This window comes from Taurulus bubalis (genome assembly GCF_910589615.1).
Source record: "Taurulus bubalis genome assembly, chromosome: 3".
NCBI classification, from domain to species: Eukaryota; Metazoa; Chordata; class Actinopteri; order Perciformes; family Cottidae; genus Taurulus; species Taurulus bubalis.
Window position 1 is genome coordinate 3,550,641 of NC_136591.1, and position 72,089 is coordinate 3,622,729.

The window sequence follows — 72,089 nt, forward strand, 5'->3', positions numbered from 1 at the left end:
GCCTTATTTGGATGGATAGATATTTACTTTATTCATCCCCAAGGGGAAATGTGTTAACTGGATGAGGATAAGGGATGGTTAGGGGTTTATTATAGGGGATTCACGAATACATTTCACATCAATTTCATAAATTATTAGAAACATGACTCAATAGGTTTTGCCTGATTGCGCACATGCTGTATTTTAAATGTTTTGCTGGGTATACATACCACCACATTCTCACCCCAACTGGGCAAAACACTCTTAACTGTGACGCTCTACGTGCTGTAGAGTCAGTTTCCACTCATTACATGAACAGTGTCTTTTAACAATAAACTTCACCACTTAGTTAGGCTTAGCGTGGTTGATGTTGAATAAACTCTCCCGAGTGACTTTCATCACTTTACATTTAGTTTTGCACAGAACACTAACAGCGGTTTCCTGGATGAAAGTCCTGTGTTTCTTGTGGAATATCTTGCTATTTATACTGTGTCAGTTGCTCTCACTTCTTACAATGATGCTGGTGGGTTTACATTGGAGTTAGTTCAAAGCCACAGCGCATTGTTATGAGGGTCACTGACCAATATTCAGTATTTGACGAGTTGAGAGTGAGGCTGGGTCCTGCCTGCATCAGCTAGTTTTTGGCACAACAGCAAACTTCTTGCTAACGCAGGTCTTATTTGGAGTAGGTTGTGGTTTAACGATTCTGAATTATTATGTCAAATGTATTACTGGAGTATTTCTTTGAAGGTCCTCACAGCCTCACATACTAATATTCTTAAAACAACAACAAAAAGAGTAAGACACCTCTTAATCTCCATCTATTTATGCTATTAGGTATCCAGTCTGTAGTCTATATTGTCGCGTGTCTTGTCAAAATGAAATCAAAATAACGTTTTCATACAATGATTGTTCTACAGTCGCAGACGGGCAGTTTACCAACTGACAACTAATGCTACGTCGCCGCCCCCTTCTATGTTCAATGCGAGATGAACAAACACTGAGTACAAAGGAGCTGCCAGCTTCACAGCAGGCATTGAAATAACAGAAGCGAGTGGTAATTAGCACCGACGTTAGCAAGGGACTTAAGCTAGCTTCCAATTATTTGGGAGGGAAGTGTGACGGAAATGTCCCCAGGTTTCCCGACATTGAAAACGTCCAGAACAGACCTCCGTTCAGTCAAAAGCACAAGCTTGTCATGCACAATTGTCGGCATACTTAAGCTTTAAAATGCATCGGCCCTTTGGGGAACGGTTGACGGGGCTCTTGGGTCGAGACGTAAAACAATATGAGAGGATTGAGGTGAGTGCCAAAAAAGAAACAAAACATTTACCTGAGCGGAGGAGTAAGGAGTGTGTTTCATAGTCCAGCGGATGTAATGCCACTGATAGCATCAGGTGAGGTGCACTCCCAGATTGCACTCGTTCCCATGTGGGAGGATTATGAGTGGAAGGTACAGCCCATTGCTTTCTAATAACATCCTCTAATCTCTTGCCAGCTGCCCTTGAGGCTGTCCACTCAGAAAACATTGCAACTTTTCACTTTCAATAAAGCGCCTCCCTCTCGCTCCTGTCTCACCCTTTACTGGGGAGGGGAGCCTCTCTCTCTCTCCATCAAAGAGATTGGACAGTGTTGGCCCTCTAGTTTGCTGTAGAGAGAGAAAGACATTTTTATCCCTCACCATGTCAGCTTGAATTAACTGTACAGCCCTCGCCGAACCTCCGCCCATTACTGTCTGCATGCGTTTCTATTTCCTCCCAAGGTTCTTTCAGCTCCTCTTCCTTCAGTCCAACACTACCTCTCCTTTTCACACGGCCTTTGAAGGCGCGATCATTTTGAAATGTGCCGTCCTTTAGTGTCAGGTGTTGTAACGCCGGAGCAGGCCGGGTCCATCCAGCGACCAATTTTTCATCCCGCCTAATGGCTCCACTCAAACTCCCCCACCCGACGACGTGATATCCCAAAGGCCTCTGCTTTCAAATCCCTCCTCTTGGGGGTTACGGAGTGATTTTCATTCCCTTTCACGTTGATCCTGCCATCAGAAGTTTCGCCCACTCACTTTAAAACTCTGTCGTCATTTGTATTCATCACATTTTCAATTTCTCCCACTCCCTGTCGCCATGATGCCGCATAATGGGTTTTGTGCGTATAAGGTGTCGTTGGGTTTCTTTTTCCAATTAGCATGGAATCATTTCTCCAGCACTAATCTCCAGCCCCGCGTATAGCACACTCACACCGCCCATCTTTGATTTAACGCTTGGTATGAGACCAGGGGAGTTGGAGGTGCAGCCATATTGGAGAATCCCCGTGGCCCACAATGTGTTCACCTCCTGATTACTCGCCCTCCCAGGTTTAGTGCTGGTTTATGGAGCATGATATGAAATAAACCCTTTTCGGTCCCCCAACAAAGATTGTTGGCGTGACTCGCACTCAACTCAGGGAGCTCCACGTTCAAGGATGAGGGGTTGTGGGGATGCATTTAAGGCGAGGCAGAGAGAGCGGGAGATAACGGGAATGTTAATTTATAAACACATCTGGGAAGAGAGTCATAGGGCCGGACAAGGCTGGCCGCCGCTCCATGGAGTGATCATCGCGACCAGTACACACTGGGCTTTTCCTGGGCATGGAGAGGAGCAAAGAGAGCTCCAGTGCTCAGCAGCGTTCAGTCATCTTTTAAACCAATGCCTCAGATGAACAAAACCCAAAATATGACTTCAAATGACACTACAGCCACCAACCCCTTTGTTTCCCCCACTGTATTGGCCCTGATGCTTGATAAACTATAGCCCGCACTGTGCAATTGAGGCGTTTAGTATGTACAGCGCACTATGTTTGTTATCACGGATATGAGACAGATGATGAATATATCAATTGTGTCTGTTCATGGCAAATATAGGCGTCTTTCAATCCCTAGCTTTGACCACAATCTCTTCATTTATGCTTCATAACTAAATCTGTTGGGAAAGAAAACATTCAAAATGCAAATTGTTAAAAAACCCAGCAGCCCCCTCCAACCCACACACACACACACACACACACACACACACACACACACACACACACACACACACACACACACACACACACACACTACTCTATTTATCAGGAACACGTACCTAGCTTGATTAGATTGGGGACCAGTGGTGAAAAATCAATTTGGGGTGATTCAAACCACTAAAGCAAAAAGCCAAAATGCTTATCAATCCATTATTTATTAACTACCTGTCACAACAGCTAATATCAGCTCTAAGCCACTCAATCATACTATATGTTAGTATATTCTATTTGTATTTGTAGCAATCAATAATATGTGATATATGTAATAATAATAGTACAATAAAATATTGTATAGATTGCTTGAAAGAGTAAGTTAATGAATGGAAATTTTTTGGCTTTCCTTTTTTTCATTTGTTTTCATTATTACATTTCCATCACAACCCTGCATCATGAACAGTTGTTTGAAAGTCAGTACATGATGTTTGTTCATGATTGATTGATGATTGACTACATGTAATTTATATATATATATATTATATATATATATATATATATATATATATATATATATATATATATATCTATATTGTCCAAGTGACATCAACTATAAAAGTAGAAATAAGCAATATTTTTAAGTAGCTGTCAGTTTTGAGTACCTTGAATGAATTACCATACTTGATTGACCCCATTAGGGAAAAGCTAATCAGCTAGAACTATTACCCAGATGTCAAAATTGATATGAGGATAATAGTTCTTGCTGAACATAATACCTGGAATTATGACGGCTAGTGCAGTACCTGTTCAAAGTATGGCTGTTTGCAACGGGCTTATTGCTTTGTTTCCGTGATTTCTGCTTGCACCTTTCTGGAGACCTCATCCAAACAACTTAATACGCAACAACAGCCGTGTGAAGTTGATCGGATGAATGGTTGACGAGAAATTTGCTCAAAAAACATCCCGTAGATCTCCACTCTCTCTTTCTTGATCTGTTCTCGAATGTACTGTAGCCAGCAACGAAGAGTGAGCTGTACTCCATTGTTCTGAAGGCCCGTCCATTATTACCAAACCCAAACCCGAAAAATGGCCCATTGGACTGGAAGCCCATTTGTCCAACAAAACGTTATCACAAAAACAAAGGGCCATTATTCCGAAGGCTCATTGCTATAAAAATACACACTGTCCAAAAAACAAAAGCAAATGAGTAAATAATATGCAGGATGACATCATGAGATCTTCGCAGACATTCAGGAAGGCCTGACCAACCTCTTATGGCCCGTTGTCTTCATGGGTTGGGTCGGTTGGGTTTAGGCATGAGGAGTGAGGTTAGTTAAACTAAGGGTTTGAATAACATGGTAAAACATCCAGAGGCCGAGATGGAATGAAAAGATCCTGACCGGATATAACCACATAATAATGAGGCCGTCACACAAATGGGCTTTCGGTCCTATGAGACATTTTTCAGACTAATGGGGTTTTGGAATAATGGGCCATCGGAACAATGGCATTCCACTACACAATGTGTATATAACACACTATTATATGGAAAGATTTAAGGACAGAAACTAATGTGGAATATTGCTAGCCTTAACATTTAAGCATTAATACTTAAGGGAAATATTTCCATCTCCTGGTCTGTGAGGAGGAAATGTGACATGAATCCCAGCCTGCAGAAGCAAAGCCAAACAATTTGGAGATGAACATTTCTGGCCTCATAAAATGATGTTTAAAAAACACGTTGCTTAATTAAACATTACAGATTTTGGCTTGGGGACTTACACCAGTGAAACGGTTTTGGAACTTTGGAGCGGTACTAACGTCTTGTTCACCGAGAGGTTGGGAACAGCAATGTCCACGGCTCGACTCCCAACCTCTCCCCATGGTTCCTGTCTTTCTCCACTCTGCCCTGTCGAATAGAGGTAACATATATTTAAAAAAAGAGACTGAATGAATCACTTAACGGTAGCAATAAACAAATGTCCACTTTCATTCCCAGCGGCTGGGTTGGGAGCAGTCACTTAGCAACTCTTCCTGACCTTGGCTGCCGTGTTAGCATGCATAAGCAATCTGCATCCCTGACGCTTTGATGTGCAGCCGTCTCTCCTTCTCCATCCATGCATGAGCAACTTAAAGATTTCCCGTCCGGGTCAATCATATTGAATTGCGAGCTGATCGACCGTGACAATCCGCCCTCTCACCGAGCGAGTTCACAGGACGTTGAGAAAACGTTTCCCCAGGTGCAGTCACCTTGGCCATGAGCAACGAGCTCTGAGGTCGGCTGAGTGATTCCTTCCGTTGCACATCAAAGAGATCTGCATGTAGATTAAAGCCCAGGACTTGCGGAGAGTTTACCATTAGCCGGTTAGCATTCACACCCGCATCAGCACTCAGAGAACATTTGGGGAGTGGAGGGGAGGAAAGGGAACACAGTGAGAGCAGCTTCCTTCCATCACTGAAGTAGAGTAAGCGAGTTATTAAAAGACCACCTGTTCTGAATCTCCATCTCAGCCTTGAAGTATCATATCCACAGCAAAACATCTAAGGCCTAGGCAGCATGCACACTCTCAAGCAAACACATCTGAGCACTCTACACACACACAGCGCTCGACACATGCCTCTGGTTAAGGTGATGATACACAACATCTGGCGCTCAAGAAACTCCTCAACCCCCGAGCAGAGATCGCAGAGGGATCCACGGGATTAGTGTGTGAGTGGTTCCTACGTTGAGCATCTTTCAGATCAGAGGCTAATGGCCTACTTCAGAAGTTTAATTCGTTTTTACGGGGCCAACTTTTTCCAAGTAAGAAAGATGGTTTAATAATGCAGTCATGCATTAGGTCTTTGTTGAATTGTTAATACAGTTGCAGTGATTATCTCCTCGTTGAATTGAGGACACTGTCTCAGTTGATGAGTTGTCAGCAGTTAAAGGACACATGTGATGAGAGGGATGGATCAAATAATACAATATCAGTGGGGAGAGATACCTCAGACATATGGAGGGCAGACTGGAGACGTTACCACTTAAATTAAGTTTTTATAGTGAAATGACGAGGTATCGTATAAAAAACCACCAGCGGTGAGATTAGATTGAAGGTTTTGCTGGTACCACAACCTTCAGCTTCATGCATACCTGAACACACACATTCAGTTTCAATGCCTCTATGGTGTAGAAAGACACTATAAACACTTGACATAATGTATTGAAAATTATCTCTTAAAAGGTTTAAGTGCCACAGAATAATTTGTGAAAAACTTCCAAAAGTCATAAGCATTGGTTTTGTTTTATGTTAGAAGTAAATTACAACTAAATCCAGTCGTGTGTGTTAGGGAAGTGATGCGCAGCAGAGTTGCACAGGTCTCATCTGCTTCTACCTGCTGTCAGTCATGTTGGGATAACTGAACATCATGAAACATCACAACTTATTTTTCTGTCATTTTACATTTGCAAGAAATGAGTGGCTGTCAAAATTCCCAACAGCAACTGGATATCAGACAGTCTGTGCTTGACAGCTGCAGAGGGACTAAACAGTTGTGGCTCGCTCCTTAGATGGGCCTTTTCATTTCAGTGGGAAGTCGTGTTTCTGACTTCAGTGCGTTCTTCAGCTTCAGTCATGACGAGGAAACAACATGGACGCTACAAAGAAGCAGCGCTGCATTTGATTCCTTCAACAACACGTTGGCTGGTTGGAGTTCTTGCTCCGTTCAGGTGGATGTTTCCAGACTCAACATGAATGAAGCCCTATCTCTCAATGTAAATGCCAGTAAAACAAACAGACAGACAAACCAAGTTGAAAACATATTCTCCTTTGAGGCGGCAAAACACTTTTAATGGTTCAGAGTACTTTACCATACTGGCACACGTCTGAAAAAGTTCGGCTCAAAACCATGTGGTCATGGACATAATGTACAATCATGTATATTCAAATAGTTTAAATGTATGTGTTTTTTTTAAATATATATTTTTTAAACGTAATTTGTTGATAAAGACTACATTTAACAAATAATCTGAACTGACAAACAAAAAAAACCTTATTGAATATTCAGCTCTGTTACAGTTATGTGTCCAGCTCCTTTTGTATGAAAACATATAACTAATCAATAAGATTGGCGGCTCGATCCCCGGCTCCGCTAGTCCATGTCGATGTGTTCTTGGGCAAGACACTTCACCCCAAATTGCCCCAGAGGACAGTGCCATCAGTGTGTGAATGGATGAGAATGCTTCGTTAGTGAATGATGAATAGTGGCACCTTGCATGGTAGCTCCTCCCATCAGTGTGTGAATGAGTGAATTATGTCATGTAGTGATAAAGAGCTTTAAGTGGTCGTAAGACTATAACAGATCTATACAAATACAAGTTAATTTACCATTTAAAAAACATATATATTTTACAACTGCAGTACATAATATACAGTACCGTAAAAGTCGGGTTACAAGCCGCTACTACCTTCGGTCAGTGTCCCCATTAGCTCCTCGCTGTAGCCAGCTAGCGCTCCTGCTAGCATTCCGCTAGCTCCCCGACAACCACTGAAGGTAGCGGGACCAGCCCCGGTTCAACACCCGACGCGCGCAGAAGGACGTGGACAGTAGCAGCAGCAGTGGGGAGCTAGCAGCAGCGCGAACTAGCAGCAGCGGGGAGCTAGCAGCAGCAGGGAGCTAGCAGCAGCGGGGAGCTAGCAGCAGCGGGGAGTTAGCAGCAGCGGGAAGCTAGCAGCAGCGGGGAGCTAGCAGCAGCGGGAAGCTAACAGCAGCGAGGAGCTAGCGCTGCTGCTAGCTTGCTACAGCAGGGACACCCACCGGAGGTAGGAGCTACTTATAACCCGACTTTTACGGTAGATGTAATCTTTTGCACTAAATAACACATTCAATCAATTCAAATTCATAAGAGAAAACCATATTTTACTTTGTTTTGAAATTGTATTGCATGTGTGTGAAGGTAGAGAGAGAGAGAGAGAGAGAGAGAGAGAGAGAGAGAGAGAAAGAGAGAGAGAGAGAGAACATCCTCACAGCCTTCATCATCAGAGTCATCCTCTCTGCCTCTAGACCAGAGGCTCCACACCGTGATGACTGGCTCACAGTCTGCATTGGGAACACTGGGCAGCTGCACAGTAACTGGTTTACACCAGCTTCATGGCACCGACTGCCCACTCACACACAAGCTGGAGGCATGAGTGCTCAGCTGCGATTGGACAACCTAACAATTTGCTCGCAGATGTTTGCAAATGTAACGTAAAAATACCATCCACAATCTCAAACTTTGCCAGAGTGCACAGAGGCTCTTAGGAATGGGAAAATAACAAAAAAAAACATGTATATTTACATTCGTCAAACTTGTCTTTTGAGTGAAAGAAAAAAATAAGAATCTGGGAAAACAAACTCTACCTTTCAGGTAACAGAGCAAGTCGATGGGCAACGGTGAAGCACACACACTCACCTTCTTATTAAAATATGCAGATGAACTCCACACCAAACATTCTGACAGATGTTAAGATGTTCAGATGCATATCCACAAGTCCGTCAAATTGTGAATGAGCAACATCAACGCTATTGTCATGGGAAAAGCTGGTTGCTGCAATATTTGAGTTTGTAGTCCAGAAACTGATTGGTCCGTCTGTCAAGCGATATCTAAAGTGATGTTCCAGACACCGCTCTGCTGATTGTGAAAGACACCGGAGGGCTGATGGATCTTTGCACCGGCATTGAAACACGAGACGGATGTTCCTCATGGGTACACTCATTAAAGGTCAGAGTTTCAAAACGCAAAAGGCCAACAGCCTGGTTTTGATGGAGGTGGATAGATGAATCATCTCGTTCCAGATAAACCCAGGGGAGCCCTCCATTATTTGCTGTCACTTAAATGTCATCTTCTTTTTGTTTCATCACTGATTAAAATGTGACGCAATAAAAAAATCCCACTCAATAAATCGAAAAACAATTTAGAAAACGAGGATGATCTGAAAGTCCAGCCCTCTGGCGAGGCCTCCGTGGGGAAACCATCTTTGGCGATGACACCCTGAGCACGCAGGGTCGGAGTCGCATCTGGCGGCGCCTGGATCTGATCTCAGCAATCAGATGGAGCTGGCGAAGCATCACACGGCAGCCTCTGCGCTCCGCGGGAGTGGAGGCACAGTGGGTGAGAGGTGTGCAGATGGTTGATAACGGCTCATATATGCTCACCACATTTCCTCCTGCTTGTCTTATCTCTTAAATTTGCTGATTGCTGAAATTTCAGCTATTTACCCACCTTGTCTATCGTCTTTTCTCTTTGATTTTGCCTCCAGGGAGAATTTCTTTCATGGCGCTCTTTTAGCTGAAGGAGGCCCTTAAAAAGTTATTCTGAAGCTCTTTTCGAGACACATCCCTCATCCTAGAATTTAGGGGGTTATGTTCATAGACTCTATAAGCATCGTGACGTCCTTCATTGGTTTGTGGTCTGCAGTTTTGCCCGTCGTCATCTTGTTTTTTAGCAACCTGTGAACGGAAGTGACTGTATTTATATCTGGTAGTGACCTGTCAATCGCCTTGTAGCCCCGCCCCTAAAGCATCCCCTGCTTTATGGTCTGTTTGACTCTAAATTACCATAATTTACTAAATGAACATCATGCTGTATTGAAGAAGACTTGAAACTAGAGATTGAGACATAAACTCATGTTTACAATGTTTACTGAGGGAATAAATCAAGAGAGAAGTAGAGTCATTTACATAGACTTCTATACTACCAGCGTAGTCACCCCCTGGTGGTCAGGAGAGAGAATGCAGCTTTAACACATGAAGCATAGACTTCTATACAACCAGGGGAGTCACCCCCTGATGGACACTAGAGAGAATGCAGGTTTAAAACATAAACCATATACTTCTATACAACCAGGGGAGTCGCCCCCTGATGGACACTAGAGAGAATGCAGGTTTAAGACACTGTAGACTAAATGGCAAATAGGCCGTACTTGTACGGGATATTTTCTAGTCTTCCAATCACTCAAAACGCTTTAACAACACATGTCATCATTCACCCACTAATGGCACAGCCTAGGGGGCAAATTGGGGTTAAGCGTCTTGCCCAAGGACACATCGACATGGATTAGAGGAGCCGGGGATTGAACCCCCGAACTTCTGATTGAGGGAGGATCCGCTCTAGCGAGCCACAGTTGCCACCTGGTTAATTACTACTATATGGACATTCTAACATTTGTAGCCTAAAGGGTGAGTCCATTTATTTTTTAGGTTAACTCTTCCTCCTCAGCCAAGCATACAAATATAACTCAGGTTTTTAATGAACTAATTTAAATTAAACATGACTAATTGCGTCCGCTCTCATAAACATCAGTTTATCAAGTAATACTTATTCAGCCCTCAGTGCACACTGCTATAAAGGTTTTTATTTGGTGAGTGCTTATATTGACTGCACATGCAGTGTACTGTAACCCAGCTCAGTGTGATGCAAATGAAATATTTTAAAGTCATGAAATAAGGATTTAGTGTACGTCCTCTACCTCGGGCACATGTTGTAGGAGAAGCCAGACTTTTTTGTATTTAATTTTTGTTGGCAACAGTTGCTTGACTCTGTAGCTCAGCAACAGTTCAGACTCACACGAGAGGAATTAACTGAACACGATGTGCACTCTGTGCTCTCCACTTTGGAAATTATCCGTGTGGGCACTGAGCGTGCTCGCTGCATATCTCAGCCCCAATAACACCCAAAATGTAATTGTCAGCCCAAAGTCATGATCAGTTTCTTTCTCTGCCCAAATCTATTTACAGCACCCTCCAGCAGTTTAAATTGGAAGATTACTCTTTAGTCCATACAAGTTAGAGAATGCACAGCGTTTCCATCAACGCAAGGCTTTGAAATCAATATGTCAATAAACCCTACATCTTTCTATTCCATTACCCTCCCTGCTGGTTTCATACACAGCAACACACACACACACACACACTTATTCCTCTTTTTTTCGTTCCTCCGATGTTACAATCTCTCCACGTCGTTACCAGGGTGCGTTCGGGGATCACTGACGTTTCTTTTTTAGTTTTTTTTGAGTGACTCAAAGCAGCACATAACAGAGAGGATGTGTTATTGTTTCCAGTGGTTATCAATTAAATTGTGGGCCACATTTCCCTTTGAGACACATTTTCACATATTTCAACAAAAGCCGGTGCTGGGGAGTAAAACTATAACCAATTGGCTGTCATTCATCAGTCGCTCCCACTATGTGAAAACGTCTGGACTTTGGTTATCACGTAAGTTATCTCCTCCAAATAACAGCCGGCATGTTTTATTCATAGCGGCGGCTGAACTGTGGCCCCGCTCACACTGGCCTGGGGAGAAGATGGAGCATGTTAACTATTTATCGCACATTCCTCCACGACGCGAGGCCCGAGAACACAATGCTGCTGCACAGACCTGCTGACGGCTGGAACGCTGCTCGTCAGATAAGGATCCAGACCTCCTGTCGTCACCGCTGAGCGCCGCAGACTGACATGCAGAGCTTCCTACTGGTTAACTGGCGAGGGAAATTAGGACAGACAGTCTCTTATCAGCAGAGCTAGGGCCTTCTCTCTTCTCCCTCGAACCCGCCAAACATGTGACTATCCCTGGGACAGGGAAACGACCGGCTCCCCTCCACGTCCTCCACGTCTCCGCCCCATCCAGCTCTCTCACATTGGTTTATCCTTCCTCTTGTGTTAGCTTTCTGTTAGCATCTCTTATCCTTCCACTTGTGTTAGCTTTCTGTTAGCATCTCTTATCCTTCCTCTTGTGTTAGCTTTCTGTTAGCATCTCTTATCCTTCCTCTTGTGTTAGCTTTCTGCTAGCATCTCTTATCCTTCCTCTTGTGTTAGCTTTCTGTTAGCATCCCGTATCCTTCCACTTGTGTTAGCTTTCTGTTAGCATCTCTTATCCTTCCTCTTGTGTTAGCTTTCTGTTAGCATCTCTTATCCTTCCTCTTGTGTTAGCTTTCTGTTAGCATCTCTTATCCTTCCTCTTGTGTTAGCTTTCTGTTAACATCTCTTATCCTTCCTCTTGTGTTAGCTTTCTGTTAGCATCTCTTATCCTTCCTCTTGTGTTAGCTTTCTGTTAGCATCTCTTATCCTTCCTCTTGTGTTAGCTTTCTGTTAGCATCTCTTAACCTTCCTCTTGTGTTAGCTTTCTGTTAGCATCTCTTATCCTTCCACTTGTGTTAGCTTGAAATTATGACCTTTGTGTTTTTAGGGTCGGTTTCAACCCAGTTAAAAAATAATATTTGCTTGATTTTTTTTTTTTTGACCATGCAAATCTATATTTTGTGTTATGACTTGTTCTGCTTTTCATTTTGTGTTTGTATTAAAGTTCTATTGCCGAGAAAAATACTTTTTAGCCTTTTTCTTGAAGTAAATATACATGGGTCGAAATTGACCCATAACACCATAGATATTACTATAGTTAATAATATTAAAATGAAAACATAAATAAAACAAATGTATTTAGAAGATGTGTTCTAATACCCCTCAGTAATAGTCAGGTAACACAACAACCTTTTATTTATTTATATGATTCTCTTGAGGTTCATTTTACCATTTTTTAAAGAGAAATCGAGGTATCCTGACAAAGAAAAGGCCGAACATACAACAATATGTTCATGGATAAGGAAGCCTAACAAGGTCACCAAGAGATGAGAAACAAACTTGATGATAGATAATTGTTTTTAGTGTATTTTACAGCTGATTTAAGGGTCAAAACCGACCCGTTAACACAAGAGATGCTAACAGGAAGCTAACACAAGAAATGCTAACAGAAAACTATCACAAGAGGAAGGTTGTGTAAACGGGTCGGTTTTGACCCATGTCTTAAATCAGCTGTAAAATACACTAAAAACAATTATCTATCATCCAATTTGTGTAACAACACAAAGATCATAATTTCAACCAGAACATTTTATAATTTAGTGATATTTTTTTATTTAATTTAAAATTTTGTTGAAATAGAGGTTCCTGACAAAGTCAAAAAGCCTTAATGGAATAAATACATTTATGTGGTTCTTTTATGCATTTAAAAGCTAAAACGGGTCGACCCTAACACAAGAGGAAGGTTAATGAAGCGTGAGCAAGTTTAACGTGTGGGAAATAGAATGAAAAAAGTATTAAGACTTATTTTTGATTTTATGGAAGCAGGGTCTGAAAGAGCCCCAATGAGAAAGAGAAGTGTCTCTGGAGAACAAAAGAGAAGCTGATCACATGTTACTCCAGTTTGTCCTTCCTCTCAGGTGAATCACAGTCCTTCTACTTCTTCACTGTGCCAGCTGAATATATGTTCAATATGAAGTCAGGGCATAGAAATTATATAATAAATAGGCTAAATTGGTAACGATTATTCTCATGCCATCTTTCAAATGTCAAAAGAGTGATTTATTCCATCAGATTCAACAACCTTGTCATTGCACAAGAAACATAACGAGCTTTGATAGTTTTTCTTTCTTTTAGCTCCTCCCCCAGTTATTAATTATTATTAGGTTATAATGGAACAGTTATTCTAACAGCTCCAACCAGATCTTCATCATCGGAGACTCTACATTCAGCTTTGCTCGACGGAAATACTTTTTCAGCAACAAACAGTGGAAGTCTACAATAAGAGTTGTACTGATATCATTCTATGTATTAGTTTAAATGTTGAAAAGTATCTCCGCCTGGAAAGAAAATTGAAATTAAGATAAAAAAATCATATGTAATAAATTGAGTTTTAATAAGCCACATGCTAAGACGTTCTTTTTGACTTATTACTTAAATGGCATTTAGTATTTCATGCTGCATGTATTTACTCAATATTGGTCCCTTTGGGACTGCAGAGATGAAACTATTAATAATATCTGAGGGGTGATGCATGAGATGTAACATCCAGACATAGATGTCAGCGTCATGCTGAGCTGAAACCTGCAGCTCTCTGTGCAGACGGGTAACGACCAGCAAAAGCCTTCTGGAAGTTGTTTCCCTCAAAAGTGTAGATTCCTGCTCCAGTGATGGAATTCTGGATGTGTGAAATCCCTTTATAGCAGACATGTTGCCGCGGTGCCGTTGCTGTATTATTACAGCTTACTCCTGTAAGCCGCATTTTCCACAGAGGTTAACAACATGCTTTGAGCCAGGATGAACAGCTCTGCCTCCTGTCCTCCATTCATGCACATATTGGGTTTAGGAGAACAAAACATTTAATCCTATGGAGCTTTTTGATTTCTGTCTGAATTCAAACATTCAGTTTTATCCCGCCTGTATTATATATTCACATAATACACTACATTTCTGTGGCTCTGCGCTATGTTTTATAGATGTTAACAGTGAGCAGTGAGCTTTTTTTTTTTCGTAAATATTTCAGAGGTGAAATTATTGCTCATCTATTAGTCATGAGTCACAACATCTTGGAACGGGTCGTCCCAAAAATGATGCCGCAATCAAAAGGAATGGGTAATCCAGCTGCTGTTGCGTCATCTCCAGCGCCTCACAATTCCTTGTGAGGCTAATTATTTGTAATTAAGCTTTTTTTTTTTTTGAAGGCGTAAACAAAGAAAATGAATGAATTCAGCAAACTGCTCCAGGTCTTTTAATCACGTGAACATGTTGCTCTCTGCAAGCTGGCCGTGTTGGATTCAGCCGGGGAGAGTTATTGATTCAACTGAGGCTTCAATCCGCTCTCCCTCTGCTTGAAGTTAATTCATGGCTGAAGCGAGGAGCATCGAGCGCTAATGCTCATGCGAACAGAACATGCAACAAATTAGCACTTCCAAAATCATTTTTGATTTTTTTTATAGCAGAGTAAACAAGGAGCTGATAGATGGAGATGTGAGGAGGTTTTTTAAACCGTGTGACGTGTTACTTAACCTCATGATCAGCTGGCAGCTTCATCAGTAACGACGTCACCAGGGTGGAAGTGAACCTGTTGGCTTTGATTGGACTGAGTGGGATGAGATCAGAGTCCTTTTGGGAAACTTCTTTACTGTTGTAGAATAACCTCACGGCCTGACGTTTAAAGGACGCGACATGCTTTTGAGCTAATGAGGCTCGCCTGGAACAGGAGGCCTCGTGAAACGCACAGTTTTGCTGAATCGTCGGTTTGGCTTTTTCATTACTGTGTAAAATCTGAACAGAAACGTCTCAGAAAACATGTTTTTTTTTCCCCGGAGTACACTCGTGAAACCGCAGCCACGTGAATCTCTCTTGTGGAGAGCGTGTGTGTGTGTGGTGTGTGTGTGTATGTGTGTGTGTGTGTGTAGCGCTGAGCTGATGTCCTGAGTGAAGCGCTGGGATCCGACCCCAGGAAAGTCGGGACTGGTCCAATACGTTGGAGACTCGCTTGGTCAGACTCTAGTGCGCCGCACAGTCCACTTTTCCATGACATGGGCTAATAATTCACAATTATGTTATGAATAAACTATGTATTACATATCACACAGCTTGGTGTAAAGGTTGTGCTTCAATAACTCCTCAACTTCCAGACTAAATACTTGCTCAGCTGGTTTGGTGATCATCAGGGATGAAAGACAATAATATGTACAACTTAATAACCCAAGTCACGTTACTGATCTGGGTCATGCTTTGGGTTTTCTTTCATTCAGTCTGGTCGTTGGTTCATGCTGGTTCTAACTCTCCAGCCAATAGAATCAGCTCCTCTGCTCCTCTGCTCCGTACCGCCTCACTTCATTGTCCACATCGTCTTTGTGGTGAGTTTTAGGGTTTCTTTTCATCCTGATTCTGCTATCTGACTCGGTTTCATTCTGAAATAAATGAATTCCTTTGTCTGAAGAATGAGTTCCTTCCGTGGGCATTACAGTCTCTTGTGTTCCTCATGTATTGTACAGGACTTCAAAAAAATACGTAAAGACATTTTGTACGATTTTCAATTTCTTTCTTTATTTTCTGCATTTCAATATTTGTTATGCTCAAACTGAAAAACAAATGCTTGTCTGGACTGAACTCGTCTGATAGGACACACGTGTTCTGTGTATTCTGCCAGGAGGACAAGTTACTGAGACCTTACCTTTACTTTACCTTAGTAATGCTAGGTAGTCTTCTCTAATTAAGGCTCTTTTTGTTGTCATAAGAAAAAAGTATTACGTTTATAGGGAAACGTATTTTCAACCAGATTACAGTCACAGACATATGATTTACATTGAAACAAAACAACTATGCAACCAAACATATGTGGCTATGTTTAGTACAAACGTCACAGTTTGTCTTAATATAAGTCTGTTATGTAAGTTATGTAGGAGACTTTATTACTAAAGCTGATTCTGATTAAGAAATCTTCATCTTTTGGTTTCCCATAAGACCCGACCAGCGGTCTCCTGGGTTAAAGTCCCGCATTAGTCTGATCCACGTCCCATGTATGCACGTTTATTTGTGTAGCACATTTCAACAACAAGGTGATTCAAAGTGCTTCACATAAAACCATTAAAAGCATCAAAACATAATGCAGAGATAACAGGATTTAAAAACAGTTAAGAAAACATTAAAACTGTCAAAAAGCAAAATACAAATTGAATAAAAGAAATACAAAGAAATACAATGCAGTAGTGAGATGCAGCAATTGAATCAGGTTCAATTGAAGGAAACAGCAAACAGAAAAGTCTTCAATCTGGATCTAAAGGAGCTGATGGAGACCACATTCAACACGGACTAAGACAACGTAGTTTCCTTGAAAGGGGGCGGGATCAAACCTCGTAGTTTGCATCATCAACATGGTAAGGAGTCTGGCATCCAACTGAGCATCAAAATGAAATATTCTGTATTTTGAACTACATGGAGACCTGTTTCCTGTGGGACAAACTTTTTTTTTCCTAGCATGTTCTTTTTTTTTTTTTGGAAAGGAAAAGCTTGTCAGGGCAGTTTTTTTACCCCCCACCAAAAAGTCTGTCAGAGAGATTGGCGACAAATGTTCCATAACCGTCTGCCACCGAGGAACACGGGGAGAGCAATTCTCCACGCTCGCCAGTCACTCTAATCTTCAAAGGAAGTGGTTATTGCTCCGCTTCCACCGCTCTCTACCCAGCGCAGACTTTATCCGGCCCATCCTGCCAGAGTGTCAGGTAGAGTGCTAGATTACAGCTGTGTCAAGTCAACTACTTCCAGAACGACAGCGCTTAAAATGCCGCCATTTGTTTTGTTGCCTTAACACTTATTTTACCGTCTTTTTTTGTGTGTGTGTGTGTGTGTGTGTGTGTGTGTGTGGGAGTAGGACCGATACAGTGATTTCTTCTCCATATCGGCTTGACACCGAGCCTCAGGGGCGGAGGCTGCCAGGCCCGTCTGAACGGAGCGCATCGGCGTGGCGGCGCCTGATGGAGCGAGGGCCAACTGTACTGTAGCCGGATCTGTGTGTGTGTGTGTGTGTGTGTGTGTGTGTGTGTGTGTGTGTGTGTGTGCTGCAGCCTTTTTTAGGAGATCAAAGTCAAACTCCAGCCGAGCGGAGTGCTTGTAACTACAATGCATCAAGGGCAGCGCTCCTCTTCGCCTAATCGTGAGGCGGTTCAAAGGGGAAAGGCGATTAGATCCTGCTGCAGGAGGGGAGCGGCAGAATGGAGGTGAAGCGCCGGGACAAAGACAAAGAGGGATGACGGAGGGCGTGGTGGGGGTCTGGAGTCGAGAGGAGAGGAAAACAGGGCCAAACTCACTTCACTCCGTCGTCTCTTCCTCCCTCCTTTCAGTGAGCTCGTCCCGTCACAGTCCTCTAGACCGTGAAGTTCGTCATCCCGTTTTTTTGCCACTGTATTATTTCACTGTTTTATTTGGAGTAGAGTAATACCTTCCACCGCATTCACATCCTGATGCTGCGCAGGCTAAGAGAGCGGCAAGCACGAAGGAGAGGCGGAGCGTGGGCGTGTGCACTTTGCGTTCCAGGGTTCGCGGCGCTCTGTTTCCTTTGTTCTCTACGTTAAGATCGGCGATTACAATTTCTGTACACATGAGCGCTTGTAAGCATATTCCTTTCATCCTTGGAGCTGTGACTGCTGCGCTCTGAATTCAGTGCAGACTCTATGACACCAATAAGCTCCACACCAGCGGAAAATAACTGAGAAAACAGCGGTCACTTATTTTACATTTCAATCAGAGCGCCCGTGCATGAAGCCTCGTCCGTCTTCTCTCATTGCACTTGGCAGGTATACTTGTGCGTGTCTCTGTGTGTTAACTCAAATGGCATGGCGGCTCTGTGGGCTGCTGTCAGGTGGAGATGAATACAATTAGTTTCACATCGCTAAGGCGTAAATAATGAGCCTCTGCAGAGCGGAGCGGCGTCAGAACGCTCCTCTTCGTCTCCTCCCAGCTCCTCTTCGTCTCCTCTCAGCTCCTCTTCGTCTCCTCTCAGCTCCTCTGGGGAAGGATGGAGGTCGTCCTGGAGACCTGTGGGCTTCTGCGTTATTCCACTGGATGTTATCTCTCCACACACTCACATCATGTCATGATGCTGGTCGCCATAGTGAGATAATGTCACATGCGTGGGCGTCATATGAAGTACTATTAGGGAGCATACTCAGCCTGGGAAGAAACATCTAGTATGTCTTCGTCGGTACTGATAACATAACCCCTTAATGCATAGTTAAGATATTGCTGTGAAACTAGAAATGTTTGTTTGCTGAAACAAAGGCAATAAAGCACAGGGTAGAAGCAGGACACCCTTTGTGTCATCTGATCTGTAACCAGCAGAGCAGCACATGAGTCACACAGCTTCAATATCTCTTCATTCACACTTCTGTGATGTCTTCTGGATTTTGTTTTCCTCCAGAACAACTCATATACGCAAAAGTATATGCACTCGACATTTCTAGGTCAAGATGTAATTCTGATCTCATACAAAATCTAAACTGGAGACGTATAGCTCAAAAGAATCTGAAAAGCTGCAGCCACATGTGGTGAAAAGAGTGATTAGCATGGACTGTGTGTAGCTAGCGTGAAGAGCTGTGGCTCACGGAGGACGGCGTGCCGCCAAAGGGCCGCAGAGTTGTGTTGTTCACCATCTAGGAGCACGCTGGAGGCCGGCCACGTCGCCATGGCAACGCACACCCAGCAAGCAAAGGTCAGGTCACTGTAAAGCCAGTTTATACTCGCCAGGAAGTTACGTAATCACGTGAGGGGCGTGTTGTGGGCGTGTTGTAGGCATGTTGTGGGCGTGTTGTGGGCGTGTTGTGGGCGTGTTGTAGGCATGTTGTGGGCGTGTTGTGGGCGTGTTGTGGGCGTGTTGTAGGCATGTTGTGGGCGTGTTGTGGGCGTGTTGTAGGCATGTTGTGGGCGTGTTGTAGGCATGTTGTGGGCATGTTGTAGGCATGTTGTGGGCATGTTGTAGGCATGTTGTGGGCGTGTTGTAGGCATGTTGTGGGCGTGTTGTAGGCATGTTGTGGGCGTGTTGTGGGCGTGTTGTAGGCATGTTGTGGGCGTGTTGTAGGCATGTTGTGGGCATGTTGTAGGCATGTTGTAGGCATGTTGTGGGCATGTTGTAGGCATGTTGTGGGCGTGTTGTGGGCGTGTTGTAGGCATGTTGTGGGCATGTTGTAGGCATATTGTGGGCGTGTTGTAGGCATGTTGTGGGCGTGTTGTAGGCATGTTGTGGGCATGTTGTAGGCATGTTGTAGGCGTGTTGTGGCCGTGTTGTAGGCGTGTTGTGGGCGTGTTGTAGGCGTGTTGTGGGCGTGTTGTAGGCATGTTGTGGGCATGTTGTAGGCATGTTGTGGGCGTGTTGTGGGCGTGTTGTAGGCATGTTGTGGGCATGTTGTAGGCATGTTGTGGGCATGTTGTAGGCATGTTGTGGGCGTGTTGTGGGCGTGTTGTAGGCATGTTGTGGGCGTGTTGTGCGCGTGTTGTGGGTGTGTTGTGGACGTGTTGTGGGCGTGTTGTAGGCATGTTGTGGGCGTGTTGTAGGCATGTTGTGGGCATGTTGTAGGCATGTTGTAGGCGTGTTGTGGGCGTGTTGTAGGCATGTTGTAGGCATGTTGTAGGCGTGTTGTGGGCGTGTTGTAGGCATGTTGTGGGCGTGTTGTAGGCATGTTGTGGGCATGTTGTAGGCATGTTGTAGGCATGTTGTGGGCATGTTGTAGGCATGTTGTGGGCGTGTTGTGGGCGTGTTGTAGGCATGTTGTGGGCATGTTGTAGGCATGTTGTGGGCATGTTGTAGGCATGTTGTGGGCGTGTTGTGGGCGTGTTGTAGGCATGTTGTGGGCGTGTTGTGCGCGTGTTGTGGGCGTGTTGTGGACGTGTTGTAGGCATGTTGTGGGCATGTTTTAGGCATGTTGTGGGCGTGTTGTGGGCGTGTTGTGGGTGTGTTGTGGGCGTGTTGTGGGCGTGTTGTGGGTATGTTGTGGGCGTGTTGTGGCCGTGTTGTGGCCGTGTTGTGGGAGTGTTGTTGACATATTGTGGGCGTGTTGTGGGCATGTTGTGGGTGTGCTGTGGGCGTGATGTAGGCATGTTGTGGGTGTGCTGTGGGCGTGTTGTGGGCATGTTGTGGGCGTGTTGTGGCCGTGTTGTGGCCGTGATGTAGGCGTGTTGTGGGCATGTTGTGGGCGTATTGTGGGCATGTTGTGGGCATGCTGTGGGCATGTTGTGGGCATGTTGTGGGCGTGCTGTGGGCATGTTGTGGGCATGTTGTGGGCGTGTTGTGGGCATGTTGTGGGCGTGTTGTGGGCATGTTGTGGGCATGTTGTGGGCGTGTTGTCGGCATATTGCGGCCGTGTTATGGGCATGTTGTGGGCGTGTTGTAGGCGTGTTGTAGGTATGTTGCAGGCGTTTTGTAGGCGTGTTGTGAGCGTATTGTGGGCGTGTGGTGGCCATGTTGTGTGCGTGTTGTGAATGTGTTGTGGGCGTGTTGTGGGCTTGTTGTGGGCGTATTGTGAGCGTGTTGTGAGCGTGTTGTGAGCTTGTAGTGGCCGTGTTGTGGCCGTGTTGTGGCACCTCTGACCTTTTGTAACTTGCCGTGTGCGATCACGTGACTGTCACAAATAGTTCACTGATAAAAACACTATTTACATGTCCAGGGCTCTGTTTTGAGGTGCTTTAGAAACACGAGGTCTTGACAATCTTCATTTAATTATTTTGCGGCCAAATCAAATAGGTTACAAGATATTTAACCTTTATTTCCTTATTATGCTTTTAATATGTGACAGATAATTACTCTGGTGTTTTCCTGGTTTCACCGTCTGTGGGCGTATCTCTGGGTTTTTTTTTTGTTTTACGCCCTCTGGTGTTTGGAGAGTATAAACGTTCATATACGGAGCTTGCGTTACAGCGGCCAGCACGAGTATAAACACAGCTACACGATGTGTCTTTGCTCGTTTTTATCAGTCAAGAACCCAGACCTCAGTCCATGGGGGATTGGTGGACGGGGCTTAATCTGGCATGATAGTCACCATGGTAATGAAACAGTTTTCATGCAGAGGTCATACTGAGAACAGGGCTGCGGTTGAAGGTCTCCTTTGCCAAGAAAGGTTCATAACTCAATGAATGAGCCGGCAGTAAGTAGAAGCCATGATGAGAGCAGCTTGAATTATCTGAATGCTCAAGAAATGGGATTTAATACTTATTTTTCATCTCCTTTAGCGTAGATAGATATGCCGCACCACAATTCCTTGAGGCAGCAACTTTTTAAAGCGGCACGTCATTTGATCGTTCATGAGAAGAAACCATACACCTGTTTTGCATAGGCCAACATTTCTTCATACGGTCATATACGAATGGGTTTAGTTGATTAATGGACAGATAAACTGTTCTCATGAACGGCACAGGATAGGATTTGGTTTATTTTAGGGCCACAAACAGGGAAAAACATCTTCATTTATGTAGCTAGTTTGCAGCCAAATCAAATAGTTTACAGGATATTACAAGAACAACAAAATGAGAGTAAATATAACAAATTATGAAAAAAGCAATTTCTCATGAACAACATAAATTGACATTAATAAATATGACATGTAGGACGAATACACGTCTATGGTCCAATGCATCTCCATAACTGAAACAATTAACTTCAAATTTATCAAAGACACTTGATGTGACCAATACCTTATATCCCTTGTTTATTCCAATTCCAACCTTGGTAGTGAAGCAATAATATTCATGTTTACGATAAACAATCCTTCATTAGTCACACATTTGCACTGCAAGAACAAGACAAATCATTAAAAAAAAACATACATTATTGCACGCAGGAATGATAAAAGTTGAATTGATATTACACATGTGGTATGGGGTTGTAATAGAGGCCCTGTAGGAGCCGTTTACATGCCTACGTGGAACAATACTGGACTGGATGCGCTGTGTGTAGTCCTTCTTCAGAACGTTGTAGTTCCACCTTTGCAGACCCCCGGCAATAACATCTTAGGAGAAGACATTAGAGCGTATTTTATTTGGCTTTTCAACTGCAGTCCAGGAGTCTGGAATAAGAGAATAACCAGAATGAAATCCTCATACCGAGATTTTATGGCCTCATAAATTCCCCTTTAACTCATTACATACTGTCCAAAAGGAGCTATTAAGTGAGAGAACAGGCTACATACCTTTGTACTTAGAATGTGTTGTTGTTGTAGGCCGGGGGCTTCATGCTGGCGCTTCACTGGACATCATTGGGAGTGGGCAACAAGGGAGTGGGCAACAAGGGAATAGGCAACAAGGGAGGAGCAGCAAGGGAGTGGGCAACAAGGGAATAGGCAACAAAGGAGTGGGCAACAAGGGAGTGGTGCAACAAGGGAGGAGCAACAAGGGAGTGGGCAACAAGGGAGTGGGCAACAAAGGAGTGGTGCAACAAGGGGGTGGGCAACAAAGGACAAAAAAACGTTTCTAGAAACATTTGAGGACTAGGTACAGATATACATTTATATTTCTGTAAACATGCCCATCTATAAACATGAAACAAGCAAGATACTGAACCCAACATTGCTCACTTTGGCCCCAACTAAACAAGCACTATCTTTCATGAATCTACTAAGATCCCTGTGACCGTGAACCAGAGGATGTTCATAACGTGCACTATTACCAATAACAGACCGTTTTGATCAAAGGCCTTCACGTCCAGTCAGAAATGATATATGCCAGCAAGACACAGAGCTCCAGTCAAGCTGGCAATAAGAATGACGACAGCGTCAATCTGGTGATGCAACAGTGACGATGTCATTGTCTCCACTGGAAGGAATCAAGGTTTTAGGTGTTGTGTGTGCGTTAGAGCTGCCATCAACGACTCATTTTATCGACTATTTTAATGATTAATCAAGTCATCTAAAAGTAGCAAACAAATATAATTGAGCATTTAATTTAAGTTCATTTTATTTGGGCAACCTGTCGACTATGTCATATTACGCAGCAAAAACTAAACAAAATACGCAATCCCTGAAATCATGAAGAGATATATTATAACAGTATCAAAACATGCCCCAATATTATTACAGTACACTTCAGCCTGTTTGAGCAAACTCGCTAGCATTAGAAAGAGAGCGAGAGAGAGTCTAATATTTCCCCAAAAAGGTTGAGTAAAACACCTCTTAATATTTTGCATTATGTCCATTGTGTCCAATCCTCCACGTTTCATTCAGCAATATAAAGATATTGTGAACACACAACAAGCCTCGAACAGGACTGGACATGTGGCGTTGCCCAAAGCCAAGAAACCAAACAGTTTCATTACATTTCACAAAGTAAAAACTCCTGCACATCCTGATGTCCTGCCAACAGCACTCTGATGTGGACATCGGACCTCTTCAGGTCAAACTTCCTCTTGGACAGTCGTCCGCTGCATATTTGCTCTCTGACGTCTACACACCAGCTTCATGTTCTAATTAGCACTTAATCCTAACCCCCATCTCCATCACTGACTCATTTATAAATGATAAATGTACTTGATCTAAACTGTGACAGGATGATTAATGTGAGCAAGAATATGAGTATGCTTTATGCATGGAAGATTTCATACTGTCAACATAATTATATGACAATTCCCCGTCTTGTCATGTCTTCCCTTGTTTCTACAAACACTGGCTCATTTTAGTTTTCCATATAAAACTGCAGTTTGTCTTGCAGTGATTTCATTTGAGAAGTTAGTATTTACAAAGAAGTTTCCTAAACTTACTCATAAGTTTCTCATTTCATCAAAGACCACTTTCTACCTTTTTTCTTGGGATTTTTTACCCCAAGATACAGGATCTAAGATTTTCCAACAGTGAGTATCACATATACCCTTCAGGGCCCCTGTGGAGATGTTCTTTGAAACACTTTTTTTATGCCTCTCAACAGTTTTGGAATCAACTTGCAATACTTTTGCATTCTATTGCACAGTTTTTTTGGCAATTTTATATTCAAACCTGGCTCCTAGGAAAACTTAGCAAGACGCAGGGCCGTCCAGGCCATTTGTGGTGCTAGTACTGCCGTTATCAGGGGTTCCTGTTCATTCCCTCCAGTTAGCTGACGTCAGATGTGCAGGCTCCTTGGCTGGAAGCCACATATGGTTTGTCCTTAGATGTGCTTTTCTTAATGGCAATTATGTTACACTTTAAAAGAAGCCACAGTCTAAATTAATCGTCTGCTAAAAGGCAAACTCATTATCAGCCAGTGTAACTCGGGGGACAGTGTTGCACAAGATGACTTGTGTGACCTCTATGCTTAAATAGAAAATGATAAAAAAAAATATATTAAGCAGACAACAGCCAAGTTACTCAAATAATTAAGGTAACAGCTGATATAATCTGCTGCCTGCCACATCTGACCAGAGGAAAGCAGCCGTCAGCGTCAAAGTAAGAAGCTGCTTCCTCAACGTCTCCCTTTGGTTCGCATCACATTAGCAGAGGTGTGGAAATGTCTTGCTTCCAAGATGCATTGCGATAGGGCCGTGAAGGACTCGGCATTGATGCCGTGACGGAACATAATCCAGAGTTTGTTTTCATTTCGGCTCAGTGTGAGTCTTAACCAGAGGTGTCAAGTAACGAAGTACAAATACTTTGTTACTTTACTTAAGTAGACATTTTGGATATCTATACTTTACTGGAGTATTTATTTTTCAGACGACTTTTTACTTCTACTCCTTACATTTTCACGCAAATATCTGTACTTTCTACTCCCTACATTTTATAAATAGCCTCGTTTCTATTTCATTTTGGTTTGTTTTCACTCCGGCTTGTCATCGTTCAAAAACACACACACAAAACCTCTCCGCCTCGTTGCCCACAGATATGTGCACGCGCACACAGGTGAGCGCTGAGCACACACACACACACACACACACACACACACACAGCAGCGGACAGAGAGCGTCGAAAAATATGTCGCGTGAAAAGCGTTCCCACGGTGAAGATGGCAACAGCAGCTCTCATGTGAGGCGCAACCGGAGTTCTCCTCGCACTGGTGCAGCTCTCTGAACCTGAAGCAGCTCTCCTGCTCCAGGTGAAACGAGCCAAAGTGCTCGTGTCTTCTACCAACATTGAGCTGCTGGCTTCACATATTACAAAAGTACAAAGTACACGGGCATAAAACTAAGTCATTAAATACATGGAGAAATGCCTGTACTTTCGGGTAAATGGTTACAGTGTACGCCGTTAACAGGTTACGCTTGCGCATGCGCGACTCTACGCTAGTAACGCTACGTGAGCTCGTCTTTTCCTGCTGTTGCGTTTCTCAAAATAAAAAAACAGATCTAAGCTCAATATTGAGCATGAATTGAGAGAGGCCGTATCAAATCTACAACCCCGTTTATAACATATGTGTCGAGGAAAGCAGGTCACTGCTCCACTAATGCTGATACAACCTGATGGCTCACATATCTGCACTCATTCTGTTTTGTTTGGCAAAAAAAATGATAAGCTTATTGTTTTCCACAATGAGCTATTTAGTAGTAACTAAATATTAGTTATTTTTTGCACAGATAGAACTTACACAAAACATGGGGCAATCTGATTTACTTGTAAGTGATTGCAATTGTCTTTATTCTGTTACTTATAAAAGCACAGAGTCACACAATTATGTTATTTCCAGAAAAAGTTTGAGAACCACAGCTTTAAGTGTTTGTGTCGGAGTTGCGGCCGTCGCCTATTTTGCACTATTACAATACTTATAGGCAACTAGCTATCATGTCTTCCGCTCCATGAAACGCATGTTAATGCTCAGTAGTACACATATGGTACTTTAATGTATTTGCATTGTAATACAATGTGATCATTTTAAATGGGCATATATGCAGCTGAAACGGGTAGCCTAGTGCATCCCACATTTTTCAACATAACATTTTAAAACATTATAGTCATTATGGCCTTTAGAAAAGTGATTGTTTTGGGGGGAAGTGGGGTAGTGCACTATAGGCCCCTGATACGTGGCTTAAGAGTTTGTCCGTAATGGGGAAAAAAATCTCCTTACATTACTTTTACTTTTATACTTTTAAGTAGTTTTGAAACCAGTACTTTTACACTTTTGCTTAAGTAAAAAGCTTGAGTTGATACTTCAACTTTTACAGAAGTATTTTTAAACCCTAGTATCTATACTTCTACTTGAGTAATGAATGTGAATACTTTTGACACCTCTGGTCTTAACTGTGTTTTGTTGTCTTCTGTTGCACTTGTTTCTGTGTTATACCGAGAGCGGAGCTCACACACCTAAAGACTCACACCTCTGCACGTTAGTATGTGGACTGTGTTCTTCCGAATAACCTCTCTCAAAGCCTGTCAAGGCCAATGAGGCAGTTGCAGGCAGGACACATGTTCCCCCTGGAGCTACAACAGACCCAGCACGGTTATTTGTTCCTCAATCTATTTGTGCATTACCTTATTGAACTTGACTCTATTGTCCCTTGCTGGTGAGCTAGCTCCCTACCCAGAGCATTGCTCCGCGGTTTAGCTTGCTAACGAGCCGTATTCCCGTAGCCGAGCTCACAGCTACTTTCTGTCTGCTTAGCTTGCTAACAGCTCGCTAGCACAACGGATTCTAGGGTTGGCAGAGCTCCAAAGTTAATTATTTGTTCCGTCCAGTTTCTAGCTAATGTGAAACATTGTTCAAGTCAAAGTTCACAAGCATTCACAAGAGTTTAGCCCTGAAACGTCAACACTATGCTGTTAGCAACATATGCTATGGTTAGCGCACTATGTACAAATGAAACGGCAGAGGACCAAGACCCGACTGTGGGTTCCCGGTCAGCTTCAACAGCCACAGAGAGAGTTGTGTAGAGAAGGACAGTGTGAAGGGTATGTGAATGGAAGCACATCCAACGTGCACAATACTAGCATCAAGATGTGCAGAACAGGTAAACAACATCTTAAGTAATTGAGGTACACAGTACATTGGCATATAGCCAAGGTGGTACTAATTCAAGCATGCACACGTTTTATTTTCAATTTTGTTCTATTAACTTAATATTTTCAAATTCTTATCATAAGCCATGCTTTTTAGTTTTATAGGTTTGTATTTTGAGAAAGTTCACTCAGTGAATTTTCATGATGAATAGACTTTATCTGTGGGTAAATGACACCTCATGTCGCAGAAAGAGGATCATGTCTTGGACTACTGGCATATTTTTATAGTGCCAGTGGTTTTTTTTCACTCTGTAAGAGTATAGTTTTTTTGTTCCATATTGTTCCATTCATCCTTTTCAGGGTGGCGAGGGGCTGGAGCCAGTCCCAGCTGACATTGGGCAGGGTTCACCTGGACAGGTCGCTAGTTTATCTCAGGGCACAGACAGGCAACCGTTCACTCTCACATTCACACCTGCGGGTAATTTAGAGTCCAATTAATCTGAGCTGCATTTCTTTGGACTGTTGAAGGAAGCCGGAACCACGCTGCCATAGGGAGAACGTGCAAACTCCACACAGAAGGACCGCTCGGGATCAGGGAACGAACCCGGGCTACCCTTGCTGAGAGGTGACTGTGCTTTTACTTTGTGCATTCTGTATCATTCCTATAAACATTGCTTGGTTGCGCAAGAAGCCAACAAGTTGTGGCTTCCTTGGTATAAAATGACCCAGATCTTCTACATCCCACATGTCCCATGGAGCAAGTGCACTGATGTTTTTAAGATGTTGTTTGCATAAAAAAGTAATTAAAACCCATTTAGTAAAGCATACAGTATTCTGTAAACACCCATTAACAACATGAAACACTGGGAAAGTGATCACTGACGCAATGATTGAATTACCATTTCTCAGGTTGCCAGGTAGCTGGTAGAGTTACATCATCAGTGCAGGAAAAGTGAAACCAGAGTATTTACAGCTGAATAACCAGCTCTGAACGTCTGAGATAATTTTGTTTTTACCAGTAAATTACCTCAATAAAACAGCGGGGGAAAGGTTTCCTTGTCAGTCATCTCTTCAGGTGATTGCCTGTTCAATATGCTCAGAGGGCATAGTTTGGCGGTGGGTTTTCCATCGCTCGAAACCAATTAGTCGTGATTTAAGAATGGTTGTTTTTCTTCCAACAGTGGGGAGCTCCAGTATCAGGAACATGCTAAAAAAAAAATCAATGCTAAGACAAGCAGTAATGGACACCATTTAGAGGCAGCAATGGACAGCAGATAATTGGAGGCTCTCTGTGTGTTTCCACGCTTCAGAAATGACAGTTTGGATGCATGGATCCTTTGGCTAGAGGTTTAAGATATACAGGAGTCATAGACTGTAGTGGGTGTGAATGAAAGGAGGGTGTTTGCATTATTTATCTCAGTGAAGGCCAGACGCCTCGTGAATACCTTGTTGTGTTTGATAAACTCAGGCTCTGAGTGGGGGAAAAACACGTTTAGTTTTAAAATGAAAAAGTTCTGATGAATGGAAAAACAACCCAGAGGTCAGAGAATAAACCTAATTTTCAACTAAATGACCTTTTCATTGATGGAGTCTCTGCTATCCAACACAAGTTCTTCGTGACATAAAAGAAGAGAAGGTCTTTCGATGTGGTATCTTAATTAGTATTAAATGAATAAAGACGGCATTAAATGAATATGTATTCATTTAATGCCGTCTTCATTCAGCATTGATACATTTTGAATGTCACAAAAGACACGCATGTCTGGGTCATGTAAGCGTGCTCATGACACCATCTCACACACACTGACTGAATTATTTTTAATATTGGATTTTGGTTATTATTTACAGATGAGCACATACATCTTCACTCTACAATAGACACATGATATTTATCATGAAAATGAATGAAGCATTCTGGCCATTGTGAAAGGCAAACGCGACGTAGAAAGGAGGGCTGGAATATTCAGAATCATTCTTACATTGACAGACATGTCCCCCTTGGTTTGCATTCAGGATTCTGCCACTTCCCCATTTTTCTGTATGATGCAATATGTCTGCCAAGAGTTTATCATGGAAGAAGCAGTGAATTGTTGTAAAAAAAGGAAAAGCATGGCAATTCCACTACTGAAGAAATTGAGAGCAGAGTAGAAGGCAGAAAAGGCACACTTGTCCACAGGAGTGACGATGGTAAAATAAAAAAGGCTTGGACTGCAATAAGTGATGCGGTTAATGTCGCGTCCCCTGAGACAGGACTGGAGCGTAGGTAAAAAGAAACAGCCCATGAAAGACTCACAGCAATTATGGGACAAACATTCCATAAATGGCTTATGTCCAAGAAACAAGGGTGAAAGTGATGAAATCCAGCAAGGACTTTCACCCAGAGGTCCTTTATTTCATAACTGCTGTGTCCAATACTTCGAAGCTTCTTTCATAACGTTGACAGTCACATTCTAAATCTAAATTAAAAATGCTACGCAGCTTCTGTTTCTTGTGCATGTCTATTCATTCTGTTTATACTGCTTTGTTTTTTTTTTGTTGCAAAAAAAAGATTAGGCTACACTATTAACATTAAAACGCTTTAATACTATTTGTATAATATGTATGAGTCCAGTGGAGGAATCTTATTGTTTTGCACTCATGTCATCGAAAGATTTCCAAAAACTCCAGACATAGAACAAGTTTAAATGTAACATTTTCTCAATTAATTAATTATTTATTTTTTCTCAAAAAACGACGATATGTGGTTAACTCCAAAAATATTCTGCTTCAATCCATATTTATTGTCGTTTAGGCTTTCACAAAAACAAAACAAAAATTTCTCTACGATCATGAATGTTTTGCTCTTCTGCTTGCTGGCAATTATATCTACATAACCAAAATAAGCAGAATATCCCTTTTTTGGAGTAATGGCAACAAACATTCAAATATTGTATATATATTCATTATGAAAAGAATTGATGAGGATGATGAAAAGGCATCGTTATTTTTGGCAAATGTATTAATAATGAAGCTTTACATATTGTCGTCTATAAAAGATTATCAAAAGCAACAAACCCGACTGAGAATAGGTCGGGGTGGGTCCAAAAACACCCAACATTCACCAAGGAGACCCTTGTTCCTGTCCCATGTGAAACCAGGAGGCAACGTTGATTTATTTGCCTCGGAACTTCTGTACTTAAGTAACTCAAGTCAACTCTGTTGTTATTTTAACCCAAACCACGATTTCCCCCAAAACCTAATCGAGTAGTTTTGTTGCCAGAACAAAACCAAGTTGTTTCCTCATGTCTGCATAACGAGCCTTTGACTTCCTCAAGCCTTTTTGGGGCCATTAAGCATGCCGCCTGGACTCAGGAGACGGCGTGTCGCTTCCTCTGGCCAAGATGACTTCCTGTTGGCTCCCCACACACATGAATTGGATCACATCATTTAAACATATGTCCAAATGTTATCAGAACAAATGTATAACAGTCTCAAATGATACAGCATCGTATGGATGACCTTGAGAAAAGAGGTGAACAAGAGACTTTTTTTTACAGTGCGTGGGCAGTACATTATTGTATTTCTTAGTTTACTATTGTAGTTCTTAGTTTACTATCAAGACTTACAGTCTGTCAAAGTAACCACAAGTAACTTGGCTGGATCTCCTCTTGCAAGCTTTTCATTAAAAGTTGGGCAAACACATATCGACATCATCACATTGATATCACACACATGTGGAATTTCTGAAATGTAAAGTGTATGTTGACCAAACCCCTCAAGAGTGTAAATAATTGTGTTTGACTTACTGCTGACTTTTTAAATTAATCTGAGGTTGTTCTTCGTGTGTCTTTGATTCACTTTTTTTGCTTTGCATAATACATTTATCTGACATTACTAGAACAATTTTTGGGGGGAAATTAATCAACCCGCAGGAATTCTGCAAAAAAAGACAAGACCAGGGCCCTGTTTCTCGTAGCTGGCTTACTGAGTTAGCGGGCTAATTTTCAGGATAAGATGACGTAAGTCTGGTTTTTCGGTTTCTCGAAGCAAGCTTAGATAAATCACCATAGCAACACATCAAAAAATTTAAACCTGCTCCCGGGCAGGCTTACTGAAATTCACTGGATAAGATGGCCACTCCCACCGGACAAAAAAGGCAGCTCCCTTCCTCATTGATGAAGGAGCGATATTAGTTATATTAGTTTTATAGGGAGAGAGTTCTTCCAGATCGCCAAGATCCATCCTCACGTCATCTTGACTTCCTGTACGAGCGCATTCGATTCTGCCGACAAGGAATCATTTATTTACGAGAGCTTCTCGAGCCGTACATTGATCGCCAGAGGCGCAGCCGATTGACCGTCTCACAGACAGAGACTATCACCCGCTGCATGCCGCACTGTTCTTAAGTTTATTTAGCGCTTAAGAAACTTATGGATGTGTTGAAAGCATTCCTAATTATATGACAGTGTTATTAGTACACCATACATATCATTATTGTAGAACATGATTAAGGTGGACTCATGATGAGAATACAGAGAATCACACACAATTTCTTTTCACTGCTTCAATTGATTGAATTTCTGATTATGAATAATACATACATACTGATCCGCCCATACACATATTCAAACTCCTAGTTATATGGTAATCTACACATACATGTATATGCATATAGTACATGATTCATACGTGCATAAAGTACATATATCCTCATAAGTATATATGTATTCGTATACTACTGCCAGCAGGCACATTTAAATAAATATAATCTAATTGATTTGGGTGATGAAGCACTTAAAATTAGCCGATACATTTTCCCAACACTGACGCACTTGTCTGATATATTTGCGACGCTTATGTCTCGCAGCGGAGGCGATGTTAAAGTTGCGTTCACGGCAACAATGTTGCAAGAACGTTGGAATATTCGCAATGCGTTTGCTGTGAATGACTACGGTATTGACTTCCTCATATGCGTTCATGATCATCTCCTGTTTCTCAGCAGAGAAATAAAAAGAGGTTCCTCTGTGTTTATTTGCCATTGTACTGTTAGAACATCGTGGTGTCAGTGCTCGGTTATCATCCCTTCTGAAGAGGAGCGCACGCATTTATTCAGATGACTGACGTCTGGCTAGAATTAACGAGACCGTTTCAGCGCAGATCAGCCGTGAAGAAACCCAGATAGCCTTATGTCAATCATCTCGCTAATTTAAACTGGACAACAGGACATTTGCTTGACTTTGTTTAGCCAGGTACGAGAAACAGGGCCCTGAACTAAAGGGATTATCACAACACTGCAGTCCTGCTTAATGTAAATATAACTGTGAATACTTTCAGTTCAATCCTTTGCCAATTCATAAACTCCAAGGAAATCCCTTTTAATAATTCCCTCTGTAAATATGTGCAATCCATAACTAAGGGTCTTTCATACTTAAAGGATGATAAACTAGATCCCGTATTATCCTATTCTTAATAACGACACTGATGATTCATCCTCAGCCAAAGCAAGTATTTGTAAATATTCACTGCAGCATTACATCATAATAAAAGCTTTCCAATTATCCACAAAGGTTGCAGGTGGCCTTGATTTGTTTGAACAAATCTTTTCTTTGGTAACCGCTCTAATGAGAACCTTCTAGCCACTATTTTATTTTTAAACTTGGCTTTTTGTCACTGTCGCACAAAAACTCATTTTCTGGTGTTCAAAAAAAAAAACCCACAACAAGCAGCTGAATGCGGTGAGTGATGTGATATTCAAAGTAGAGAGATGCATTGTGGGTCTTAAGATCTTCGTGATTAAAATAGATCGACTTGTCAAGTTTGAATCTCCAAAATGACGACAAAGGAACAACGGCCTCCCTTTCAACACAAGATGCACGAATGCAATAAGAGCTGCAGACAAGACAACGTTTCCTCCATTTCCATGTCTGTCTTTCCTCCTGCAGGCGTCCATGGAACTCATTTTACGACTCCAGATTATTATTTTTGAGTTCTGTGCTGATAACTCTGGGGGGGAACTGAGAGAGAGAAACTCACTCCTCTCTCCTCACTCCTCACTCCTCACTCCTCACCCCTCAGCAGATCTGATGAGTCCTGAGTAAAACACAGTCCCAGAATTACTCCACTTGAGCTACTCAGAAGATGTTGGTTTTATTTGGCAGCTTCCAGTTCAGTAAATGTGGAACAGTTCAGATATTATTCATCCTTAAAAGAAAAAGATCCATACACACACACACACACACACACGCACACACGTACACACACACACGCGGTCCTCCTCACACTCTTCTGTGCGTGACACTGAGTTGAATGGAATCCTCGATGTGCTTTAAGGGTCACCGGCTGGCCCCGATAGCATCGGTGCCGCGGCGATGACACCAGTGGGACGACTGGGCGGCGGTGGGACCGGACTGGGATAATCCGACGCTATCAGCGGCCTCATCTCTGCTGAGAATGAGATCCCTCTCACGACCTTCACCAGATCCTTATCGCGCCCGGACAAAACCGAGTGTGTGTTGGAGTGTGTGGATCGGCAGCTGTGTGTGAGTCAGTGGATGTATAAGTCGGGTTGTGTGTGTGAACTGTTGAGATTGTGAGGAAGGCTGTCAGAGGCCTTTATGTATGAGTGTGTGTTGGGCTGCAGAACAGCTCGATTACGGTGTTCACCCTCTGCCCTCTAATTGCCTCATTTCTATCAGCATGAGGAAGCTTGCAGACCCAGAGGCAACGTATACAAAACTCATTCTGACTGGAGACTCAGTCTAATGGTATGTATGTATATATATATGTATATATATATATATATATATATATATATATATATATATATATATATATATATATATATATATAGTCAGGAAATGTTCAAATCCCCTTTCTTATTGAGCGTTAGTCAGAAAGCCCCAGTCTCATGTCTGTGCTCTCGATATGAAGTCATAGCTTAGCTCAAGGACAAGAAGCACGAGGAGATAGATTTTTCTCATGATTATGCGGTTGATCATTTTTTTGGGACAGTTGCATAACGTCACCTTCCTAAAATAATGGCCTATGTCATTTTTTGACTTCGGCCATTATTGTGGCCCGTTTATTTATTTTGAAATCAAATGATTTTCTTGCCTAAATTATCTCCTCATGATACTGGCCACCTCTGGTAAAATCTCCTCCATCCTCAGTCGAAAAGTTTAAAAAAAAGTCAATGCAACTTTATAAGCTTTTCAAGATGGCAGTTTGAAGCTAGCATTTAAGCTAACAATTTAGTTAGCATTCTTGCGAGCATTTTTTTCAATTAAAATCTCACTGGAACATAATATTAGTAATCATAACATAATTTTACCGGTATTACAGTATGCCTGTTGTCAGTGTCTAGAGGCACTATATGCATTATATTACACTGGTATTAGTTTTTTGTGTTTTCTGAAAAACCTGAAAAAATGACTTGGGCCATTATTTTGGGAAGGTGACGATAAGCAGACCAATACCTGCGTACTAGATTCAACACGTGAATCGTATGCTTCTCACTATATTGGCCTACACTTTTGATGTAAACAGGTGCTCACCTGCAGTCTTTTTACAACGCTTACATCCTGAATGAAGCACCCAGGTGTGTGTCCATACACACATGTATTGGTCAGCTGGTCCATGGGTGTGGACTAAGTATAATAAACCATAAGCACATCGTTTGAAAGCAGGTTGGAAACACACTTCTATCTCCATTTCTCACATTACTCTAAGCGTAAATTCAGTGTGTGTTGTTTTATAAACACTGCCTTTGAAATACCTAGACTCAATTATCAACCACCTGCACCCAGAATGCACCTGTGAAAACACCTGTAACTAATGATGTCACTTAGAAATAAGAGCTTGAACTCTATGAATATGCTTCAGGGTTTCTCTTTGATGTGAACAGCAATGGAGGCCCATTAGAGCGTTAGAGGACTAATGACAACATGTTGTATTTAGTTTACCGCACAATGCAGTAACACACCATCTTCAGTTCAAGCCATTGCTCCAAGTGCCGAATTGTGATTTTTGGGGGCGACTGCAGGTCATCCTTCAATCAAAGGATGGGTGGTTTGATCCCCGGCTCTACTAGTCTACGTTGACGTGTCCTTGGGCAAGACACTTAACCCCAAATATCTCTCCTACCTGTTTCTGGGAATGAATGTTAGTTAGTCCTGTAGCACTTTATAATACACATTATTTAGCATTAAAAGCATGAATAAACACTTAATTCATCATTTATAAAGCATTGTTCCAACATGAACACTCATTAGTAACTCACTAGTATGCAATTCATAAACACAGTCATACATGTTTTATTCTTGATTAATTTGCTTGACTATTATGTGTTTCATGATTGGGTTTTTCATACTTGAAATGATCAATTCCCCATTTGTAAATGAAGTATTAAGGACTTATTGATGATTAATATCATATCATCACCATCATGTTAATGTTCTTTATCACTCAGTGTTGTGTCTATTTCCCTTCTCTGCTAGCTTTGAGGCACTGGCCTTCCAACGTCATTCATAAATGCATAAAGCATAGATAGTCCTCACTTTAGATGAGGTCACAGAACATACATAATTATTGCCTTATTAATCATCTAGCATCAGTGTATGAATGAGTGTGAATGATGACATAGTGTTAAAGAGCTTTGAGTGGTCAGAAGACGAGAAAATATTATATATTTATATACATTTACGTCATTTTGAATTAAGATATCTCTAGTATAAGTATAAGTATAAGTAAACACGTAATTCATCATTTATAAAGCATTGTTGTATAAATGATGGATTCACCATTTGTAAATGAAGTATTTTGTATTGCTTCATAGCGTGCATTTATATGAAGTGTTAGCGATATTTTGTGTTGTGTGTATGTTGGTTTTGTGTTCAGACAAAAAAAGAGGCCCTGTATTCAGAAAGTGTTGTTATTATGGGCAAGACAAAATACAGTAACATGCAATTTTATGAGAAATGGTGAGACAGTGATCTTGTGGATTTGAAGACACGGTAAAATCAAAACACAGATATTAACCCCATTGATTTGTTTTTTATTAAACAATAAGAAGCAGCATTACAGTGAGACCCACAAAAGAACCAAACAACTGACAGAAAACTAATTCAATCAGATATACTCATGCCATCCAAGAATTATTGCACTTCCAATAACATAATCTATGGGCCAGCAGTCGATACAACACCTCCTGTGTTTTCATATTGTCTGTGAAAACTGCAAAATGGATTTTTGTTCCTCACATCAATCACAGGCAACAGATGCAACAAAATTGTCCATTGTCACACGAATCAGCCATGCAGGGCCAGTGGTGACGCAGTAATGATTGGATTAGCCTCCGAGAGGAACAACACAATCTGAATGAGGCGCATTCACAAGGATGCACAGGTGCTGTTATTTAGATTATATTTATTATTTTTAATGGAGGCTTTAAGATAGATGGATAGATGGATGGATGTATAGATGGAAAGATAGATAGATAGATAGATAGATAGATAGATAGATAGATAGATAGATAGATAGATAGATAGATAGATAGATAGATGATATATGGAGAGCAGGTGCAGCTGGGAAAGGAGGAAATTGAAAAGTGTTAATCAGGAGCTCAACTGTTTAATTGCAGAAGCAAATAGAAAATCCAATTTGTTATTTTGCTATTGTCTCTGAAAACCACAGTCGCCTTTGTTTTCTGCAGCGGGAATGGATGATTAAATGGTGCTTAGAACCTGAAACAAGCCCAACAACACACACACACACAGCTCATGTAGAGGAGGCACGATTTATTGCACTGATACAAAGCTAAATTGTGTTTGCTACATTGCTACAGTTTAATTTGACAAACAATTTGCTTTAATTTCCTCGTTTGCCTGAGCCAGACCTTATAATGTTTTCCTTTTTAAAAAGGTTTCCAAGCTGAACTCTTCTGTACTATTCAGATATGAGAAGAGGTGGGAGAGGGCAGAGAAACGGGACGAAAACCAAACTGCGAATCTTTTAACATCTTGCAGGGCAACCCGTCCTGTATCTGTGGAAAGGAAAACGAGTATTCCTTTCCAGAGGGGAAAGAGACAATGGGGGCTCTTGCTGCTGTGGGATGATCTGTCCTGCCCGGTGGACACAAAGAGCTGATAACGCCACACGACTCAGCTGTGTCACTTTTTATCACACTGAGATGCTAGAAAATCCATTACCTCCCTTCTCCGACACCGTCTGTGACAGGATGAGCAAGTGAGGCGAAGAGAGGCTGAGAGGACGTACAGTGGTTGTGATTCTGATGGAAAGTCTTCTAAACTGTCCCGTTCTGTTGCTGCGTGTCTCAGTCCTCCAGCGGAGAGAGGAGGACGTTTGTGTCTCTGTTTCTTATGCAGGAAAACTACTTGATACGAAGCTGTGTAGCGTACACAGCCCCGTGTCATAGCCGTCAGTGGAATAGTCACCCAATGTAATCTATTGGTTTCGTGTACAGAGACACCAACTGTCCATATATTTGTCCCAAAAAAGAAGTCGTGCCGGGCTTCACGATAGTAATGGACAATTGGTGTTGCTCAGCACAAACCAACAGATTGTATTTTAGAGACTATTTCTTGAACTCTGTCTCACAGTGAGACTGTGTTGAGTATTGCAGGACACTATACGAGTATTTGGTAACACTTTATAATAACTAGAGTATGAGTAAACACTTATTTCATCATTTATAAAGCATTGTTCCAACATTAACACTCATTAGTATTCATAAACACAGTTATAAATGTTTTATTCTTGATTAATCATTTTGACTATTATGCGTTTCATCATTGGCTTTTCATACTTTATAAATGATGGATTCCCCATTTGTAAATTAAGTAATATATATTACAAACCAATTATTAAGGATTTCTAGATGACGCTTTCGACGGTGGCGACATGTCATCAACGTGACGCACGTTTACGCAATGGAGGACTCCGAACTAAGTCGAAAGGGTGCGCGGACCCGTACACGTTATTGATTATGAGTATCTAGCTATCACCTGGATTGGTCTACTTGCAACTGAGGTGGCGCGTGCCGTCTCAGGACCTATAGTTAGTGACTAGCTTGCTAGCTATCAAGCTAGAAAGCTAGTCACAGCTAGCTAGCTGGCTGGCGAGCTACTCACAGCTAGCTACCTGGCTGGCTAGCTAGATACTCATAATCATTTGTCTAACATTTTAGTTTTTAGTGACGTATCTCAACAACTATTCAATGGACTGTTCTGGATTTTGGTTTGGATATTCACCTTTTCCTCGAGATGAATTGTAATAATGTTGATTTAAATCTATAGCGTCACCATCCGGTCAACATTTGTATTTGTCCAATACTTTGGTTCATGGCCAAATACCTCCAGACCTAATGTCATTCCCACCAGCATCAGATCTACTTGGTTATTTGCGGTGATGCTAACATGCTAAGCTAAGATGGTTAATTGAGTAAAGAACCTGCTAAACTACGGTTTCCCTGGGATTGACCCGGTTTCAATCTGGATGTCCTGAGTCCAGACAAATGTCTGTGAAACCCAAAGATGTAATAAAAGTAATAATAATATTGTTTTACATCAATGTTAGTTTGTGTTTTTTGTCACAGTACAGTTTTCATATAAACAGTGTTGAAAGATTTGCTCAGTGCTAAAATAACTGCCCCCCATCTTGATGAAAATGCCTATAGTGCGTGCAAAAGCACATGCATGTGTGCGTGCATGAGCGAGTGGTCCACTTCAGGGTCCCTGTGTGGGGGTTGGAAATACAGTCACCCCATGCTGAACAGCATGTTAGCATGCTGGTACGAGCAGATTGTTTCACAAGTGGTCCGTTTACGAGCCTATTTTAAACCAATCAACATCATTGTCAGACGGGAACATCTTCCATCACAGACGTTGCATTGAGGCCGATGTGTTCCACCTTCTTTGTTCTCCACACAGAGAATCCACCTGCATTCAACCAGAGCCTGCTCTAACTGCATCTGTCAACAATACACAGACTACATCTGGACGTATTGCCTAAATATTATACTTTTGAAAGCAGAATCTAATTAATAGTGTGTGTGTCTTCATGGCACAATGGAGACACCTGGTGTAGGTCAGGTTTTACATCTTACGACATATTTTATAAGCAGCAACAACTCTTTCTGTGTTGGTACTGGAGAGCAGAAGCAATATGTTAATTAATCCCTAGTCGGTGACCATTACAAAAAGTTATCCCTAACCGTCGTGATCAGCATAGTTTCCTGTCGAGACTGAGAAAGTGTCTCTGATGGCCCATCAGCAAGAGGCTTCATTCCCACTGACGCTGCATATTGACTGAATTGTAAATAAGATAATAGTTTGCTCTCAGAATATCACTCATGTTATTGTGTGCCTTGTTTTTCCTGCATTTCCTCCTTTGAAAATATGACCACAGAAGTCTTCCATGTTGTAGAGAATGTATCTGGGTACGCTGTCAGGTCACGTCCTCTGCTTTTTAGCGTGCTGCGAGAAAAGTGAAGGGGAAGAATATGATTTTTCCAATTTGTCCTTGTGATGAATGGAGGGACGCTGAAGCAGCAGTCTAGCAAAGTATGCATTAAGTACAGATGTCCATAATATAGACTGTCGATGAGGCGTGATATTTATTCTGAACATCCCAAAGCAGGTTTCTATCACACTCCGGCTGGTTCTTGCAGCTTTTCTGCTGCAACTTGTTCCTGACACAGATCATCACTAGTAGGTGCAATGAGGGGAAATAGGTTGAATGAGAGGTTTTTGATCCATGACATAAAAGCTGCGATAATTAATAATTAGTACAATGGATCAAATAACTGCGTGGCAAGTAAAGGGGTCGCTCAACACTGTTAATTATCACGCAACTTCCTCAGATCCACAAAACCTTTTAGCATCTTTCAGCACATCTTTACGCCTTTGGTTCAGTCTCACTGCTCTCATCTGCAAAACAAAACAAAACAGCTGTGCGCTCGTTGCCCAACACCAAATGGCAGACCAAAGCAGCAGCTTGCTGGTGGCCATTGTGGTGCAAGTAGCCGCTAAATAGCCAGACTTTTCTCTTTCGAGATGGAGGAGACCAAAACAGGGATAAAAGCAGATTGAATATTATTTTTATATTCATCAGTTGGCTAGAAACACAAATTCAAATAAATGCAAATGTTGCTCCATGTCTGCTGGATGTGTAGAGAGGCAACTGCTTGCAAAAATGTTGGCCAATAATAACTATATACATGTCAATATTGCTTCTACATATTTTTGCTCTGCCCCCTTGTGGTCAAAATTAATATTAAAATTAATTCAGCTTCAACCATCTAACTATGCTTTCTCCGGCAGTAGACTTGTGGCGTGTTGAATTTGCAGAGAAAAAAGTGATTTGTTTCTACTCCACTGAGGCTGGACAGACTTCCTTAAGAAGTGGGCCCTTTCTACCGACTGCAGGGTGAATTTTAAGAAGTGGGCCCTTTCTATCGTCTGCAGACTGAGCATAAAGAAGTGGGCCCTTTCTATCGTCTGCAGACTGAGCATAAAGAAGTAGGCCCTTTCTATCGTCTGCAGGCTGCGCATAAAGAAGTGGGCCCTTTTACCGTCTGCAGGGTGAGATTAAAGAAGTGGGCCCTGTCTACCGTCTGCAGGCTGAGCGAAGTGGGCCCTGTCTACCGTCTGCAGGCTGAGCATAAAGCAGTGGGCCCTTTCTACCGTCTGTAGGGTGAGTTTTAAGAAGTGGGCCCTGTCTACCGTCTGCAGGCTGAGCATAAAGAAGGGGCCCTTTCTACTGTCTGCAGGCTGAGATTTAAGAAGTGGGCCCTGTCTACCGTCTGCAGGGTGAGGTTGCATCCAACTGTCTGCTGCTGTACACTTTCTGAGAAGGTTCAGCTATCTTTTGCAAAGAAATTGTCTCTAAAATTGCAATAAAAAAATTAATAATTTACGACCAGTTCACCAAGAGGAATACAGATAGGTGATCTGTTCCCAGCAACCTTTGGTTAACCCGCATATGATCCAGGACCCAGTTCTCATTCATAACAACCATAATAATGTATGAACTGTTAGGATGCTCTGACATATTGCAGGGAAAAAAATCTTTGATTGTTATCCAGCTGATAATATTTCACTGTACATGAAAAATTCAGAAGGCAAATGCACATCCAGACGGAGATACATAACCGTGCACTCCAACACACACACATACACCAACACAACCATCACCCCTAAAGCAAGAGGTGTGTGCTGTTATCACTTTCAGGAGGATAAACAATGTTAGTGAGAATACTAATCTTGGTGTAGCAGTTCAGAGCATCTCCTCCATTGCCGGGGTATAAATAGTATAATTAGCCACGGGAGGAAACACAAATGCCACTTATCTCACTAACTGCTGCACAGCACTTCGCATTCCTTCCTGCGATCCATCCTCCCGTGCTGCGCCTTTACGACACACTCAATATCTGCGACTGAAGGGAAATGCAGAGATGTAGGGAGAGGAATGCAGGGAGAGGGCGAGAGGGAGCGGGAGGGGGAGTGTCAATTTGCATGGAGTTAATATTCTGTTTCATCTGCAGGTTCTGGAGGCTGGGATGCTCGGGCCTGAAGGGAGGTTGGGGTTGTGAGTGTGTACGCGTTTCACCAGGTGATGCATAATGCGTGATGCTCATACGCTCAAACAAAAAGCAGCAGCAGAGGTGCGCCCGTCTCAGAGGTCACTGAGCCAGATGTTGTCCGCTGATGCAGAGAGGAGCAGTGGGACGCTCACGACACCGGACCAGGAATACTCATCCAGAGGGCGGGGCTTGAGCCGGGGCATTTGGCTCAAATATAAAGACGAAAGAGAGAAACTGGGCACATTTTCAAAGCCAGATATTATCAGAGTACATGAACAAGATTGTTAAAATTGTTGATACTTGTTATGCTACTATCACTAAATCAGTGACTATGTCTACTGCATAATGTACAGTCCATGTGGTCCATTGCGAGTTCTTGGACAAGACACTTAACCCCAGATGGCTGTGCGGTGTATGAATGATTATGAATGATTAGTCCTGATGGATGGTGGCACCTTGCATGGTAGCTCCTGCATCACTGTTTGAACTGATGACTGGCTGTGAATGGGTGAAAGATGACATGTCGTGTTAACCGATTTCCCCCTAGGGAATGAATGCATGAATGTTCCAACTCCATGGTTCAAAGCCTAAACAACAACCTACGAAAAAGAAAAATAACAATAAAGCAAAGCCTCGGGGAATTACCATGGAGTTTTAGTCAAAAGACTGTGTCGTTCGGTTCAAAAATGTAAAATGTAAAATAAAAGTTATAACATTTATGTCTAAGCACCATTGGTTTGGGGCATGCTGGGTATTACAATTTGCATAAATCTCAGTTTAAGACGTGTGACGCGTTTAAAAAAATAAATAAAACATCAAGATCGGAGAGATTTTTTTATTTTGAAAAATTACCAGATACATACATCCGTCTGTGCGTAACCTCCGATGTGTCAAGAGGTTCCGTGATCCGTTACTCTAAAAAGTCTGTTTCAACTCTGCCAGTGTTCTGGATTAAAATCAAGGCAGAGTATCCTAAAATAATCAAAAATAGCCAAAAGATCATTGAAAAGCTGCTTCCATTTCCAACAACCTGTCTTTGTGAAGCGGGTTTAAGTTACGGAGTAGACGGGACATAATTAAAAGCACACACACTGGGGGTCGTTGTCTCTCGTTACCCCGAGATGGGACCGGCTCGTAGCAGAGAAACAAGTTTAGGGCTCCCACTAATTCGGCGTAATGGTAAGTTGTATTTGTATGCACTTTATAATTGTCTTTATGCCGGTCGTATCATTTTATTACGTCATATTTATCGCCCACACCTTGAAGGCTGGTCCGTAAAAAAATATTGTCTGACACGAAACCGGTCCGTGGCGCAAAAAAGGTTGAGGACCGCTGCTCTACATAACTCAACTGAGCTGAATACAAACATGAAGTGATGAAAGAAAAAGTATCATAAAATGTTCTATTTCTTGAGTTTCTTGACCTGGATAGGAACTACAGCAGAAGATTATTATAAAGATTGTGGCTTTTGCTTGAAACGTTTATAACTAGCAATGCGGCTGTGCATGTTTAATAACCCTAGAGCAGATCAAACACAAGAGGAAAAACATTTTAAAGTTAAAAAAAATGTAAAGACTTCGAACCTGAAACCTCGTTTCATTATTTCTGAACTGCTGACTTTCGGGGACACAAGTTCTTGCTAAACTTGTGTGTAAACAGAACTTTGAGTGGGAATGACGCATCCTTTCAACGCAGCGACGCTTGTTCTGACAATCTGGCTCCCTGCAGAGTGCAGTAAAGAACATGATGTTTCAGGACTGAACTTATGATTCATCTTGGGACTCGTGATTAGGATCACGGTGTCCCGGTCCTCTCACATGGCTGATGAGTGGGAGCTGACTTCCTGCTCGCTAACAGTCACTCAGGCTTATGACTCAGAGTGGGCCACGACTCACCCTCAGAGAGCGCTGTGATTGGCTACCGGGTGGTGAACCACTTTGGTGGGATGTGTACGGAGAGCCGGATTATCCGGCTGCTCCCGTTCTTTCGTACAGATGTTGCTGCTTTCCCTTTGACACCATTACTGCGCCGGCGAAGTTGTCCCGTGGCGGCAGAGAGGGGCTTTAAGTGTTGATGCTGGACTGAGAACCAACAACCTGCAGATATGTGAGCTACACCATCAAAGGTCAAGGTTCAAGGTTTTTATTCGGCCATTTGTGCTGAGACCAACAGACCAGACTCATTGGATTTTTTTTGTGCAGGGCTCTCTGAGTCAACAGTTTTGGAAAAGAAAATAAGAAAACACACTATAACAGGAAAGAGAAAAAATATAAAATATGAGAACACTATACAAAATATAAAATATGAAAACACTATACGTACGGCGGAATATGTACAAAGGTGGTCGTATATACAAGAGGGGTATTAGATACAGTTTTATAGAAATAATGTTAAATTACAGTAATAAATAAATAGGGAAGTCCTATTCACAGTTTTGTTTTAGAAGCTATTGTAAAAATGTGTTCTGTGGGTGATGACATACAATAATGTTTGCCTTAGGTGCTTTTTTATTATGTAATAGCCTGCTGTACTGTACAGAAGTATACCAAAGTATTGTTTACTAAATTAATTCCCAGCTGTGTGTGTGAACCAGCGGCCTAACGCAGTCCTGTTACACACTGATGCATGTCCGCGGGCATTGGCTCGTCTCTCACTGCCATATCTGGGATTTGTGTGTTAATGAGAAACCTCTTCAGGTGTCCTGGGAACTCCCACTTCCCTCTGGACCCGTCCCAGTTTGTTGTGACACACTGGGCCTCGTATTTTCTCTTCGTGCTGTGACCAATCCGAGCAGCGAGCCCCCGCAGTGATTACTCAGAGGAGAGATGACGTCCAAGAGAGAATAATGCTCCGTGTGAATGAACCTCTCTTTGTATCACAATCCCGTGCAGACAACATCTTGAACGTCCTGTATTTAAACCCATCTTTAATCTCCTGCTTCCCAGCAAACACAAGCCAAACCAACTCTTTAAAAAGCGTCTCGGATCAGCTGGAGAACGCTTCGGTACAAAGCTGGAAACTGAGCTGTTTTTCTGGTTCTCTTGTTACACGTGGTTCTCACAGGACAAACATATTATGATTTTATACCTGTAAAGGAGTTAAAAACACCTGCAGCAGAATAATGCAACAAACACATTAATGCAGCAGTAATATGAATCCAAAAACATCACGTATAATAGAACATTGACAGGGAACATTTGACTGCACTATCAATGCTTCTATTAAACGACATTAACATGTTTTTAACTTTACTTTTACTCCCAAAACAATCAAGTAACCAAAACTGGTTTTGAATATGTGGTGATGTTTGGAACTCTAATCTAACTCCAGATTCTTTTGTTAATTGTTAGCGTGTATCGCCATGCTAGCTAGTGGCTGAATTCACACACAGCACTGTTTTGACCTGAAGGCTAACATGCTAACGTGCTCACGAAGACACCGCTAACACGCTAACGTGCTCACGAAGACACGGCTAACACGCAAACGTGCTCACGAAGACAACGCTAATATGTTAACGTGCTCACGAAGACAACGCTAAAATGCTAACGTGCTCACAAAGACACGGCTAACACGCAAACGTGCTCACGAAGACAACGCTAATATGTTAACGTGCTCACGAAGACAACGCTAACATGCTTACGTGGTCACAGAGACACCGCTAACGTGCTCACGAAGACACCGCTAACACTATAACATGCTCACAAAGACACTGCTAACATGCTAACGTGCTCACGAAGACGCCCTAACACACTAACGTGCTCACGGAGACACCGCTAACACGCTACCGCGCTCACGGAGACACCGCTAACACGCTGACGTCTCAGCAGTAATGTCTCTCTTCAGCACGTCTCGTGCTTCTTTTGCTAACTAGAGCACAGCTGAAGCTGCTTTCGTTAGTTGTGCTTGTATTTGGTCATAAACAAATTGATTGTACAAATAAAAAATCCCCAGCTGCTCTACCTCTTTGCTCATAGTATACGTATATATCCAAAATGCATCTGCGTGCATGTAATGGATAGTTAAGCATTCAGAACTGTGATAATAAAACTGGTCTCTGCACACACACGACTGTGTAGTTCACATCTGGCCAGTGGTGTCCTTCATGGCTACTTCCTGATAATCCATATTTCATTTCATGCAGGGTTATGGGAAGCATCTCCCCAGAGGGTTCCACTTGTCAAGCTGTCACATTTCAGAGGCCTCACGAGTAGCAGGAATGTGTTGATGTTTGCCAAAGAAAAAGAAGAAAAAACACACATCCTCCTCTTCTTCAGCTTCTATTTCAATTTCTCTTTCAGTGTTTTGACCTCTATCTAGTCTTGAGACTTGAGTTGCGGCAGCTGTGAAAAGACAAAGAGCAAAAGCAGAGAGTTATTACGTATATGTTGCTCAACAGAGCGACATCGGACACTTTGCACCCAATTTGCATCCTTCAAGCCTTTTCATACTGCCGGCTCTCCATCTGAGACTCCATCAAATAGCCGGTGGATTCAATGTTATGCCTCTCTAAACCAGAAACCGTAATCCAAATGTAAATTTGTGACTTCATTTTGTTCTGCAAATAGTTATATTTCTCTTTTTAATCCCTTCTTTTTTTCTTCTACCACTGGTTTTACTTACACGCTCAGTAACTTTTCATTTTTTCCGTTCTCTTCATTGCCTGAGAATTTAGGAGTTGGGAATAAATGTCACTTTGGGATTAATGTTTGTGGATTAGAGTTTGCTAACACTGGTTAGACTTGGAAATATTGCATTAAAAAAAGTAGTTCACATAAAGCTTTAACCAAACAGACAATTAGTTTTCTACCTGGACGTTCCTTCACACATCTTTCACTGCTTTTGTTATCTCTCTCTCTTGTAAAAGGGAACTGGCAGTGATCGCTCAAGGCTCAAGTGAAGTTACTGCCGGTGTCCTGGCATCCACAACCTCAGGATATCGCCAGTAAATGTCCAACCACTAAAAGAAGCCTATCCTTAAACCACGCCGATGAAAACACGTAATGGGAAAAAGCCTTAAGGTATCGTTTTTTAAAGAGACGTGATGAACAAAATTACCCCAAAAAGCTTCCCTCAAAAGTCCATATCGTCTTATAAATGATGACTGTGAGTACCGAGCTGGTCCCCGGGCTATCGTTCCATTTATCTCTCCATGAAATGCAAATTACAGTCTTCATGAGGTTGTAACCGTGCACTATTTTATTCATGAGGTTATGATTGCACCGTTTCCATCCTTTGAATATTCAGAATGTGTCAAGTTGAAATGATTGGATCTAAAGTGATCACTGGGATTAGGACACATACGATGCATTATGGATTAAAACGCAACCTCCACTCATCCCGGGGTCGCCAGGAGGATTCACGCGTTGCTGCTGAAGTTCAGATCCACCCTGAGAGTTCAAAACGCTTTCATCGTGAATTACCTTTCAATTGTTGCCACTTCAGTCGCCCCTCATGTTTCATTTACACAAGCAGAGCCTGGTGTTGATACTCATTTACTGATATAACAATCACATGAATGTGAACATGTGTGTAAAATGAATGTGAAAGGTCTGCTACAAAAGATTAATTGGGGGCTTAGAGGAATGCAAAATGAGAAATATGTGTGTGTGTGTGTGTGTGTGTGTGTGTGTGTGTGTGTGTGTGTGTGTGTGTGTGTGTGTGTGTGTGTTCCTGCACTGCCTGAATGTGAGAGATGGATCACTATGGAGACGGATTGCAAAGCTTCGGGGAAACGGAGTAATTATGATGTGAAAGTGAGAGCTGTCTTTAAGAACTGGCCCTCTGGCCATCAGATTCTCCAGCATGCTTCGCCGCATCACATGGCCAATTACATCGTGTGTCAGTGAGTGATTTATTGCACCAGAGCTGGATGCTGCTTGAAGACTCTGAAATGAGTGGCCGATTGTGCCGTGTGCTCGTGGATTAGCTTTTATCCATTGACACGTGCAGCACCTACACAAGTGTATTTTGAGAGGCAACAGCATGTAACCAGCTTACATGAATATGTACCTAATATGCTGAAGAGCGCACATGACCGGCACACAAACACACAGCTGCTGCTCTGGTGTACCGTGGAGCTACAAGTGAGTGTTCAGTAACGGGGTAAAGTGATTGTGTTGTGCTTTTCAAAACCAGAAACACAAGAACTAAATGGAAGGAAGGTGTTTATCTGGTTTACTGTAGATCACTATTGATAGCAAATCCAGCTAACTAGCTTGCTTATACTACAAAGTTAGTTCCAAAGACACAGCGAGGCTGCTAGTTCCCCGCTAACTTCCGCTAGTGCTCCGCTAACTTACGCTAGCTCTCGCTAGTTCCCCGACAACCACCGAAGGTAGCGGGACCAGCCCCGGCTCGACGTCCAACTCGGGCAGAGGGGACGCGGCCAGTAGCAGCAGCAGCGGGGAGCAAGCAGCGGGGAGCTAGCAGCAGCGCTAGCTAGCAGAAGCGCTAACTTGCTACAGGGGGGACAACTACAGAAGGTAGTAGCGGCTTGTAACCCGGCTTTTACGGTACTTGTATAGGTCCATTTAAACCTGTAACGTGTACAATAAAAGAAGCCTTGTTCACAATGGGCTGGATGCTATCAGAGTTAAACCCAGCAGCCACCACTCTGCTGCTCCTTTTCTGTTCCCAGTATAATGTGAGCACGGAAAGATAAGATAAGACGTAAGTGTATTGATCTCCAAGCGAATTATTGTGCATGATCCGGTTTGGGCTCACGATGTTAAAACATTGTGGTGTTTGGGCCATGTTCAGCCATGAAGTGCAGGAGTTAATATGACCTTTAATAACATGAACCATATTAACTGACCCTACGCCAAAACGGCAACGACCCCCTAACACTCACTGCTGTACGTCATAGTGGCACGAGATGTGTTAGATTCAATGTTAGTAACACATAAAAATAAATCCCTCAGAAAATCAAAGATGATGATTTTTCCGTGGTGCACACATGCATTAAACACATCCATGTTGTAACAGTCGAGCTGGTGACAATGAACCAGACACACAGTAAGTGGGTCAAACCAGCATGGGACTTTACACCACGGGACTCTAGACCGCTGGTTGTGTCCAAAGTGTTGTGAAGTTGTTGTGAAGCTATTGTGACATTACTGTGAAGCTATTGTGACATTACTGTGAAGCTATTGTGACATTACTGTGAAGCTATTGTGACATTACTGTGAAGTTATTGTGAAGCTATTGTGATGTTATTGTGAAGTTATTGTCAAGTTATTGTGAAGTTATTGTGATGTTATTGTCAAGTTATTGTCAAGTTAAGTGTTTTTTGTTGCCTCAACCTAACAAAGTGGTTTTGTTTCCTCGAGCCTGAAAGCATAACAGGCGTTTCTTATCAAATCTAATGCGATTGGTTAATGCAGGTGAGTTGGTTTGTGGAATCAGTGGACGGTTTAAATGAGTTTAATGTTGTTTCTGTTGTGTCTTTTATAGCCAGCGAGCTACGTACATTTCCTTGGAGTTTGATGGCTTCGAGAAGGACATAGTAATTGCATGTTTTGTACATTTATAAATTATAATAAAACATATTTTGAATCTGTATACTGTTTTTAGGAATGCAAAAATCAATATTCCTACTAGAAACTGCAATATACTGGATAAGTCTTAGTTAAATAAATAAAGAGAAGTACTACATGTGTGCTTTAGATGAGAGGAAGGATTCTTATCAAGCCTCAGTAGGATCCTTTCTAAGAGGACAAGTCCTTCTTAGAAAGGATCCTTGACTTTGAGAAGCAGCAGAAGCGAAGGAGGACAACCAGGATCACTTCTTTCACATTGACTCAGTTCCATTTAGTGTAAGCCAGAGAGCCTGCCTGCACCATGGAAGTAGCTCCCTAAATAGACTGCGGCTGCTTTTTAATGTCATCAGTTACACCTGTGCTTTCCCTGCTATGACAAACCAAAATGTCTGCTGTACAAAAGGTATATTAAAATCAAAAGAGAGATGTCAGACATGTGGGACAACACCCTGGTGCTTATAATGACTCACAATAAAACACCACTCCAACTTCTCATTGAAAGAACATTTCATTATGAAGATAATTCTCAAGTGTCTCCGTCACAGAAGGCCATATGTGCTGAAATTGACTAACCACATGTTTTGAAGCTCCAACACAATATATCTCCTGATTATTTCTCAAAGCGTCTGAGTGCGCATTATAACGCAGTAATCATCTTGGAACAGCACCAACTGAACTTTAATAAATCTCAGCTGCGGCACCAGGACGTACCCGTGCCAGAGCAGAAATGAATGGCAGCCACGTTCTCAGCTGAATACAAAGTAATTACTGTCTTTTTTAGAAATGTTACCCTTTGGTGGGGGGAACACAGATGGGTAACATTTGCATGTGGATAATTGCAGTCCATCAGATTTGTGCTGAATGACTCTATTAAATATCTGTACGTTAAATATCAACCGCTTCTTTTCTCATGTGTAGTACCACCGAGTGTTCATCCCATTATCTTCTTTACACAAAGATAAATAAACATGAAAGTGAAAACTAATGTCCTGTTTTTCTTCAGGGCGATATTGGACTCTATAGCCATTAGTGGAGTTGTGGGAGTTTGCAGAGGAGCCACCTGCTGCTGTCAGAGACCTTTCATCCTGTCACTGAGACGCTCTCCTTTGTGTTCTCGTCTCCTGCTTGATATTAGCTCCGTGCCAGGCGGCTTTTCTGAGGCGATACGCACGCTGACATGGGGGGGTTTAACATCTGAAGATGAGAAACCAAGACAGAAATCAGAGATGACGCTGTTTTTTTTTTTTTTTCTATCGTGGAGATGCTGAAACATTCATTATGAAAGCTTTCAGCCGTGATACACAACACCGGCATCACTCCACTGCAGGAGAGGGGAAAGTTAATCCGACCGGAGCGATTACACAAACATATTTTTACCCTCAACCCTCCTGTCAAAGCACCACGAGGATCCGGCATCTCTGATTTATCTGCGCTTTTTGGCCTTTCGGAGGAGAAGGTCACTTCAGCAGCGAGGCGCTGCAGTCTGTGGGCTCAGAAGGCAAAAGCTCACCCTGGAGGTGACATGAAATGGTGAGGACACATGGGATCCCACAGCTGTCAGAACCCAGGTGCCCGTTGTGAAAAACCTCAGTGAGTCAGTCGGAAATATTTCTACAATCCTGGTACGAAAAAATAGCAAGAAAAACGCAGGAGAATTAAATTGGAGGAAGTCTCAGTAGAATCTGGCTGTGATGTGAAACTTAATTAAATAAATGTTTTAGACCCTCTGAATGAAAGTGCTCTATTTTTCAGGAAATCCATTTTAGAAGTTAATTAAGAATAAAAACAGTAATAATTAGATATGGAGTGTAGTTTGGTCGGCAGCTCTCCTTGCCTTAGTGGTGAAGGGTTTCTGCACCAAAGTCGAGAGATATTGCATATAATTGATCTTTACAAAATCTAATCAAATAATAATAGATTACAAAAAAGCTTTGTCATGAACGTCTTTTGGAGCAGCATTGGTTGAGTCAGGAATAGATTGGTTATGGCCTCAGGGGGCCTCAGGCCTGCAGTCCAGATCATTTGGTCCGGAACAATTAGTTTTATTCCGCTTTCACGGCAGCGAAACCAACCGAACACAGGGAGTCTGTTTGAACATCACTAAATAAGGGTTGGGGTTATGGTTAGACATATAACTCAAGTTATTACATTTGAATAGACAGGAAATAGACAGGAAATCCTATATGTTGTATTGGCAATCACCACACTGATGCTTTTTACTGTCCAGAACGTATGCTGATGGAAATATTCAAGAACATTTGCCGGCCAAAAGAATGAATGTCCCCAGCTTAACTTTTGGTAAATACATTTAGAAGAAGAAAAATGGCTTCATCTATATCCTAGAATAAATACAGCAAGCTATAGGTAACGTTATTATAAAGTGTGACTACAAAAATGGCCCTTGGCATGGATCTGAAAGTTGTAATTGCTCCTTTTTTTTATTTTGTGCTGATCCGATCCGTGATTCTGATCCGTGATAGGATCCGAACCGTGTGTTTTGTGATCCGCGGCACCACTAGTGAAGAGTCTATGGCGCTTGGACGCCATGGTGACGTAGTATCTTAAAAGGAGGGAGAGATGCTGGTGGTGCATATATATATATATACATATATATATATATATATATATATATATATATATATATATATATATATATATATATATATATATATATATATGCCTCTCACACTGTAGACTTTACATGAAGGAGCGAGAGCAGGAGCTGATCTCAGATTACATTACATTTCATTTAGCTGACGCTTTTATCCAAAGCGACTTACATTTTGCTCTATACACCGTAGACACAGCAATTCGAGGTGACCTCAACGTGAACTTTCAGTTCATTGGTCAGCCACTGTCCACTTAACTGATGGAACCTGAGGATTAGCACTTGAGATGACCTTTTCAAATGTTCAAGTGGTTAGCTAAATACTCGTCTATTGAGTGGAATCTTGTTGACGGCCCATCGACATAACGTAGGAAGTCAGCACAACACAGTTGCAGGTACCGGCTCATTACCACGCTGGTTTCTTTCTGTTTTTCAGTTTTACCTTGGACAATGTGATGGATAGGACAAACACAAACCTTGGAAGACAATCACCGACTTTATAAAGTATTAAAAACTCTCAAACTGGTCAGTTTGGTCTTGGATCTCAGATTGCTGCTAAATTGCACATCTGGTAACTAATTTGGACCAACAAAGCTAAGTGTTCTCTTAAAGCAGATCCCCTTGCAGGATCGGAGGTTCCATCGGTGTGACGGAAACCTTTCTTGATGAGGTTCTTATTGATCGAGGGCGGCCATCACCCCACTGGGCTCCATCTTAAACCAGCCCCTTGTAGATTGATGTGCTTTTCACAGAGGTTTATCTTTGCCTTAATGCCTCTTTGTTCAGCACTGTATTGGTGTTTCTGTCACGTTGTTAAAATCTATGGGGCAATATCACTCCCTGGGAATGGGCTCATCCAAGTGTCAGGCCTTGCAGATCTATGGCCCAATATGGCAAGGCAGAGAGAAAAGCAAGAAAGAAGGAGCGGTAAACTCATAAACCTATATCTTTATTCTGATTGATGGTGCTCAGTGTCCCTTTACAAAATAAGGCTAAAGAGATAACACTCAAACAGCAGACATCGTGTTAAATATATTCCCGACATGCTCGATAAAATCATCCCACAATTATTTATTTTTTTACGTCCGTGATGAGTGTTTCCATTTCCCTTTGGCCTGGGCAATTTCCTCTGACATCTCGGCTCATCCACAGCTCATGATTGCATGTGAAAGCACTCAGTGGGTGATTGATATATGGGTGGCGTCTGCAGTGGTTTTATCTCCTCTATGCAAATACGTTCAGCTGCCGCGTTGAGAGCCGCGCCAGCTGTTCTAACCTGCTAACCGTTCTGGTCAAGCTTTCCGAGGAAGCGACTGCCACTGATTGAAACACGTTCTCTGTGATTATGGCAATCACAGAACCACTCTTGCTACCTCCATCTGGCTTGTTTGGTCACGTTCCATGTTGCTGAGGAATTTAAACAACGTGCCGAAGCTAAAAAAGCTCTGCCTCCAAACAACCAGTTTAATTTATGCAGCATTTCATGTTATCTCTGTCGTCAGATCTGACATTAAACACTGATCATTAACAAGAATTGGTTCACCTTTGTCTTTCCTTCTTTCGAATAACAGTATATTGAATAAATCATGAATCTTCTTTTTAATCATCACCGTGAGTCCCTTCTTCACTGTCAAAAGCCCATATTTTAAATTTTGCGAGATAAAAAGATCAAAGCCCAATGATGAAAGCAGAAAACACTAAATGAGCGCCTATCCAGCTGTTTGATAGAGTTAATATCAGGCACTAAATAGCAGATTAAAACTAACTAATCATTACTTCTATATTATGTTCACGAGGAAAAAAGAAAGTCCCAATAGCATCGCCACAAGTAGCTCTTTCTTTATGATATGCAGAGGTGTTTCTTCATCAGCAGTGTATTATATACTCAACACTCTTCTTTGGTAGTTCTTAAGGAGTTTGTGTGGCTCATTGTTGTGTAAATTTGTGATGCTACTGAACAATCTGAGGGTCGGCTTCCTGTCCTGTGAGTCTGATGGAGGGTTGGCATTAGACTTAACTTGACACAAAGGAATGGGAAATGTACTTTTAAATCTCTTTTCTAGTCTTCCGACAACTCAAAGCTCTTTAACACCTCATCATTCACCCATTCACAACATGGGCACGTGCCCATCAGAACTATCTAATCATCCACTCCCATCCACACACCACAGGAACAGCTACAGGAGTAATCTGGGGTTGAGTGTCTTGCCCAAGAACACATCGACAGGTTGGACCCTCAGGTTAGACCCACAGGTTGGACCCACAGGTTAGACCCACAGGTTAGACCCTCAGGTTAGACCCACAGGTTAGACCCTCAGGTTAGACCCTCAGGTTAGACCATCAGGTTAGACCCTCAGGTTAGACCCTCAGGTTAGACCCACAGGTTGGACCCTCAGGTTAGACCCACAGGTTGGACCCTCAGGTTAGACCCTCAGGTTAGACCATCAGGTTAGACCCTCAGGTTAGACCATCAGGTTCGACCCTCAGGTTAGACCATCAGGTTAGACCCTCAGGTTAGACCATCAGGTTAGACCCTCAGGTTAGACCCTCAGGTTAGACCATCAGGTTAGACCCTCAGGTTAGACCATCAGGTTAGACCCTCAGGTTAGAACCTCAGGTTAGACCATCAGGTTAGACCCTCAGGTTAGACCCACAGGTTTGACCCTCAGCTTAGACCCTCAGGTTAGACCCTCAGGGTAGACCCTCAGGTTAGACCCTCAGGTTAGACCCTCAGCTTAGACCCACAGGTTAGACCCTCAGGTTAGACCCTCAGGTTAGACCCACAGGTTAGACCCACAGGTTAGACCCTCAGGTTAGACCATCAGGTTAGACCCTCAGGTTAGACCCACAGGTTTGACCCTCAGCTTAGACCCTCAGGTTTGACCCTCAGGTTAGACCCTCAGCTTAGACCCACAGGTTAGACCCTCAGGTTAGACCCTCAGGTTAGACCCACAGGTTAGACCCACAGGTTAGACCCTCAGGTTAGACCATCAGGTTAGACCCTCAGGTTAGACCCACAGGTTTGACCCTCAGCTTAGACCCTCAGCTTAGACCCACAGGTTAGACCCTCAGGTTAGACCCACAGGTTAGACCCACAGGTTAGACCCTCAGGTTAGACCCTCAGGTTCGACCCACAGGTTAGACCCTCAGGTTAGACCCTCAGGTTAGACCCTCAGGTTGGACCCTCAGGTTAGACCCTCAGGTTAGACCCACAGGTTAGACCCAGACCCTGTTTTACCCAATGCCCTTTGCCATGGGGTTTTTGAAGCGACACGTCTCGGTGTGATCAGACCCAGACAGTAGGTACATACTGTAGCATATGTATGTTCATGTTGACAGCACGCTCTATTGAATATTGAGATTTAAGTTTATAAATTAGTTATTTGGCATGCCTGGCTCAGTGGTGCAATCCATGTTGTTGGAAGTTTTTATTAGGTTTCTAATTCTGCCGTGTTAATATTGCATTTAACCTGTTTTTGTTTTTTATGATTTCCTTATTAATTATTGTGTAAATGTTTAACAGGCATTTTTTCAGTTATCTAATTGCAGCTAACATGCTTCATGATCTGGGCCCACTGTGGTTTATGGTTGTATTTTAATGAATAAAAACATTTCAAAACACATCCAGCCCATCGTGTTTAAATGTATATACATATAAGTGACACATCTATTCACATTTTCAAGATAACTTGCCCAGTTTTGGTCAATGCATATCCATATTTTAAATCATGCCCAAATGCTGTGAAAGCGTCTCCTTGAGCTGACAAAGTTACCTTGCATCACCAGATCTCTTTTTTTCCTCCCTGGCACCCGCAACAGCTCAAATTGCCCGGAGGAATGCTTGTTTTCAGGCATCATAGCGCCGGCCAGACAATGTCTGTCCTTTTCAAAGGGTATCAGGGATTGGCAGGGCCATGATCTCCTCTACTTGCAGGTCTTTTGTGATTCCCTGGAGGGGCTGAGGCCAGGCGAGCTCCCTGGCGCCATTCTGCTCTTTCACCCAGTCAGCCTTCATTAGCCTCCACTGTAATCCTTCTGCTGGAGATCCACAGTTCTTGATGGAAGGACTCAAGCAGTCGCACTGCAACCAACCCAGAGTAGTTAACACAAATGAGTATGAAGTAGTGAAGTAGTAAACTGCTTATTTTAGAAACCCTTCCCTCTAGGGGGGCAGACTGAGCGATTGTTGTGTAAAACTGTAAATCATAGCTTGCTTTATGAAAGCAAAAGCTCAAAACTACTGTATTTGGATGTATGAACACCATAAATAATATACAAGTGAAATATATGGTTTGGTACATGAAAAAATCACAGATGTGCGCAAATGTGCCCCAATGCAAATTTATGAGACCTCGTCTGAATGTTCTCTGTTCTAAACCCCCTCAACTTTGTTCTGCTCACTTTATCAAAGTCAACCTTTGCAGAGAGAATGTTCACATATTGTGTTATGATTTGGGTTAGAGAATGTTCACATATTGTGCTATGATTTGGGTTAGAGTTGGACCTTACAGCTGCATCATTTCAAAGAAATAATCATCCTGAAAGTGATTTTTTTCTAGGCGGACCTGAAACCTTTTCATTTTTTCTGTGTGTCATCTTCATTTACTCTTAACCAGTAACATATAGACTGATATTTACACATCTGAACAAAATCTCACATGTGTACCTTTTATTATAACACCAAACACCAAAATTATTCAAATAGCCCTAGTGGTTGCAGAGATACACCCTTTTCAGTTGGTATGCAATCTTCGAGGAAAGGGCCTAAAAATAGGTGGTTTCCAGGCTTTCCTATTATCGGACAGGAAAGAGAAAAATAAGTCAAGTGACGTTTCGTGAAGTATCTCCGGAACCACAACGTTGATTAACTTATTTTAAATTGCTGAAATACAGTAAAGCCTTGTGGGAAGAGTTATTGACAAAAAGAAAAAATTAAACTTACCGTTAAGTTTATGTAATTACATAAACCCGCAACATCGCCGTCATTTTCGGCGGCAGCCGTAACGTTTCTTTTTGGGGAATCTTGAAAAAATTATGCTCAGATCATGCTGGATGTTCATAGTTATGATAACAATATGTTAAAATAGTGAGTTATTTGAAAATATAATTTTTTTTGACAACTAAATTCTGAAAAAAAGTATATAAAATAACACAACTATTAGAACTCATAGGGGGTTCATACGACTACTAGAAGAATGAGTAGAGGGAACCCCAGAGCGCCTGATCCCCACGTATGGGGGATCTGGGAGGTAAAAGTTGAATGAGTGTCTACTAGGTTTTGGATTCCACTCAGCTACTCCATTTTTTCAGATCTCATGTTATGAAATGTAATGATTTGGTATATTATAAAATAATGCAGACAATGTACAGAGCTAAAGCAAAGTCACTGTGTGTACAAAGGTTGTTTTCAATAAATGAGTTGAGAGGTGTTTGTAAGTTTATTGTACAAAAAGCTAAAAAATTAAAAGAAGATGTATTTCTATTGTAGGAGTTAAATTATTAACAACGGATTGTTTATAGAACTATTTTTGAGGGCTACAAGTCTGAATTAAATGTATTTATGTATATAATCATTGTATTTCTTTTCTTTATATCAAATGAATTATATGATTTAATTGATAAGAATTTAGGATAGGAATAAAAAAGCATTATGCTTCTACATATACCTTTTCAGTCTTTCTGTTTTGTATATTAGATTGTGGCTTTACTTTTTGTATTGTAATGCTTGACTGAATACAACACATACTACTACACTCCTGCAGTGTATTATGCTCATGTTACTTGAGGTGACACAACAATAATAACTAATATGAAACATAAGTAATGATTGGCTATTGATTATCTGCCACTAAGCGTCATTCATTAAGCCAGTAGTATGTACTTACATCTGGCAGGTACTGCAATAATTATTATATACCTTTTAGTCAAACCAAAATGAGATCTTTTGGAATAATGACAGCAAAGAAAATGTAATTCATCAAACTGTCACTTAAACATACCACCGACACTTCAGATGTCGTGTAAAGAGTTTTCAAACCTCGGGAAAAAATATGTGTCACGTCTAAGGTTCACTGTCTCATTTATATAAGTTATGGTACCAACGTATAACGTACAGTGACAGCTGTTTAGAGCGACTGATGAATTACATTGTGTTGGAGTGGCGCTCGCTCCCCGAGGATATCATTTCAGAATGTCATACTGCAGATGAGTTATCAGAAACTAGACTGTGGGGAATAAGGCGTTGTGTATGCATGCAGTGTTTGGAAATGAGTATTCATGTAATGGTAGTTATATATTGTACGGTTGTGTTATGTCTGATATTGTCACCTTCCTAAAATAATGGCCTCAGTCTTTTCTTGCCTAAATCATCTCCTCATGATACTCGCCACCTCTGATAAAATCTCCTCCATCCTCAGTTGAACAGATCATGTGATTCTACCGATGTAGTATAACTATGTCAAGAGTGTGACTTAGGACATTTTATTTTGCCTGAGTCAAAAGACAATGTGACTTAGGCAATTTTCAAGCTTTTCAAGATGGCATTTTGAAGCTAGCATTTAAGCTAGCAATTTAGTTAGCATTTTTGTCAATGAAAATCTCACTCGAACATAATATTAGTAATCATAACATAATTACACCGGTAATACAGTATGCCTGGTGTGCAGTGTCTAGAGCAGTGGTTCTCAAACTGTGGGGCGCACGGATGGAGGAGTCACAAAAAGTTGGACCATTTTATTACAATTTTGTTGGGGCGGCGGGGCGCGGACATTTGTCTTCCTTCAAAGTGGTCTAGAGGCAGCTTGTCTAGAGGCAGCTTGTGCACTATATTACATTTGGTCAAGTTTTTTGTGTTTTCTGAAAAACCTGAAAAAATGTCTTTAGGAAGGTGACAATATGCAAACAACAAAAGCAGTCAAATCAGGATCTTAATCACCCAAAGGGACATATAGTAGACTTGTCTCTGAATCTTTGACACCGTTTTGAGGCCTGGACTTCTGCGACGTAGCTATCGCCATTTTGGATTACGGCCGTCGCCATCTTGTCTTTTTGCAACCAATGAAGGGAAGTGACCATATTTGGACTGAGAAGGAGTGAGGTAAAGACGCCGTATTTGGCTCTTTTATGATCTATTTGACTCTAAATGACCATAATTTACTAAATGAACATCATGCTGTATTGAAGAAGACTTGAAACTAGAGATTGAGACATAAACTCATGTTTACAATGTTTACTGAGGGAATAAATCAAGAGAGAAGTAGAGTAATTCATATAGACTTCTATACAACCAGAGGAGTCGCCCCCTGGTGGACATTAAAAGGAACGCAGGTTTAAGGAACTTCAGCGTTGGCTTCACTTTGCAGAACTGGAGGCTGCCGTCTGGCCTCAGCAGGAGAGGGTTGAAACTTGAACCTTTTTAAAATAGTACATCTACTTACTGATGTAAGTAGATGTACTATTTTTTTGCTTCCAAACTACTAAACTACTCCTCCTGCCTTCAGTTGTAATGAAAACATTCAAACAGTGGATTTAACTAGTCATGCTTTTGTGAGACAGAACAAATTATGCACAACAATAAAAAGATAAGCTACTTTTATTTCATGTGGACAGAACTGATCTAATGTGTCAATCACACAACCATCAGCGCATTATCTCCTAATCAGCCTGAATCTCTGATATGAGACATTTTCAGACACATAGATTGATTTGTCCATTTCTCTATTCTTACACAATCTATACTGGAATGCTAAAAGTTGAAGTAAACTGTAACATTTTGACGCCCTTAGCATTTACGTTTTGACATAACAGATTGTTAGCAGACTATTATGCAGATGCACAAAATGTGCAGATTTATCGTCAGAATGATGATAATATAATAAAGGAGACAGCAAGCAAAGATTGCATGAAAGACTATTCTGTATGTGATATTAATGATCATTTGTGAGAGAAACCGACTGAACATTGTCGATATCTGGCACGTTAGTTTATCAGGAGATGCTGACATTCAGTCATTTTCATAGCCTCCGATTACAGACGCAATTAATCTTTCCCTTTTATACGAAATGAAACATAGTCAATGAACATAATTCGGGGGGTTGCATGACCGTCTAATATTACTATATTTTTTGGCAATAGAGTGTATTAGCACTGTCTGCACGATTGGAAATTAACATAGACGCATCTGCTTGACTTTTTCACTGTACCTACATTAATAAAGGACAAATGAAGTGCTCCAGAATTATGATCAGAGGCTTTGCCAATGAATAGATCCTCAGATGCACATATTTAGGTCTTGAAAAGGTCTTTAACGATCATGAGAGGCAAATCCTTGCAGAGAAAAGGGTGTAAAATATGATGTAAACGGCCAATCACACGTCTTGTGTCTCACAAAAATGTAAAAAGCCATAGACACACACATTCTTTTCTAAAGCCTAGAAACCTACTTTATTTCTTTCAATCATTGTATTTTAAGTTTTTACAAGTTACACATTACCTCACATTGCTAAACAACAAAAAACAACAACAAATAATTAAAATACAAAAATAATACATAACAGCATAACGACCAAATATACGAACAATCAGACAAGGACAGAAAAACACGGACAGAAATCAAACACAAATCGTCATAAATCAGCATCCTCCATATTGATCCTACTATAACAATTGTGTTTATCTCATTCTTACCACCATTTATTTTCAATTCATATAACCAATGCGAGAAAGAAAAATGATACAACAGAATTGCAGATCAGGAAACCCCATATTATGTCTGTCAAAACCATTAATTCATAATAAATATAAATATTGCCGACCCATCCCTTCACAGAGTCTCTTGGGTCCCAAGGTTGCAAAGCCTCTTCGTGTGGTTCTCGCCAATAAAATTCATAAAAGGGTTCCAGACATAAAAAAACCCTACTTTCATTTAAAAAATGACTTCTAAATGGTGATTGATTTAAAAGCATACCCTAACGCAATTCATATCTTTAAACTACCTTTTGGCCTCATCATCATCTCTTATACCTGTAGTCAGAACCCTAATCCCACCGAGCATTATAGTTATTCCAACAGACGATGTATGCCTGAGATGAGGCGCTGAGATCAATGCCTGTCCGGGCGACGCGTCGATACTCCGTGCTGCTTCAGGGGAGGCAGGTGATCAGTCTCTGATGGGAGAAGTCCTCTGAACCTCAGATTCAACCTTTGCTCAGCAATGAAAGAGTGTCGCCAGGACCTTAGCTGTGGTCATAACAACATTGTGGATTACCAAAAGCCTCGGGTGCTGCGGGCCGGCCTGCATGGAGACAAGCCGGTCGCGTCCCTTTGGATCTGAAGCTGCCCCTGTTAGCGCGTGTCATGTATCTCCCTCTATCCTTTAATGCGGGAGTTATTAAAGTCCTCGAATGGCTGCCTTTCAACACGTCGTACTTTCGGCTGTAATTAAAGGTTAACTCAACCGGCTCCATGTCATCCTGTGGAGTGGAAGCGATCTGAAGCCATTACATGCTGAGTGACAGCGCAGCAGAACGGAGCTGATCACATCTCATTGGCTTTGAGCTAACGCACAGATACGAGAGAGGAGAGCAGAGGACGAGGGTCCGCCGATCAGATCGTTCTGTTCTCTGTGAGACTGGAATCTTTCACTTCAACGGCGTTTTGTGATTTGCATTGTTTTTCACCGTTATCAGTACAGGAAGAGGTAGCAGGAAAGAATGAGGCTTCCACTTGTTCAACCCTTGGAACTGAAGTGTGTTATTATCTGTCAGCAGAGTCTCAAGAGGCCTGCAGATAAAAGAGTTCATACGGATTTCTGCTGTTGTTGTTCTGCTCTTTGCTTCCAGTCTGAGATGCAGTCCTGAATTAAATGTGCTGTGGCTTACGATGTGGGGAGCTTTCTCTTTAGCATCCTGACATGGCACGGTTTGCAGTCAAAAGTGAATTATTATAATAATAATAATGATTTGTATTTGTTACGTTTTATTTTTACTGTTAATAATGCAAAAAAGACTGGTAATGTGGGACTAAGGTCCCCACGAGGCCTGCTTCAGTGTTTACATCAAACAAAAGGAGCATATGAAATACTATTTAGAGATCCTACAAAGTATGGAAATACTAATTACACAGAGCGTATAGCAATTTAAGGAGAATACATAAAATGGATTATAAAAAAGCCTGAAAACAAAGTAGGTCATGAGAAAAATGTCCACATTTGGTTTCCATCTAAGATCTTCTGGCAGTGAGTTCTAGTTACGTTGGCTTAAAGCCAAGGTGCAATTTATTGAAGTACTCCATCTTTTATGGTTATTATTATGTTTATTTTGTATTTTCAATTTCATATCAGAAGGTTTGCCTGTTGTCACCTGTTGGGAAAGTGTTAGTTCAGTTTTAAAATTCAACATTTTGAACCTGCTGCTCAAAACCAAGGATCTGATTGTTGATTTTAGAAAAAAAAGGAGGCGAAGACGCTCTACATCAAAGGATCTGAGGAGAAGCTAGTAGCAGCTTTAGCTTCCTGAGAATCAGCCTCCATCCTGCATCTCCATCATGGTGAAGAAAGATTATAAACAGCTGTGTTTATGAAGGAAACGTAAGAAGGTTAAATTCCCGTGCCAAGTTCTTGCTCTCTTCAGAGCAGCTTCTTCCTGCAGACTGTGAGACTCTTAATTCATCCTCACCCTCCACACATAATAACGTTTTTTAGTATTTTTTTCCTAGGTAGCAAAATGGGTCTCAAATCTGAATTTCGTTGTGTAACCCTGTTTTACAATGACAAATAAAAACTTTGTAACCTTGTACACAGAATTGTGTGAAACGCTGTTTTATCATGAAAATAGTTCCCATAGTAGGAGGATTGTGTCTGTCTTTGAAACTCACTATTAGTAAAGAGTGTGCAGATGGAATAAGAGACAATGTGCAGTGACTTGAGTTTTGAGTCTTATTGACTGATGTAGACCTGTAATAAAGGATTTGGTTTATTCTAAAGTATATTCAGGCTTTGGACCAGCGCCTTTAGTCTCCAGCTGTGTTCAGGCATCAACAGTCTAGAATGCAAACGCATTCAGTCTGATTTCACAGCTGCAAATGCATTGAGACTCTAAGAACCTGGAAAACAATGGAGACAAGACGGGAGGTAGAGCTGACAAATCCTGCCTGACTTGATTGTTTCTGTATTGCCTTGGAAACACAGACCGTCTGTGTGGAGAAAAGCTTATGAACTGACAGTCTCTCCTGTTAAAAGTCAATCTTGTTCGCCCAGCAGTCGATCGCTCTCTGCCTGTAATCAATTTACAGTGAATACACAATAATCCAGCCAAATCGTCCAAACAAGATGGTGTTTCCCAAAATAGAATGAAGATGTCGTGGTTCTAAGTGAATGTATTGTTCTACACAGTCCACAGCAACAAATAAACGTGATTCATAAAGTGAGATATGTTTCATTTCCGCAGGATTTGAGACAAATACCCTCGTTTGCCACCCGTAATAAATAGCCTAAAAACCGCTCAGTAATCAATAATATGCTGTAAAATGTTAAAATTAGAATAGTGTCAAAATCAACCAGAAGCTGTAGTCGCCTCCCACAGCGTGATATCATCATCATCGTCACTGATTAAAATTCTGTTTTAGTTATTTGTTAGCCAGATGTCAAAGGAAGGCAGACCGTATTAACTTGCGTAATTAAAAAAAACAGCCAAAATCACTTTGCCATTCATAAAGAGACGAAAGCGTCATAGCAACCGCCTCGACAAAGACTCGTGGATTACGACACAAGTCAGTGTTGAATTCATTATGTTTATTTATTGGGTTAGGTCATAAGGAATGGGTCAAAACATGACATCATCTATGTACCCGCTGAAAACAAGTGTAATGTTATTATTGTCATGTACATTCTGGTAAGAAAAGGGACATTTCAGTGTTTTATAGATATTTCTTGGGACTCGAGACTCCAGCTTGAAACCAGAACAATCCTGGAGAAATGGTGACGTCTGGTCGCTGTACCCTACATGGATCAGCTCTCTTTGGATATGCTATAGTGTATTTAGCCAACAACTGTGTATTTAAGACCCATGTTAAAGGCTTCTTCTTTGAAAAGGAGTCAGCTGGAAACGTTACGGTCTCAGCTTTGGACAGCATTTGTAAACACAAAAGTTAGCTTCATTAGCTAGCAAGCTATAACGGATAAAGATCCGCTAGCTAAGTACTGGTCAGTCTGCCACGTTAACAACGTTAACAGACTTAAGAGCCAAAATAATTGAGCAGGGCTTAGTAAATTGGTAACTGTCCTACTTGTTTGTTCCCTCTGTCTAGCCACTCTGGAGCATACATTCTTTGTTTATTTTAAAGCTAAGGTTGGTGCTATTAAGAAACCAGCTGGAATACGCATATGTTTTTTAAATTGATCCAGTGTCACCAACTCTTTTCCAATTAAAGTAGCAGCATTAGCTCCAAAAGATGCTACATCTAAGGCTCCAAGTCAGCAACACTGACAGCTTCAGACCCGTCAGACCTCGCTCCAAAGCCACTTACCCAAAATGCCTTTTGTTAGCACTCAAGGCTCTAAAGCTATAGCTATAGAAGATAGGGCCAAACATACACAGGCAGACAGGTGTTCAGACAGGTGGACAGACAGGTGAGAAGACATGTGGACAGACAGGTGGGAAGACAGGTGGACAGACAGGTGAGTAGACAGGTGAGTAGACAGGTGGACAGACAAGTGGGTCGACAGGTGAGCAGACAGGTAGGTAGACAGGTGGACAGAAGATGTTCAGACAGGTGGACAGACAGGTATTCAGACAGGTGGGCAGACAGGTGGGTAGACAGGTGGACAGACAGGTGGGCAGACAGGTGGGTAGACAGCTGGGTAGACAGGTAGGAAGACAGGTGTTCAGACAGGTGTTCAGACAGGTGGGAAGACAGGTGGGAAGACAGGTGGACAGACAGGTGGGAAGACATGTGGACAGACAGGTGGGCAGACAGGTGAGTAGACAGGTGGGAAGACAGGTGAACAGACAGGTGGACAAACAGGTGGGAAGACATGTGGACAGACAGGTGGGCAGACAGGTGAGTAGACAGGTGGGAAGACAGGTGGACAGACAGGTGGTTCGACCTTCCAGTCATTACTTTCAGGCCCAACAGAATGATTGGACAGGTTGATACAGATATCGAAGTTTCTTATTTTTTTGTCAGAGCGTTTTAGTATTAACTGTTGTCAGGATGTGATGACATTTTGAAAAAAAAGTATGAAATAGTTTTTTGAAGAAGATTACCAACCCTGCCTCTAATGCCGAGCCTAGATTACACAAAAAAGCCAAAAGGAATGTCCTACCTGGCGTTCGCAGGATATCTCTCCACTGCAGAAACTATCGACCCAGTTGGTATAAAGCATCTGTTGCCGGGGCATAAGTATTGGCTGCACCTTAATTCACTTGCTGGGGAGGAACTTTTATGGCTTGACCGAACGAACATCCGTCAGCCGACACACACACACACACAACCAGACGCACAAACCCCGCTCAGAGGCCCCGGTTGTCTCCACCCAGAAAAAAAACACATCCAATACTAATCAAATGAATCAGATTAAGTGCCTTTCTGCCTCCTATTCATCAGCCGGCTTCGTCCAGACAGCAGCTGATAATGCTGTGCGCTGCACATGGAGGCAGCGGCTGTAGCATTGACACACCGTGGGCGCCCATTTCACGCCTGCCCGGTTCAGGGGCTAATGAGCGCAGTTAGCATCTCACAAGTGGGCTAGCGGCGTAATCGAACATCATTCATCGCGGCGCGATTCATTTTGTAACCAAATCACTGATCAAAGTCCATTTGAGGGGCGTCTAATAGCTCTGATGGGAAAAACAGATGCCCTGATGACGGGCCTCTGCCTCTCGGTAAACAAATTATGCGGATTCCATATGTGTCTGCATCCTTGATTAAATGCAATGATTATATGTAAGGTCCAATATCATCTTCCAATTGTGAATGCAATGATTACTCAGGTGATTAGCTTAAAGAGACTGTAACTGGATGGAATGGCCTCATGTCTTTGGATGCACACACTGGAATGCCAAAGCGGTGTTCCTCAGGCTGCCCTCTATTATTTATTTAACCTGCTGGCTTCGCTAAAGCCTGAGCTATAAAACAACACCAATACCGGTCGTTTTCCTAAGGTTGGATTGAATGCAGAAATCAATATAAAAATGTATCATGGAAATGTAATGGAAATGATGTACTAGCAGTTACTTCTGTCCTAGTCCTTATGGGTTATTCTTGTCCACACATATGTTAGCACTCATCAACATGCATGGAGTTGAATGCATTTTATACCTCATACGACATATTTGAATATTTCATGTTTGTTTGCATGTGATCTCCTTCCTCCCAACCTTTGACTCTATCTCACATTTCTATCTACCTTCTGTCAATCAGTGAAATATACAACCTCGCATGCACGATGCATTTGCATCCTTTGACCTCTGCAGTTGGCAGGAATGTGTATTGCGCCCCCACATGATTGTTATGGATGGAATTGCAGGTTACATGACGCATTCAGACCACAAATCACCTTTTCCTCATATATAATCATTAAAAAAAGAGCGGCCGTAAAAGAGGGAGTGCATTTTATTTGTGTTCGAAACAACCACAACTGTATTGGGAGAATTTGAGACAATCTTTCAGATAAATTGCAAAGGTTTTGGACAATTATGTCAGTGATCAATGTTTTATTCATGTAGGCGGAAGCCAACATGAATAAAACGATTCTAATGCACATGCGCTGTGGGCCAACAACGTGGAAACCAGAGGCAGAAGGAAAACACGTTGTCAGCAGATGGGAAGACTTTAGAATGTCTATGTGAATGAGCCAGTGCAGTAGCTGTTCATAGCCAATAACCTGAGTTTGGTTCTGACGTTTTCCAGCATCCAGCAGCAAATAGGAGATGCAGTCAAAGAGCTGCTTGTCTGCAATCTGCAGACGCAACACAGTCCCACGCCAGTGAAGAAGTCACCAAACGCTATGCGCTGGTTTCGTGGACAGGAACGCAAATTGTCTGTATTTTTCTTGGCGCTCCCAAGGACTTTTTTTCCGGGACGACATTAAATAAAAAAACAGTCAGGGTTTAGATAACAAAATCAAACGTAGTCTTAGAAAAAACATTGTGGTTAGACTTCAAATAACTACGTACAGTTAGGTTTCGGTAATAAAACCGCAACACGGTGTCCAACACCGGTCTGGTGGTTGAAAGTTCTGTTTGTGGTCCAGCTCTCAGAAAATAAATGAGAAATGATCGTTTATTAATCCTCTTGGGGAAATTATTCTCTGCATTTAACCCATCCTAAGTAACACACACACACACACAGACGCGCGCACACACACACACACACACACACACACACACACACACACACACACACACACACACACACACACACACACACACACACACACACATTCTTTATAGCTAAATGAGGTGCAGTTCTGATACATCCATGGGGACTTCATGCTATCATCAACACACTATTGGTCAAGAAATCCACAGGGCCCCTTATAGGTACAGTTTAGTACAAGCACCCCATCAGGCTAATTGGTATATATCGTGTGAATGCTTAAACTTAGTCACAATGTTCTCCTTTGGTCAAAATTGAACCCAACTATTACCGTAAAAGTCGGGTTACAAGCCGCTCCTACCTCCGGTCAGTGCCCCGCTGTATCAAGCTAGTAGCAGCACTAGCTAGCGCTGCTGCTAGCTCCCCGCTCCTGCTGCTAGCTCCCCGCTGCTGCTACTAGCTCCCCGCTGCTGCTGCTACTGCCCGCGTCCCCTCTACCCAAGACGGGTGTTGAGCCGGGGCTGGCCCCGCTACCTTCGGTGGTTGTCGGGGAGCTAGCGTAAGTTAGCGGAGAGCTAGCGTAAGTTAGCGGGGGAACTAGCATAAGCTCCAGCTGGCTACAGCGGGGAGCAAACGGGGGCAATGGCCGAAGAAAGTAGCAGCGTGTAACCCGACTTTTACGGTACTATAAATTTTTATTTTTAAAAGCTACTAGGTCAAACATGTACATTTCTACATCGTTGAAATGACTTTCCTAACAACCAGGACAGCTAAATAAGCAGAGCATCGCAGCACTAACACGGCATAATAATAATCCTCACGATATGTATTATACAAATCCTCTCAGAAGGAGCAGATTAATTCAGCGTCCGTGCCGCCAAAAGCAACCTGAACATTCCTCGTGTCTTCTCCAGCGGCTGCATGTCCAGAAGCCTCCAGCATGTTCCAGGTGCATCGATGTGCATGTCCGGTGGCCTGCCTAAGATGACAGAGATGGCACGGCGCCCGCGGACTGTGAGTACCTGCCCGTCATCTCGGCCCTGATTGATGACATAATTAGAGACGGCCCCTGTTTGATGGAGATGCCGGGCAAACTCCTCTGTGTGTTGACCTTTGTGTGGATGTGAGGCCCGGTCGGGTCCCTGGAGCTCCGGACCGTCGCTCACCTTGCCTCAGCACACGGAGGAGTACGCCTTCATGTGTGTGTGTGTGTGTGGACACTGCGCTCCCCGGTCCTGCTCCCCTTAACAATGAGCACAGCTTCAAGCTCAGGGAAGCTGATTAAATTAAAGTGCCTCACAGGCAATCATGCCAAGGTCAAAGAGATGCTGCGCAAACTGCCTTTGGCACCAACTTCCCTCCGTGTGTGGAGACGCTTATCAGCAGGTTGAGGCTCCGGAGCGGCCGAGCGGCCGTGGAACGCGTGGAAAATTGAATTGTCACTGTTGATTTTGTTGCTCCCAAATCAGGGAGAAAATGAACTTTCAACAATATGAGGTCTCGGTCCACGCTGCGTAGGACGGAGATCCCAGGCCGCCTGAGAGGACGGGGTCGCTGTGCCGTGTTCAGAGAGGAAGGGGAGTTTTCAGGTGAGTAGAAAGTGGTTTGATTACCATCTCAGCCGACGTATCATTTACTGTCTTTAATGGAAGCAGATGCCTCCATACAGGGAGCGACTGGATGGTTCAGTGAGTGTGACGTGATGTGTATCTTTACACAGTCACCAGAGCTCTACCCGATTAAACACTTATGCGAGAGCGGCGCGCCAGACGGCGTCATCCAAACACCAAGTGACACGCGTTCCTTTGGAAGAACCGTCTTTCTTCCTTCTGGAGATTTCCAGAGACTAGATTTTTCTTTTAAGAAAGTAAGAAGAAAAAACATTTTCTGTACATTAATCAATTCATTGATAAACCTGTTCAGCCCTAATTAGGGGACCCTTTCATATCAGGAAAATCAAGAAAAAATCATGGTAAAACCCAGAGCAGCAGCAGTTTGATTCAGCAACGGCAGGACGGAGGTGATGACGGGCGGAGCTTCTCAACGCTGATTCTCAACGCTGATTCTCAACGCTGACTGGCTGCCGCAACTTTGCGTCACGCGATTTCTCCGCCGGAGTTGGGAGAATTTGAAAATCCTTCGCTTTGTTCGCCCCAGGTCAAACGTTCTGTTCGCGCCGCCTCAAACGCGTCTATCTCGCCGCCCCGCGAATAAATCGCCAATTCGCGTCGCGCCACGTCTGTGGATTGACTTTACATGAAATGTGGTCGTGCCACAAATTTGCGCCGCGTCCGGTGTGAACACGGCATTAGGGTTAGGGTTATTAGGGTTAGGATTAGGGTGTGGGTTTACAAATTCCAATCCATGCAATTTTAATTAAATCAAATCAACTATTTCTATTTCTTCTACTATTTACTGTATTTTCATTCCATGTATTTCCTCTCTACATTGGAGTTGTCGTCGGCTCAGTGCCGACACAAAGGATGCACATGGAGATGCTACATGTATGTCTGTGTACTGTTACCAACTGGTCAGGCTTAGCCACACAACACTTGAACTGATCTTCATGTGCCACTTTCAGGATCGTATTGTATGTATACATATGAAGTATATCACAAGCTATACAAACTAACCTCCAACCAGGTGAGTGAAGAGCACCAGTCTGCTCAGAGGCCATCCTCACAATGTGAGCACCTCTTGGAGAAGGACAGTGGAAGGGAAGTTGAAGTCTTCTGATGAGAGAAAGCTGAAGAGGCCAGGTTTACTTGAAGGCTTTTGTTCCTGTTCCTCAGACGCACATGTGACAAATTCTGCTCCAAACATGCGCTCTATGAGAGGGGGAGGGGGGGGTAAATAATAGGAGACGAGATGTTTACAGAGGATGATTGTGTATTTCCGCTATGTTTACTGAAGCTACGCTACTTGCAACTGTGGGTTTTACAGGCTGAAATGATCCGCCTCTGAAGGGAATGCACAAACAAAGCGCAAATGGGATTTAGAAGGTCGGAGTGGTGGAAAAAAACAAGAATTATTTACTGGCTAGTATATACCTCCAACCTGATTATTAGAAACATGGGCAATTATATATCATTACTCTCTCTGATTTGCGGTTCTTTCTGTATGTTTTCTTTGATTTGTCTAATACTTCATATCCTTTGTTTATCCCCTCCTTATGTATCAATATTAGCTAAATTATGTTTCTAATTTCATTCTTTCATGACTAATAGTAAAAGCAACCACTTTTTTCTCAGGTGTAAATAAATATGTGATTGTGTTGTGATTGCCCCTCTGATCGCTATGATGTCATGGCAGCCCCATGCTGTGGGGACATTGGCCCTGGGCGGCTGGTGGGAGAAAAGATAAATGGAAGTGAGCAAAAAACAGAGAAATCGTGGCTCCAAGAGAACTTCTGAGAGGATAAACAGAGAGCTGAAGCCACACAGGAACAGAGAGGCCAAGTCCAATCAAATCCAGAATCTGTGGCTGGACATGAGACAAAACTCATGTGCATCATGCAACTTCACAGAGCTTGAACGCTTTTGGCAAAGAAGATGGGGAAAACTTGCAGCCGTGCAACCTGAGACGGACCGATCCACACACTGGAGTCTGCGACCGCTGCCAGAAAGTGCCTTGACTAAATATTGAGCGCGTTATGCAATCAATTGTTTTGTGTTTTATCTCTGGCCCTCGAGTCGATCAATAGGTAGAGATTTCTTTTCATTTTGAGTTTTTTTCATTCATCAAAAAAAAAGCCTCATTACACTGCGAGTCAATATTGGAAACAGGGGAGGAGGAGTGGCAGAGGAAGGCAGGGGCCTCCCCTGGAAGCTGATTGGCCCTTGTTTAATAGGCGCTGTGGATACGGTACAGTGCCTATAAAAGCATGGCCTTTTAATAAGTGTGGAATTCCTTCCACTTCAGTAATAACACTTTTTCCAGCCTAAAGTCACTTTAATTACAAGCCGCTCCTCTGCAACTCGCCACTTTCACGGAATAGCTGCAGCGCTGAAGTACAGTTTGTTTACTCGTCCACAGATCGACAGCATCATGACTAAACAGATGAGTGAGGAGCAGAGCGACCAATCAGCCGCTGCTTCTACTCCTCAGTGGTTTTCAGGGATGTCTGTGGCTCATGACTCACCATTGGAGTGCCTCCACGTCCCATGGAGAGTTTCAGATCGGCACGGCCAAGCTTGAGCGCTATCAGATGGTTGCGTCTGAACACCGGTGGCGTCTGCAGCATATGCTTAATTGGCAGTTTGAGCCTCTGCTCTGCTGTCTGCGTTCCAAGTCATTAACATGTAATGTGCACTCCGGACCCGGGGCCCATAAGAACCATTCCTAGCCGCCATAACATTTAAACAGCTTTGAGCCCTGCTTTCCCTAGCCGCGGGACAACAGAGCTTCTGCTCTTTGTCTCGGGTGGACTCCTCTGCAGTCTCGCTGTGTGAACTGTCACCACCTCTCCACGTCGGCCCTGTTCGCCGTGCCTTCCTCATGGGAACTCACTCCCATTCAGGCCGCGGCTGGTTTTTGTGTCCGCTACTTTACAGCGGGAGAAAAAGAAAGAAAGAGGGGGAGCGGGATAGTGAGAGCTGTTAACAGCTTGTTAAACATGTCTATTTAATTCAGCACCACTCCCCTGATCTCAAATGCAGCGTTCATCCTCGCTAATGCTAATGCACTCTGCTTTTTACGGTCCAGATATAGAGAAATCAATTCATAGTGTCTCACTTTTCCGTGCACTCAGTGGATCGTGCGGGACTCTAATGAGCTCCCAATTTAGACTGCGATGTTTGTTTGGGACTGCAAAAATTGGCTCGGGTTCATCGGGAAGACATGGAACTGGAAACGAGAGTTCAAGAGAACGAGACAGAAAG